This window comes from Pseudochaenichthys georgianus, chromosome 24 (genome assembly GCF_902827115.2).
Source record: "Pseudochaenichthys georgianus chromosome 24, fPseGeo1.2, whole genome shotgun sequence".
NCBI lineage: Eukaryota > Metazoa > Chordata > Actinopteri > Perciformes > Channichthyidae > Pseudochaenichthys > Pseudochaenichthys georgianus.
Genome location: NC_047526.1, coordinates 26,594,633 through 26,663,479, shown reverse-complemented (window position 1 = coordinate 26,663,479; position 68,847 = coordinate 26,594,633). Strand labels below are relative to the sequence as shown.

The 68,847-nt window shown below is 42.0% G+C and overlaps 6 protein-coding genes across 12 annotated transcripts in view; 3 read left to right on the top strand and 3 right to left on the bottom strand.

Annotated features, from left to right (window-relative positions):
• Positions 1-6,444, bottom strand: part of nrbp1 (nuclear receptor binding protein 1) — a 20,977-nt gene extending 14,533 nt beyond the window's left edge. The window contains exons 1-11 of the mRNA XM_034075586.2: positions 5,921-6,444; positions 5,424-5,673; positions 4,638-4,760; positions 3,470-3,571; positions 3,279-3,368; positions 3,087-3,127; positions 2,822-2,916; positions 2,575-2,658; positions 2,094-2,152; positions 653-751; positions 440-572 (exon numbers count right to left, since the gene is read on the bottom strand). Coding sequence (XP_033931477.1) covers positions 440-572; positions 653-751; positions 2,094-2,152; positions 2,575-2,658; positions 2,822-2,916; positions 3,087-3,127; positions 3,279-3,368; positions 3,470-3,571; positions 4,638-4,760; positions 5,424-5,642 — 1,045 coding nt within the window. The 5' untranslated portion in view covers positions 5,643-5,673; positions 5,921-6,444. The remainder of the gene's footprint in view (positions 1-439; positions 573-652; positions 752-2,093; positions 2,153-2,574; positions 2,659-2,821; positions 2,917-3,086; positions 3,128-3,278; positions 3,369-3,469; positions 3,572-4,637; positions 4,761-5,423; positions 5,674-5,920) is intronic.
• Positions 6,445-8,323: 1,879 nt separating this feature from the next.
• capn3b (calpain 3b) lies at positions 8,324-25,234 on the top strand. Of its 2 annotated transcripts, XM_034076086.2 has the most exons (23): positions 8,324-8,848; positions 11,012-11,081; positions 11,509-11,627; positions 12,131-12,264; positions 12,657-12,825; positions 13,399-13,482; positions 13,583-13,674; positions 13,795-13,872; positions 14,189-14,349; positions 14,965-15,134; positions 15,217-15,228; positions 15,758-15,966; positions 16,087-16,120; positions 16,799-16,822; positions 17,064-17,156; positions 17,964-18,041; positions 18,138-18,195; positions 18,276-18,340; positions 22,483-22,551; positions 22,633-22,711; positions 23,235-23,351; positions 23,522-23,580; positions 24,009-25,234. In XM_034076086.2, exons 1-23 carry the CDS (start codon positions 8,537-8,539, stop codon positions 24,033-24,035), a joined length of 2,313 nt encoding a protein of 770 aa, XP_033931977.1. In that variant the 5' UTR covers positions 8,324-8,536; the 3' UTR covers positions 24,036-25,234. The 2 variants fall into 2 exon arrangements, with proteins under 2 accessions (XP_033931977.1, XP_033931979.1); XM_034076088.2 differs by lacking the exon at positions 16,799-16,822.
• A 261-nt stretch (positions 25,235-25,495) lies between these two features.
• znf106b (zinc finger protein 106b) lies at positions 25,496-34,925 on the bottom strand. Its single transcript, XM_034076440.2, has 21 exons — positions 34,850-34,925; positions 34,352-34,482; positions 34,197-34,258; positions 33,661-33,864; positions 32,556-33,572; positions 32,130-32,478; positions 31,979-32,039; positions 31,175-31,329; positions 31,018-31,078; positions 29,916-30,663; positions 29,781-29,827; positions 29,554-29,696; positions 29,251-29,385; positions 28,913-29,029; positions 28,375-28,566; positions 27,900-27,962; positions 27,484-27,603; positions 27,021-27,092; positions 26,853-26,924; positions 26,524-26,670; positions 25,496-26,380 (listed from the first exon to the last, which is right to left on the bottom strand). The coding sequence occupies exons 2-21, from the start codon at positions 34,478-34,480 to the stop codon at positions 26,330-26,332; spliced, it is 3,945 nt and encodes a 1,314-aa protein (XP_033932331.1). The 5' UTR covers positions 34,481-34,482; positions 34,850-34,925; the 3' UTR covers positions 25,496-26,329.
• A 253-nt stretch (positions 34,926-35,178) lies between these two features.
• On the top strand, positions 35,179-37,296 carry churc1 (churchill domain containing 1). The gene is made up of 4 exons (XM_034076070.2): positions 35,179-35,389; positions 36,123-36,258; positions 36,740-36,810; positions 36,971-37,296. The coding sequence occupies exons 1-4, from the start codon at positions 35,351-35,353 to the stop codon at positions 37,061-37,063; spliced, it is 339 nt and encodes a 112-aa protein (XP_033931961.1). The 5' UTR covers positions 35,179-35,350; the 3' UTR covers positions 37,064-37,296.
• Positions 37,297-39,381: 2,085 nt separating this feature from the next.
• ttbk2b (tau tubulin kinase 2b) lies at positions 39,382-52,119 on the bottom strand. 3 transcript variants are annotated; one of them, XM_034076307.2, is made up of 15 exons: positions 51,844-52,119; positions 51,255-51,377; positions 51,030-51,177; positions 50,402-50,475; positions 50,178-50,318; positions 49,975-50,079; positions 48,688-48,753; positions 48,510-48,602; positions 48,298-48,423; positions 48,049-48,206; positions 46,889-47,078; positions 42,819-43,033; positions 42,259-42,724; positions 41,081-41,781; positions 39,382-40,579 (listed from the first exon to the last, which is right to left on the bottom strand). In XM_034076307.2, the coding sequence occupies exons 2-15, from the start codon at positions 51,321-51,323 to the stop codon at positions 40,231-40,233; spliced, it is 2,901 nt and encodes a 966-aa protein (XP_033932198.1). In that variant the 5' UTR covers positions 51,324-51,377; positions 51,844-52,119; the 3' UTR covers positions 39,382-40,230. The 3 variants fall into 3 exon arrangements, with proteins under 3 accessions (XP_033932198.1, XP_033932199.1, XP_033932200.1); XM_034076308.2 differs by having other exon boundaries at positions 39,382-40,576; XM_034076309.2 differs by having other exon boundaries at positions 40,485-40,641.
• Positions 52,120-53,612: 1,493 nt separating this feature from the next.
• Positions 53,613-66,650, top strand: mideasa (mitotic deacetylase associated SANT domain protein a). Of its 4 annotated transcripts, none has more exons than XM_034075788.2 (13): positions 53,613-54,135; positions 54,574-56,282; positions 57,533-57,748; positions 58,400-58,742; positions 59,201-59,273; positions 59,359-59,501; positions 59,602-59,705; positions 59,867-59,942; positions 60,656-60,744; positions 61,456-61,599; positions 61,935-62,051; positions 62,173-62,339; positions 65,671-66,650. In XM_034075788.2, exons 2-13 carry the CDS (start codon positions 54,807-54,809, stop codon positions 65,951-65,953), a joined length of 3,231 nt encoding a protein of 1,076 aa, XP_033931679.1. In that variant the 5' UTR covers positions 53,613-54,135; positions 54,574-54,806; the 3' UTR covers positions 65,954-66,650. The 4 variants fall into 4 exon arrangements, with proteins under 4 accessions (XP_033931679.1, XP_033931680.1, XP_033931678.1 ...); XM_034075789.2 differs by having other exon boundaries at positions 53,614-54,135; positions 57,530-57,748; positions 59,359-59,486; XM_034075787.2 differs by having other exon boundaries at positions 53,614-54,135; positions 57,530-57,748.
• Positions 66,651-68,847: the final 2,197 nt, after the last annotated feature.

The following is a 68,847-nucleotide window of genomic DNA, read 5'->3' as shown; positions in this document are numbered from 1 at the left end:
AATATCAGTATGACAATACGACACCCTCTGTCCTTAGACCCTCACATCGTACAAGGAAAAACTTCCAAAGAAAACCCAGTTTAAAGGGAAAAATGGGAGAAACCTCAGGGAGAGCAACAGAGGAGGGATCCCTCTCCCAGGACGGACAGACGTGCAATAGATGCCGTGTGTAAATTGAAAAGATAATACATTTGCAACATAGGTGTGTGTGTGTGTTTTGGTGTGTGTTTGGTATGTGTGTGGTAGTGTGTGTGTTTGGTGTGTGTGTGTGGTGTGTGTGGTATGTGTGTGCTTGGTGTGTGTGTGTAGTATGTGTGTGTGTGTGTGTGTGTGTGTGTGTGTGTGTGTGTGTGTGTGTGTGTGTGTGTGTGTGTGTGTGTGTGTGTGTGTGTGTGTGTGTGTGTGTGTGTGTGTGTGTGTGTGTGTGAGAGAGACTCACGTTGGTGGCTGACGATGCAGTGAGCAGCCAGCAGCTTCAGTAGTGGCACCTCGAACAGGGCCTGGTGAAACAGCAGCTCCTTGGCGGTGGGCCGCTTACTGGGGTCCACCTCCAGACACTTCTGGATGAATTCCTGGGAAAATATCTGAAAGTTATAGATTTACAATCCAGACAGCCATCCAGGCTCTTGATACTCGTGTGTCGCTCACTCACCCGCTGCAAAGGGTCCTCTAGCATCTGAATGGCATTGTTTATGGCTTCTTGGGACACATAAGACGAATCTCCGTTGCTCTGGATTTCCAACACAGCCATCTGAGGGAGTGACCGGACAGAGAGGCGGTGATTGGAAGTGATTCATAAATAAAAACAAGTCAACAGCAGCCAATGGTCTGAGAGTGTCTTTTAAAAGTCCGAAGGGTTAAAAACAGCATTTCCGACTAATTCAGTCGTCGATTCGTTGGTGACGTCATGACGTGTGTTTTACGCGCCGTTAAGTTCCAACGTTATCGGTATTTATATCGGTACTGGAGACATTTAAAAAAGATATGTCATATTGCTACATAAACATTATATCGCAGTCTTCGTGTCGCCAACTCGTTTCTAACATGCAAAAAGACAACAACAAAGCGTCTATGATGTATTTTCGATCTTTCCAATCCAGACGAGATCTCTCAGATTACACACACGCGGCAGCTACATGCAGCAACACACACGCGGCGGGGATGGCGGAGAGAACCAAGCGCTCCAAGGTGTGGTTAAATGTCTCGATGTGGTTAAATGTCTCGATGTGGTTAAATGTCTCGATGTGGTTAAATGTCTCGATGTGGTTAAATGTCTCGATGTGGTTAAATGTCTCGATGTGGACAATGCTCGTTGCCAAAAGTGCAATAAGAGTTTAGCATGTCAGGGGCGGTAACACGGGCAATTTGTGTAAACATTTAGCAAAAGTGCTCCACATCCAGACGGAGGAATGCACCGACTGTCTTTCTAGCAGCTCTGTAGCCCCGTCCACGAGGAACGTTTCCACGTCAGGTGTTCTGTATGCTAGCAGCAACACACGGAGTTAACAAAATGATACAAACATGGGTTTATGATTAGAGGTAACTGAGTTACTCTTTAGTTTGTTAAAGTTTCAGCTATTCTGTTTACAGTTCTGTCATCAGGTTATTTAATACGATTTGTTAAAACATTGTTGTTTCTTTTGATGTGAAATATTATGTATTTAATTTAAATAAAAAGCAATGTTAATTTTGTTCGCAATTTGTTTAGTTAATTTCATAATATATGTATTTTTGAATCAAGTATTCATCTTCATTGTCTTCATTGTTAGTTTCCACATGCCTAAAACAACCTCAAGCTACATCTAAAAGTTGATGGCTAAATAAGAGCGCTTGAGGAATTGTGCAAGGCGTACAGTAATAGTCCGAATAGTCGAATAATTGTTTCATTAATCGATAGATTCATCGATTATCAAATGAGTCGTTTGTTGCAGCCCTAATCCTGACTTCTATTTCCGTAACTAAAGCAAAAGGCAAACAGTCGAAAGCTGGGGTGACATTTTTGTTAAGAATAAATTGTTACACACGACAGCAGAGCAATCAAATACATTTTCCATAAACAAAGAATGAGCCACCAACAGCTGGTTTCTTCTCACCTCTAAGGCGCACATCCCAAAGGAATAGATATCCACGGCTGTGGTGACATTGGCAACAGCTGGAAGCAGAAAACCAAACTGATCAAAATCACTCTCTGATATCTTTAAAAAGACCATTTTGAAGAAGATTTCTTAAAATAATAAATATCATTTTAATAATATGTTTTTTTAGTTCAACCATCACAGATCCTCAGAAACGGCCATATCTATGTGAGGAGAAAAGTCAATGTGCCACATGAGCACACTAGAGTCGTACACTAAGAAGAAACAGTTCTGTAACGAATGATCAAATATGTGAAAAAGGGACAAGTAGTAGGTTTTTGCACGGCATTGTATATTCATTACTAATCACCTGGTGATGTTATGAATCGTCTGTACTGCTTAAGCACAGAGATGGGAGAGAGGTGCAACACATTCCCCACGCACGGTGTAACCAGACACTCTGACCAGAACTCTTTCATGAGAAACGTCTGGATCTTACCTCCATACTCCGGGGCAAAGAAGTGAAGGCTCTTCTGCTCTTCCCGACAGGTTTTCACGTGGTTGTTGATGGTGTCTGGAGCAACTGAAACGGCGGGGAAAAGCCTTAATAACAAGACAGCTAAAACAAGGTACTGGTAGTAATAGTAATAGTGAGGCATCTGTAGTAAAACACACTAGGAATCAGCAAGAGGGACGTAACCCTGGCTTTACACTGTGCTGATCTTAGAGATTTAAACGACCTCTACCTGAGCCGATCTTGATGAGGCCGTTGTGCTGGATGAAGATGGTGTCACAGGTCAGGTTGCCGTGGATGATTGGAGGTTCACAGGAGTGCAGGTAGCTGGAGACGAGCCAACGAGTGTTAAGTCAACAAAACAACTGCTACCACAAGAAAGAACATCGCCATTGCAAAAAACGATATATGCGCATTTGGACAACAGCCAATGCGCCATATTACAATTGATTCTTTACAACGTAGCTCAGAGAAAATAACGTTTCTGTTCTTCTTACCTGAGGGCAGACAGTATCTGTGTGCACCAGCGCTTCCAGGCCTGACAGACAGGAAACAGATCAAAGAACATTTAAGATAATGAAAAATGTGAAAACCTGCTTTGATTTGACAACTCGTTGTGACTTGTCCGCATCGTTTCCCAGGAACATCATTTACAAATGTATGGGGGAGTCACAGCAACGCTTTCAAACCTTTTCATTCATGGTCTTGTGGTTTTTCTTCGTCTTTTTCAAAAACTGCTTGAGACTTCCAGAGGACATGTACTCAGTGATGAAAATGACCTGCAGGCAAGTCAAAGGAATGAGAGCAGATCAACGTTAAACCCATAACACTCATGTCATATGATTTAATAAAACTCATTTCAGGTGCACTGCCAACCCACCCTCGCTCTGTTCTCTTTGACGTCCGCCCAGTACTTGTGAAACTTCACAATGTTCAGATGCTCCAGCTGGATCAAATTGTCAAAAACGGCTTTGACTTTTTCCTAAAAACAAAAACAGAAAATATGTCATTGGAATTTGAGTTTATACATGTCACATTTCCACAGTAACATTCAACATCCATCTTGTCAAATGTAATGTTTCAAAAAATGCCACATGAGCTCATCATGTCTTAAAATAGAGTCATTATAATGTGCTTGCCTTCTCTCGAGCAGCCGGTTGGACTCGTGGTCAAACAGACTGACTTGTAAGGGTCAAGGTCAAAATAAATGTTGACATCTGTGAACGAGCGTCCATTAAAAGCAGCTCTGGGTCTTGCTCTGTACTTCAGAGAAGTCCATCAGCTGTTTCATTTCTATAAAAGGGTTTATTAAAAGCTCAACAACACGGAGGGCACCATTCTCTTCCAGTCATATGCATCACGAAACACTGCATGTTGAAAACAGCCTTGCAACAACTTCTGTGTTTTTAATCAAAAAGGAACAACAGACTAGATCGGATGCCATTAATGGGGGCTAGTTCAGGCAACTCGAGCACCAGTGATACATTAACACGTGCCGCTCTATTTAAGCTGCCAGGTCTTCCTGCCTCTGCCTCGCTATGCTGCCACTGCTGTGTTCACTTGCTATTGCTACGTTCATGTTGCTGCTACTCACCTGCCAAACTCAAAATGTGCTGCTTAGAATAAACATATTAAGAAACACGTGAGTTGTCCGACTGAACTCAAGCAAGATAAGGGTGGGTTAACAGAAACCACTTCAGACTATTGCAAAACCACCAATACGAATGAATAGATGTCAAAGAGTTTACGCAAAGAAGAACAATGTTTCTGCCTCGACTCAGCTTACAGTGTGTGTGTGTTGCTATGGTGCTGGCAGCAACAAGTCGGACCACTTGCCAAAGAATCTTAAAGCCATACGGGGGAAATGAACATCAGTAAGCCGCTATATTGTTTTGAGATCACAGTGGGAAATGTAACCTCACACAAAGAAAGCACAATCATCCTAACCGTATGAAAACACTGGACTCCCCTGTCCTCTAGTTGACATAACATTGTGGACATAACTGCTTCAGACACGACTGAATGCGTCCTCACAGCGCTGCACCCACCTCCTGTAGCTTGAAAATCTTCCTTTCTGAGAACATGACCTCATTCCACACCACCTCCACTCCTTCCTCAGTGTCCATGGCCAAGTAAGCATTGTCGATCCCAGGGACGTTACGCTGATTCACCTAAAAGAGGAAAACAAAATAATGCATCAGGCTCACAGGTTTTATTTTGATAGCCAACATGTTTAGGTTCAAGCTATGCTTACAGTCAGCAAAGACAGCAGTCTCAAGTGCGAAGCCGTGTTCATTGCTTTCACACAAAATGCACTCAATGACCAACAAAACCATGTACTCCGTTCCCATCTATACTTCTCCATCTGTTGGTAATGCATATCGTATGAAGACTTTTGAAGGGGGGGGGGCTTCAGTAGTGACCAGTGCTTGTTAGCAATTGAGTGGAAATGTACTTTATACCTTAGTAAAGGTAAACATGAGCCCTACGCATACATGTTTGCATGTATATAGACTCCTGCATTTACTTCCTCACTTACAACATTCTCTGCAACATTGTATTTATAATGTGTATATAGTTTACTCCATCTGCATTACTTGCACATTGGTCTTGCAACATAATCTTGCACCATTTTAATGTACTCTGTTTCTTCTCGCACTGTGTTATTGTTTTTTAAATGTGTTTTATGTCTTATATTCATGTTGCATTGTTGGAGGTGGATGGGACTTAAGATTTCCATTGCTATATCTACACTGTAGCTACTGTGCATGCAAATTAAGCCTTTGAATATTTAGTAAAGGTAAACATGAGCCCTCTTCAGATTCATCCCATACCTCTTCTCTGCGTTTCTGCCAGCGTCCACAGGGGCTTTCCTCTAAAATCTCCGACTCATCCTCGCTCTCCTCTTCCTCATCCTCGGTGGCAGCAGCGGCTGGAGGGTGGGAGACCATGGACACCGGGGGAGACACGGTCTGACCTGCGGGAGCAGCTGACTCGGTCTTCACTTCCTGGGCTGCAGAGTCGGAGGCCTGCTTGTTATCTCCCTCTGACATCTTCTTGGTTGTTGTCAGGCCCAACAGCCAGCTGTAACACAACAAGATACACCCAAACACAACATCATATTTAATACACACACTGACAGCTGATGAAGTAAAAAAACACACTAAGAGGCAATTACATCGCAGTGCAAAGCTAGCTTGAGGGCAATGGTGTTCACTTGGTGGGTGTAGCTGTAGCAGAGCAACAACCTTTGCAACATAAGCTTAATTAGCACTCTACAGTAAATGGCATTATGAATTCCATCACAATTATAAGTAGAAGAAGCACATACGTTTTAAAGACGGCAAATATACCGGTGCCAGCTCCAGTTTAGCAGACTTCCTCCGGCGCAGACCAATCCCAGCTTGTTGTTTTGTTAGCTTTGTTAGCAGAGCTAGCTTTGCGATGATGCTAGCTCCTTGTGTAACTAACTGTACACTGACAACATGTAACAACGTTCACTACCGGCGCTTTATTCACTTATATTAATATCTCTCAATGTGTCAATTGGTCGCCAGCTAGCTAGCTTTAGCAGCCCCTGACTGCTCCTCAAGACTCCGGCTAATGTGCGCTCTCAAAATTAGCCACCGCTAATGTCATTAAAACTACACAATTTTACCACAGCACCTAACCTAGACACGTCCACTGATTAATAACATGACTACAGTTAACATACACCCGAGAGGGGAAACAAAGGGAGGTTCAATCTATCATTAACTCTATATCCTCGGACAATCACGACTGACTGACTTAAGGTTAGCTTAGCAGTAAGCCAAATATGATGGCGACAACTTCCAGATGCAAACTGCACTTCGAGCTCGGTCACAGTGAGGTTGCCAGATAGGGATAGTCCCATCCTCCTTCTGATGTGTTAATTAATTTATAATAATATTAATAATCATAGCAACAGCATGCAATACTTTGTTGCTGGGCTTGATGTATGGCAAGCCGATTTAGCTTTTATTCATTTCTGGAGGATATCAACAAATCTATTCTTACCAGTAATAATGTTTATTTCTGATATCAAAAATAGAATTTGAACTAGTTAGAATGCAAATTCTTGATATCAGAAATTCAATTGTAACTTATTGTAATGTGTATTCTTGATATCAAAAATGCGATTTTTAACTAGTGAGATTTGCATCGTTTTTCTCATTCATTTCAATGGGAGTTGGAATTTGAACTAGTTTAAATGCCAATTTCTGATATCAGTAATTCAATTGTTGATATCATAACAATTATAACTAGTTACAATTGAATTCCTGATATCAAAAAAGGATTTGGAACTAGTTGAAATTGTATTTCTGATATCAAAATTGGCATTTCGACTAGTTGAAATTGAATTATTGATATCATAAATTGGTATTGTTACTAGTTCAAATGTAATTGTAACTAGTAACAATTGAATTAATGATATCAGAAACTAGTTCAAATTCCAACTCCCATTGAAATGAATGAGAAAACGGTGCAAATCTCACTAGTTAAAATCGCATTTATGATATCAAGAATACACATTAACTAGTTACAAATGAATTTCTGATATCAAGAATTTGCATTCTAGTAATAATTGAATTTTTGATATCAAGAATTTGCATTCTTACTAGTCTTACTATCTTACTATTTTTTGATATCCTCCAGAAGTGAATACAAGCTAAATGGGCTTGCCATATTGATGTGTAATGTATGCGTGTCAATGGGTGTAGGTTATGGTTTCTTGGCATATAATATACATTAAAACAATTAAAAATTCAATTCGAAGAAAAATTCCTTCATCAAGAAAATGATTAACTTTTTGTGGAACGCATTGCATACAGCTCGAGGAAATGTCATTCAATATAACTTTGCAATAAGGTTGTATGGAAATCCATTCATGACAGCGAACATTTTTTTGTGGAAATGTAATGCAACCCCTGTGAAATATGTCTAATATTAATTGCTGTGAATGTCATTGTATTTCTACACACAATAATACTGGACTGAATAGCCAGAGTGAAAATAAGCATCTTGAACCATAAAGCTGGTTTCTCTCAAACCTGGCAACCCTCCTCTCTACGGCCCCCCTCTTCTTATTTGATGAGTGTGGGTTGACAGACAGTCAGGCCAACTGAATCCTGAAATATGACGACTGGTGGGACAGGTCTGTTATAAAACACCTTTGAAAAGGAAGAGTCAAGGCGTTTGTTTTGCCACTAGGTGTCAGTATTACTCGAAATGCATCATGTTTGGAGTGATCATGATACAGTGCTTGTCTTTTGCGTTATAATAAAATCAAGTAAACTGTTCAAATATCAGATTTGTTGCTAATTAAAAGCACAATAATTATATCATTATAGCAAATTGGTATTTCAGTACACAAATCTAGATACATACCGAGACACAAGGCAACATCATTTTTTGATGCACAGCAATTTTGAGTTAAGTTTTGCAAGTTAAGAGTAGGCCTACTTTGCTTCCATAACATGTCTTCTTTCCAACTAGTGTAAACAATCTTCCCTTCATACACATAGTTAATTCTACTACATGTCTCAGGTAACAAACTGTCATATGTTCAGTTTAATGTATAGATGTTTGGACAGCCGCCTTTATCAGCACATTGAAAATGTATTAGGGTCTCTTTAAGGAGCCCCCTCCCCTCCTCTGAAGAGGCCTATATATAGGTGCAGCCATCAGCAGACGCACAACAGAGACTGTGGGTGCTGGTGGAGTGAAAGTGGTGAGTGTACATGAGCAGTGACAACCTTTTTCAGCAAAATAAGGAACTAGAAGTGATCATCAGAGTTAGGCGAGTCAGGGAGGACACAGGAAGTCTCCTTGGGCTGTTTTGCAAGTCCATGCTCTGTTACTGCCAGTGTTTTTTTGCACTTTATAAACTGATTTTGAAAAACAGGAACTGGCCTTTACTGACAAGATGGGGGACGAGCAACATAGAGAGCCTGTTGTTGAAGATATACAGGTGAAAGTGCTTTATGAAGCTGAAGCATCATCTGGGCCCGATGAGAAAGCTGCCTACCCTCCTGCTGGAACTAACTCCATCTACTCTGCCATTCTGAGCCGAAACGAGGCTGTCAAGGATGCCACGCGATTAAAGACCTTTTTGGAACTTCGAGACAAATACGTGAAGAAGAAGGTGGTGTTTGAAGACCCCCTGTTTCCTGCAAATGACTCCTCACTCTTTTACAGTCACAAACCCACCATGAAGATTGAGTGGAAACGTCCCTCGGTGAGTGCCAGACTTTAGTCAGGCTCTTAATATAAAACTTTGTTGGGAGAGATGTTTTCTGAATCCCTGTGTATCTCACCACTTCCACCACAACACATGGCTGGGGTGTCATGTGGCTGCATGCGGATGCATAGCTCTGGGTTGTCACCTTCTACTTTCTCAGACAGCTGAGTGTCACACAGTGCTGGGAAACATGTGGGAACTCAATGCTGGCTTTAGAGTTTCATATTTTTCTGATTGAGATAGCAGCAGCTTTATTCATTCTGCCAAAAGTCCTGCAGTGACTGTCAGGGCTACTTTTATATGCACACTTGAACAGTCACATCAACCAGTCAAAGCTATCTACAGTATATAGCAGATTTAATACATTTTCAACAAAAGTAAACTAAACAACGGACAATAAAATGAGGTAATGATAGATGAATGAGACAACACAAACCATACCTTAATTAAAAGCCAGGCTAAAAAGACATGTCTTAAGTCTTCTATAAAAAATGTCCATGGTACCTAACACACTGACACAGATCCAAACAGTAACGTGAATGCAGACACAACAAATGACCCAAACCTTAACATAATACTTAACACTTATGTTGCTTGATTGCTTAGTGATTAGTGATGAATGGTTAGTGATGTAAGTTGTTTTTTGCCTTACCGTTTAAATTGGTGATACATGATTCCCTTCAGGGGGTCAACAGTAGAGCACGCTCTAAATTCGGAAACATGAGGTGGCATTTTCACAGCCTTAGTTATGGTGAATCGTTGATGAGGGAAAGAGTCCCTGCTGGAAACCCCCCTGATTAGAATTTGATTTCTTATCTCTATCCTTTTTGTTATTATCTTGTTTTATAACCCATGAAAACTGAGCAATTTTGATATTTCGGGAGTTTAAAAGTGCTAAACGTTTTTTTTTGCTCAAGTTTTGTGTGTTTTTTGGTTAATCAAAAGTAGTTTCAAAAGCTCTTTAAGTAAAACGATTCCCATTTTCTTGGCTTGGGATGCCTCTTCATAAATTGTGTGCATGAGAGGGTGATTTATTCTCTAAATGCTTCATTTGAAAATGTCCTAATTGAGGCCTAATTCCTATCCAACATTACACAAGAAATAACGGCATTGAATATAAGAATAATTTGTGTGGCATAAATATGTTTTCCTTCTTATTCTTTTCATCATTTGGTGACAATCTACAGGATACCATGTAATCTTCCAACATAAAATCAAACAATGTGCTCTAAAAAAATTCTAACTGTATTTATACTGAAGGCAAATGTTGAGTCAACCATAACATCCCTAATTGGTGTCTAAAAATAAGGTGCATGATGAATCATTTCCAGTAGGACCACAAGCAGTCAGACACTTGGTTTTGACAGGTTTGTATTTATGATCTGGGGGCACCTATGCACGCAGCACAACGTTATCACTAAAGAGGTCGCGACCAGCAGACCTCCAGCAGCTGCTTCCTCCTGAATATGCAGCGAATGTAGCCAGAGCAATTTCTCCAACTCACTCTCAGTTTCAGGGTCCTCATGTTGTCGATCATTGCAAATACAGTTTTTAAATTGTTGCAGAGTTTAATATTCCACCTGATAGGCCCAGAGTTAATTGCCTACAGAAGGGGTGCAAAATCAGGCAGCAAAAACACTAGCTCTGCCTGATTTAGAAGTACTCCTTTAATTACATTACATTATTACATTACATTGCATTTAGCTGACGCTTTTATCCAAAGCGACTTACAATAAGTTTGAATGTTTTACCTGATTCAACACCTCAAAATCAATAAAGAATTTGCAACATTTTGGTTTGAATCAGGATCTCAAGCTATCCAAGTATAATAAAAAAAGCAATCTGACCTGTCATCCGACAAATTTCAATGAATATAACATTATGTAAAGTATTATACCCAGCTTTGTTAAAGGCATAATTAACTAGTTTAAACTATATGTTCTATTATTACCATAAAGAGTGCATGTTATATTGCAAGACATCTTAATTTGGATATCAGACTAAAAACACACCAAAACAATTATATTTTCCCATGTTATAAATATTTGATATATATATATATATATATATATATATATATTTAGGCTTTTGAAATGCATGACAAAAAAAGTCTGGCGCTCAGAAATACTTTTTAACACTTGCTTTTCTTTTCCATGACAGGAAATATGTGACGACCCCCAGTTCATTGTAGATGGAGCCAACAGGACAGACATCTGTCAAGGAACATTAGGTAACTCTTAAACAATTTCTGCTTTCAAACAAGTGGAAGAAAAGCACTTGATGCATAAAATAGCCCATCACACTGATCTCAGCCTCTCTATGGGGCACACACATTTGTTTTCCTTAGTTAAGCCTACATGTTCAGAAACAAGAATTGAAGAGCAAGAGCGAAGGGAGAAAGAAAGAACACATTCACCTCATTTTGGATGGATGTTTAAGAAAAAGTTGTGCAAAAAGTCAATTGTGTCTCAGCCATTTAGGAAAATACAATATCTATACAATATACATTACAGTTTAAACATGGGTAGAAACTGGAGCCTGGAACACTGCAGCTGAAATGACCGTGAGATTGAGCCCTAATTTAGTCACCTCACTGATGTTGCTTTATGAAGTTGTACCTCAAGTGTTTCTGCAGCTCTTAAATCTTCTGTTGACAGGTGACTGCTGGCTGCTCGCTGCCATCGCCTGCCTCACTGTGAACGAGAAGCTGCTGTACAGAGTGATCCCTCCCGACCAGAGCTTCACCGAAAACTACGCCGGCATCTTCCATTTCCAGGTTTTAAATGGGTTTTTGACCCAATGTGTAAAAAGCACCTGAGCTTTCATCTTCTGACAGAAGATAAAGTTTAAATAAAAAAAAAAAAATCAACACATTTAATCCAGGGACAAGACATGATGTGCAAAACATAAACTTATTACACTGAATTATTTTGCATAGGTTTATTTTGTGTTTTGAGGTTAAACATCAAAACACAATATAGCTTGAATGCTAATTTCCTTCATGGTCCTTCATTTTAAGATAATAAAAACACAGCATATTCAAAGTAAGAAAATTCGAAAAATTACCAACACATATTTACGTATTCAAATAAAAAACAAATAAAAGTTGATCAAATTAGATTACAATTGACAGCAGTAACATGACCCAAACGTTGTTTTAATGAAGTGTTTTACATGTTACATCTCACACATTTTAGTTTACCTTTGCTAAGAGATGGCGGGAGATGGATCGGTCTCTTCATTGACTTTGTCTTGAATCTGTTCTTTTCTTTTACTCAGTTGTGGCGTTATGGAGAATGGGTCGATGTGGTGGTGGACGACCGTATCCCCACCTGCAACAACCAACTGGTCTTCACCAAATCTTTCAGGAAGAATGAGTTCTGGAGCGCTCTTCTGGAAAAAGCTTATGCCAAGTGAGTGCGGTCTATCAGCTTTCCCTGCAAAGTGAAAGAGTCGTGCAGCTTCAACGTTATATCTTAATAATGTTAATTCTTTCAGTAGAGTTCAGGTTTTCTTTTCAGAAAATCTGTCAAACAAGATGATCAACACGTGAAACCACTGACCTCTCACCCTGCTGTCATAATATTTCTTCAACCAATTTCAAACGAAACAAGTTTTAAGATAACAATTTCACCTAAATGTCCCATTAAGGTCTATACCTTTCTGCAGAGTAGCGACAGTTACTTGGCACATCACTGCTCTGTCCTCATGTTTCCCAAATTTGCTGCAGACTCTGTAAAAAAATCCAAAGCTCGTAAAGAACAGATGTACAGTGAGCAGAATGATTAATCTCTCTCTCTCTCAGGTTGCACGGATCGTATGAAGCCCTTAAAGGGGGCAACACTTTGGAGGCCATGGAGGATTTCACCGGAGGGGTTACAGAGTTCTTTGAGTTGTCTGAAGCCCCCAAAGATCTCTACAGCATCATGAGGAAGGCGCTGGACAGGGGCTCGCTGATGGGCTGCTCCATAGATGTGAGTGGTGAGGAAAGTATGGGAAATAAGTGCACAGGAAACAGAGAAACGTCACTCAAACATTACAGGGACACCAAAGCAAGATGCAACAACACAACTGACTGAATTATGAAAATCAATTTCGTGGTTTTCCTTTTCCTGTAGTGTGTCATATAGGTTTTTCCCCCCGTCACCGCAATTGGACACATTTGTTTATTTCCATAACACAGTGACATCACCATGTAACACTCGCACTTCCATTGGCTAGCGCTCCAACACATTATACGTGATAGGCTAAGAGGTGGGACATCGCCAAGCAGTTTGACCAATCACAACAGAGCCGGCCAGGTAACAAATCAGAGTTGGAGGAACCCTATAAAAAAAATGCAGATACATTTATTTTCACAAATTAGCATTTATATAGAGTGCTTTCCCAAATTATGAGAGGCTAAAAGTAAGTTCAAAGTAATTGTATCAATATTTTTAAACTTTGAAATCAAATCCAGAATAAATTACTGTATTAAAATGATGTTTTAACAGCATGTACTTATCCATGTCCAATGAGTTTTGTTCTCTGACTTGTGTATCTTTCAGATTACTTCAGCCGCTGAGATGGAGTCTCGGACTGAACAGGGTCTGGTTAAAGGTCACGCTTACTCCATCATAGGCCTGGCAGAGGTGAAGTATAATGTCCACCCACTATGCTGTGAATGCAGATTAGATATTCTTGGTATGAAGGCCTTTAAAATGGTGCTGACCGATAAAATGTTGTTTCTAGTGTGACGAGGTGGCAAAGGATACCAAGATTCACCTGATTCGCTTACGCAATCCCTGGGGCTGGGTGCTGTGGAAAGGACCATGGAGTGCAAAGTGAGATTATATCTGGGACATGGGAACCTTTATTTAACTGTAACATTTGCAAATTATTATCTGCTAATTATTCTGATGTATTATGGCTTATTCTTGTTGTGTATTACATTTGTTTTCCAGTTCAAAGGAATGGTCGACCATTTCCACGGCTGACAAGGAAAACCTAAAAAAACAAACTGTAGAGGAGAGTGAGTTCTGGTGAGTAAAACCACAGTTTTTCACATTCAAGCCTTTTGCCATTTATTGACTGTAATCTTAATAAACAGACGCACACACATTTCTTGCAAGTTATAAAAATGTATATTAAAATCATAACTTTACACTGTACAAATGAATGGATGATATTAGTTCTTTCCATTAGCATGTTAGCATCTAGCTCAAATCAAATCTGAACCCTCAGCACTTTACTTTTTTCAAGCCACACTGGCTGTAAAGACAAGAAAAAGGGCAAAGTTGTTTCCATTTTCATCATATCGAACTCTAAAGAACTTCCTTTTGTCTGTTCGACCTCTAGGATGGCTTTTGATGAATTCAAGAAGAACTTCACAAAGCTGGAGATGTGTAACCTGACTCCCGACACCTTGCAGTGTGAGGAGAGGACCAGTTGGACAGTGTCGGTCAACGAGGGTCGCTGGGTGCGCGGCAGCTCTGCCGGCGGCTGCAGGAACAACAAAAGTAGGCCTCGATATTTCCAAAATATTCCTCTTAAAGCCAATAAATTGGGCGTTGGGGTTGGTTTTAAAAAAAAGAATGGCCGCCTCACTACACATGTTCCCGCTTATTACATGGCCACATGCTAAATAATCGAACAACTTGACTGCTAATAATATTTTTAATTATTTTATTGACTTAAAAATGATCGTACTGCTAAAAACTAACGGCTGGAATTAACGACAGCACTGATTGAAGTTTTCTGTAACTTTCCAAGTCAGTACACAGTTTCTCTTCCAATAAAACGCCCTAAACACTGCACAGCCCATACCGTGTTCCAGGGGTGCACCAGGCAACTGCTTGGGGCCCCGGACCAGAAGGGGGCCCCCAAAGAAGGTAGATTAAGAAGGTCCACAGCAACGACAACATGAAACACCCTTTAATTAACTGCAACGACATGTATGGTAACCCCCCTCAAGGGGTCCCCATGCATAGCGCGCCGTCTGACTTGACCAATCAGAATCGAGTATTCAACTAAGCAGTGTAAGAAAGATCAATATCTTTCCCACCTGGATCTTGTGTTGTCACTGCTGTCATGTGACCACTTGTAAATGGGAATATACTTGTTGTGTTTCACAGACACTTTCTGGACGAACCCTCAGTATCGGTTGCAGCTGTCCGAGGAGGACGACGACCCCGAGGACCACCAGGCGGCCTGCACCGTGGTCGTGGCTCTGATGCAGAAAGGTCGCAGGATGCAGCGCCACCAAGGGGCCAAGTTCTTCACCATCGGATTTTCCATCTACGAGGTACTGATCACAAAAAAACAAAACCACTGGATAAGCTGATGTGCATTCAGTGGGTTCAATATCTTCTTCTTTGTCTCTGCAGGTGCCCAAGGAGGTACGGCCATCCTGAAAGAGGACGTTAGTTTGATGATGTCCACAGTATCGGCCTGCATTTCCAGAGATTTGAGTCTGTGTGTGCTTGGGTTAGCAGTTCATGTCGTAGATAAGCAGTATATAGCTCTTGTGAAACCTTAATGTACACGTGACATCACAAGCCAAACTACTTTATAATAATTTACAACACTGACTTAAAGTAACTTATTTATTTGATTATTTAACCGTTTAGTCAACAAAAAGTTATAAAATAGTGAAAAGGCCCTTCCTATTTCCCAGAGGCCAGTCAAACTGCTTGTTTCATCCATTGTAGTTCTTAATTTTAATTGAATGTATCCTTTATTGAGCTAGTAATTATTAATTTAATGTATTTCATACTTTCAATCCTAAATGCAGGATCTTTGATAATTTTTGTCTCAATTCCCTCTTTTTGAATGATCCATTTCCGTTAATACCTTTTCTGTTTTGACTGCTTTTCTTATTTGAAGAGTTTAGTCCCATCCCACCATCTGATATATCTCCTTCCATAGATGCTTGGACAGAATCAACACCTGCAGAAGGACTTCTTCCTGTACAACGCTTCCAAAGCTAAATGTAAGACCTACATTAACCTGCGGGAGGTGACGGAGCGCATCCATCTTCCTCCAGGAGAGTACGTCATCGTCCCCACCACCTTTGAAGCCCATCAGGAGGGGGAGTTCATCCTCAGGGTCTTCTCTGAGAAGCAGAGCATTACAGAGTAAGTATCACTCAGGGTGGCATATTTTGGGGATTGTTGACAATTGCAAATATAAGGTATTCAAGTGAAAGGTCATTCAAGAACTAAAAGGAATCCTAATGTGTTTGTTTTTCCTCACAGGGAGGAGGATAACGTCGGGATGGACAAAACACAGGTTCGCAAATTGTTTGAATAAGTAGTGGGGTTGTAGATATGTCTTGATAATTCTGACAGTGGTGATTTCAGTGGTGAAAAGGTTAAAAACCAAAGAGTAGGTTCCTTTTTATGTCTAATTATTCTGACATGGTTTTAATCACTTCTAGGGGCAAGTTTATATGTTGGGATCGATATTTTATTAGAGGACACGGTATATAAAATATGTTTGAAGCGGATACTTTCTTTTGCAACACACTTGAATTTGTTTTAACTTTATAAGAAATTTAAATTGAAAGAGAATCAGACGTAAAACAAATTGAGGATAGGATAGAGATGATATTTTATTATTAAGTTATTAAGAAAAATACACAAGCTCCCATCTTCTCAAAGCAACATTTATTCCCAAATAAACCATCCTTTCCTACTTCCTTTTTAAAAGGTTAAATATATGAAACAAAATAGTGCAGTGCAGAGGCCTACTGCTCGAAACACACTGAAATATCAGTTTGCATTTCATATTTTCTAAACCCCAACTGTGTAACACCTATTTAATCAACATTGTTTTCTCAAACTAATTGTCATCTCCCAATTCACACTCTACTCATTGTTTCCCCCCAAAACAACTGTCATGATAAGTGTTTTCCTCCTTTTCATCTCATGTCATCCTTCTGTCCTTCCTTGTGTCATTGGTCATCAGCAAGACACGAAAAAGAAGGAGAAGGTAATGCATGCATGTGTCAAAAAGCATTGCTCGATGGCTCTTTACACTCTGCTTCATCCACTGCTTCACTCCTGCTACTCTCCATTATGCCTGCTTTTTAAATGTTGGTAGTTTGTGCCATTATCGCATATATAGAATAAAACCAGTGGAATAACTATAAATAACTCTCTCTTTTCTGTTTCTGTTTGTCTTTTTTTAACCCGTCTCTCCTCTTACTAACTAATGCCGTTGCCCATGCCAGCCTATTGTATTTGTGTCAGACAGAGCAAAAGCCAACAAAGAAATCGAGCATGACGGCATTCGGGGAGAGAAGAAGAAGAAGAAGAAGCCAAAGGTAATCTCCTGATTTTAGGACACAAACGTTGACACTGCAGACACACAGCTCAGAGCTGGTAGTTACTCATTTCTGGAGACTGACGGCTCTGACATGCGCTCTCGACCAGGTCAAATAACCCCTTTGAGAATTAAGCAATTGAGAGTGGGGCCAATGATCTCAAGTGTCTCCGCTGCACCTGTTTCCCTGTGAGGCCTCAGGTTAGACGGGCCGAGTTGTTTATGTTTATCCAATGGGTGGCTTTCCTGTGCTACGGGAAAGCATCCAGAGCTCAAACGTCATAAATGTAGTGTTATATATAGAGCAACAGGCACACATTAAACACATCATTTAATGTTTCAAGATGACTGAGAACTTAAAAGTTATCGACAGGAAAAGTAGTCCTATTTGTGCAATATTTATTTAAGAATCTGGTCAAATCATCTCTGAAAAACTACATTGCTCTACTGTTCTGTTATATTCAGTAATGTCCTTATCCAGCACATGGAGGTAGTCAAACCTTTTCCAATTTACACCAAAACCACCTCACAGTAACTACATATTTGGGCCAAAAATCATGTTCATTCTTATTTTGCAAAAGACATTCCTATTTGACTGTCAATATCCACGAATGAATGTTACATTTACGGTGTAGGTTTTATTACTTATTGGTAGTATGTGTCTTTAGTTGTTTTTGTGTGTCTTTACTGTTGTGTTATGATTGTTTGCTGTTCTGTCATGAGCAAACTAAAGCAGATTGAATATGGCGATGAGATATTGGACCCTTATCATCTTACGAAATGTACTTCTTTCTCACGTGGCCCTCAGATAAATCTACTCGAAGAAGAGGAGGAGACTGAGGAGGAAAAACAGTTCAGAGCCATTTACCAAAAGATTGCTGGAGATGTGAGTAGGCTACAAGAAGGATAAAACAGGCAAGACTTGGATTTACAATTTATATTTATATTAATACATGAAACAAATTGTCCCTCCCTCTATCAGGACATGCAGATCTGCGCCAACGAACTCAAGACGGTCATGAAGAACGTGCTCTCTAAACGTGAATACACTGGTTGATTTGAGTCATTATTGTGCATTGTGTGTCATGTGATCAATCATACCGAGCCTTCCTTTCTACAGATAATGACATAAAGACAGAGGGTTTCAGCCTTGAGACATGTCGGAGTATGATCGCCTTGATGGATGTATCCTTTCAGCTGAAACCACCAGAGTTTATACAGAGCTCACAACAGATAAGGTGGTTATTTATTGGTTTGAACTCCTCTAGTTATTGAACATCCTCAGTTACTCCATTGAGCCACCCAGTGGTAGAACATGGAAACTATGTTACCTGTATACTCTAGTATAGCAAAGTCAAAAAAGTCATTTATCAGTAGTAAAAATGTAAAAATGTAATCCTTATTTATAATTTTGACATTCACATCTGTAAATCAGCATTCATTGTCATCTATTTTTTGTAGGCCTATTCATTCTGTTTAAACACAACATTTCTGCACGGTTACATTTCAAGATGATAGGCTTCACTAATACACTGAACAAAAATATAAACGCAACACTTTTGTTTTTGCTCCCATTTTTCATGAGATGAACTCAAAGATCTAAAACATTTTCTATATACACAAAATAACCATTTCTCTCAAATATTGTTCACAAATCTGAAAACATCTGTGATAGTGAGCACTTCTCCTTTGCCGAGATAATCCATCCCACCTCACAGGTGTGTGGCATATCAAGATGCTGATTCAACAGTGTGACGACCCCTCCCCCCTTCTGCCTGGCTGTGCTCCCTGCCTTGCTGTCCTCTGGCAGGTACTGGGAGTGTCGTCCTGTTTGTGCCCGCCCATCTATAGACGGAGCCTCAAGAAGGTATAAAAGTTGCCCAGCTGCAAGGATCACTCTCTGATTCCGGCATGCTGCAGCAACCTCAGCCTACAGCCTGTGTTAGGTTTGATGCACCCTCCAACATGCTACAACACCCTTCCACACACCCACACACTGCTCACACTACTGACAGTCTGATTCTTATGTACACTATTCATCAGAGGTGTTTTTCTATAACCTGTTAAATAAACAGATATTTGGCATTCAACTCTGTGGCCTCCCTATTTGTTCCAGCCTTAGGTCAGGTTGTAACAAGTGGGGGCTCGTCCGGGATAATTTCCGGTGCTGCTTAAAGGACATGGTGACCTATTTCAGTCGGGGAGTGTTCACACAGCTTGTTGGTTGACTCTGAGTTTTGTAGGGGAAAATAGGTCAGGTTGATCTTACTCTGTCTAAGTAACTGGTCTTACTCACAGTTGTGTTTCTGTCCAAGCAAGCTATGTTTTCCGGTATTGCTGTTTTGTGTTAAAGGCTGTCAAATGTTTGGAACCCTTATTCCTGTTAGGTATAAGCAATGAGAGACACAAGCTGTCTCCATTGAACCTTTTTTTGTTTGTTGTTTTTGTGTAGTAAGTGGCTAGAGCATTTGCTCGGGTGCACTCCATGACTGCCTAGGTGATTTTCAATTGCTGAGAATTAACCGGGTCACTGGGCTTTTGTGCTTAAAATCCTCCCACAATTCTACACGAAGACTAGAGGTGAGTGAGTCAGTAAGCATTTGGTAAGGTAGTTAGCCAGAGGAGTGGGGTCTCCATATGTAAAACTGTCTTTCACTATCAGTTACTGCTGGAAAAACCTTGCCTTGGTCGGTAAACGGTTAAATGGCTTCGATTGAAGATTTTGTTGAGTCCCCAAATGAGGATTTGTTGGGTACTTATAAAAAAGATCAGCTTTTGAGAGTGGCTGACCATTACGGTCTTGAACTTCCCACAAAGTTGAATAGAGTTGTTGGTAGAAATAAAGGCACAGTTAGTGGAAAAAAGTGTTGTCTGTATTTCTGGGGCCTGCCTCCCAACAGTCAATTGAGTCAGGTAATGTTTCAGGTGTGGTTCCAGTCCTGTCTGGACTTGGGGTTGGACTGTCATTTAAAGAACAGTTGAGACAAAATGCCCGTCTTCAGGAAGCGGAGATGGTTCAGGTTAGACAAAAACTAGACTTGGAGCGCTATAGATTGGAGCTGATGAGTGAAGGTAAGCTTCCATCTGAGACCAGGAGAGCTGCAGAGACTGTAGGTCAGGTTCCTGCAAATCAAGCGATATTGCTGTTAGTTTGCGGATAGTTCCGAGGTTCAACGAAAAGGACCCAGACATTTTCTTTGTTATTTGAGCGTCTAGCAGAGGCACGAGACTGGTCTGATGTTGAGCGCACCCTTCTGCTTCAGTGTGTCTTCACTGGAAAGGCCCAGGAGGCTTTCACTGCCATGACTGCTGAAGACAGTAGCAATTACCAGTTGGTGAAAGCTGCTGTACTTCAGGCATTTGAGTTAGTACCTGAAGCATATCGACAGCGCTTTAGGCTACTCAGAAAAGAGAAGCAGTCACACATGGAGTTTGCTCGTGATATAACCACTAGTTTGAACCGTTGGTGCGTTTCCTCACAAGTAAAAGCTCTGGAAGATCTGCAGGAGCTTATCTTGCTTGAGCAATTCAAAAGTAGGGCTGGCCACAATAAAAGGCCACTCTAAAATGTTCAGTTTTATCACACAGCACAATGCCACAGATGTCACAAGTTTTGAGGGAGCGTGCAATTGGCATGCTGACAGCAGGAATGTCCACCAGAGCTGTTGCCCGTGAATTGAATGTTCATTTCTCTACCATAAGCCGTCTCCAAAGGCGTTTCAGAGAATTTGGCTGTACATCCAACCGGCCTCACAACCGCAGACCACGTGTAACCACACCAGCCCAGGACCTCCACATCCAGCATGTTCACCTCCAAGATCGTCTGAGACCAGCCACTCGGACAGCTGCTGCAACAATCGGTTTGCATAACCAAAGAATTTCTGCACAAACTGTCAGAAACCGTCTCAGGGAAGCTCATCTGCATGCTCGTCGTCCTCATCGGGGTCTCGACCTGACTCCGGTTCGTCGTCGTCACCGACTTGAGTGGGCAAATGCTCACATTCGATGGCGTCTGGCACGTTGGAGAGGTGATCTCTTCACGGATGAATCCCGGTTTTCACTGTTCAGGGCAGATGGCAGACAGCGTGTGTGGCGTCGTGGGGGTGAGCGGTTTTCTGATGTCAATGTTGTGAATCGAGTGGCCCATGGTGGTGGTGGGGTTATGGTATGGGCAGGAGTATGTTATGGCCGACGAACACAGGTGCATTTTATTGATGGCATTGTGAATGCACAGAGATACCGTGACGAGATCCTGAGGCCCATTGTTGTGCCATTCATCCACGACCATCACCTCATGTTGCAGCATGATAATGCACGGCCCCATGTTGCAAGGATCTGTACACAATTCCTGGAGGCTGAAAACATCCCAGTTCTTGCATGGCCAGCATACTCACCGGACATGTCACCCATTGAGCATGTTTGGGATGCTCTGGATCGGCGTATACGACGGCGTGTTCCAGTTCCTGCCAATATCCAGCAACTTGGCACAGCCATTGAAGAGGAGTGGACCAACATTCCACAGGCCACAATCAACAACCTGATCAACTCTATGCGAAGGAGATGTGTTTCACTGTGTGAGGCAAATGGTGGTCACACCAGATACTGACTGGTTTTCGGACCCCCCCAGACCCCCCCCAATAAAGCAAAACTGCACGTTTCAGAGTGGCCTTTTATTGTGGCCAGCCTAAGGCACACCTGTGCAATAATCATGCTGTCTAATCAGCATCTTGATATGCCACACCTGTGAGGTGGGATGGATTATCTCGGCAAAGGAGAAGTGCTCACTATCACAGATTTTTTCAGATTTGTGAACAATATTTGAGAGAAATGGTTATTTTGTGTATATAGAAAATGTTTTAGATCTTTGAGTTCATCTCATGAAAAATGGGAGCAAAAACAAAAGTGTTGCATTTATATTTTTGTTCAGTGTATTATTATGCTGATACTAGAATTAGATTCCAATGGTATCCGTGCAGGATTGTTTCTGACTTAAATTAACAACTTTTCCAGAGTTTTCAAAGCAATTCAGATGTTTTATCCAACTAAATATTCTGCTTAAATCCATATCTTTTGGCAGTCAAAAAACGGTTTGCTTTTCTGCTTGCAACACACAGGGAGGCAGGCATGTGCCCGTTTTTAAAAGGGAGGTATATTCAAATTGAGGATATGGTTTATAGATATAATATATCAAATTAATATAATATTAATTTGATATGTTAAATAGAATGTTGAGTGTAAAAAAAGTACACATGTTTCAGCCCTATTTTATCTCTACGATCTAAAATCCTTACTGGCTCCGTTGGTTTTCCATAACCGACCTCTCTCAGACTGATGGTACGGGGAAGCTGAACCTGCAGGAGTTCAAACACTTGTGGAAAAAGATCAAGGAGTGGCAGGTGGGACCGTTTTCATCTTTCTATATCTTCTGCTTATTTTAAAACAAACAACTGACTGTCCGTCTCCTCGTGTGTCTCCAGCTGATCTTCAGAAAATACGATAAAGACAAATCTTGCTCCATCAGCAGTTTTGAGATGAGGAACGCTGTTAATGATGCAGGTGAGCACAGCTTCAAAAAAGAAATGTTTAACAATAAACAAATATATTTATTTAAGTATTAACAACGGCAACTCACAAGATATCCCAGTTCACTTAATTTCATGTCAGTTCATGGATTTCATCTTTAGAAAAAAAATGTTTCCCATTTTATTTAGGATTGTGATTCAGCTTTTCTATTATAAGCCTCAACAATGATTTAATATTCACTGGATTGGGTTGAAATGTGTACTAAACATCCAATAAACCATAAGGATAATTGCAAAAAAATGTCATTGAAAATTACAGATTTTATACTACCTTATATTTAGGCTTTGAAAATAAAAATATATAACTACATCAATTGTGGTCTCTAAATTAAAATGTAAATGTTGTAGACTACACTTCACATCTTTCAATTCATAACCAAATAAAATTGCAAGGATTCTATTTTTCTCAGCTTTTGTCAGAAATAACATCCCATAATTGCCGTTCTGTTGAAACTGGAAATAAACTATTGACTAATCTGAGTGTCCCTCCCATGCAGGGTTCCACCTGAACAAACAGCTGTATGACATCATAGCCATGCGCTACGCAGACGAACACCTCAACATCGACTTCGACAGTTACATCTGCTGCTTCGTGAGACTAGAGGGCATGTTCAGTAAGTAACACCACACTCTCACCTTTCATTTATTTCCTCTGAATATTTTACACTTTTACACAATCTTTGCAGGGCCACATTTCAATTATGTAAGCCGGTACCTGCAGCCTTGCATCACTGTACGTTGTATTAAGAGTTAAATAAAGACTGACTTGTTGCGTCTTGTGCAGGAGCTTTTGACGCCTTTGACAAAGACGGAGATGGAGTAATAAAGCTCAATGTCCTGGAGGTAAGCCTGTTTGTGTTCTTTACAACATGATATTCTGTGTCTTTTGCCATTTATACTGTATGTCGTTGCGTACAGTTCTACAAACATGTTCTTTGAGAGTCATGCATGTGAGGAAGGGCATTCATGTTTTAAGAGTAATAGTTTGAAGAGCTTTTAAACATATTGCAGTCTGAGGTACTTCTATGTTGGATTAGATAACACTTACAAGGGTTTCTAAAATTCTGTCCATTTATTAAGAACAAACATTTGAGACTACTCCTCACTATAAGGCGCAAATGAAATACGACAACATACTACATCCACAAAATCGACCATGCATTACAAAACAGTTGAATGTGTCTTGGGTCTTTAGTCACAATGTGTACTGTGAGTAACTACCAAAATGAAACCCCATTTAAGCTAATTTGTTTCTCTGTCTCTCTTTCCAGTGGCTTCAGCTGACCATGTATTCTTAAGTGACCTTCCTGAGCGCTGACACGTGGAGCTGATGTTCAATCATGACTTCATCTCTTCTTGCACATACATCTTTTTCACAAATCAGATGTTTGATTGCGAATCATATCCGGATTTGATGTGGAATTTAGATTTCTCAGATCATTCAAACTATGATGTGTAAATGTAAGGTCAATGTTATGTAACTTATGTTAAGGTGTCAGCATCAATCATGTTTTGGGCAGTGACGTTGTTACAGGGTATATGCAGGAATCCTGAAGTCAAATTTAATACTTTTAAAGACCTTTTTTAAGACCCTTTCCATACATTTTAAGACCATCGCAACTTCGAGTTCTAACCGGTTACCTTGGCGACACACTTTACCTCACATTTACTATATTGATTGTAAGATGGCACAACTAAACAGAGTGCAGACAGACTACTGAAGCCTCCTCTCCACATGAACTTCAACCTCTCTGTGAAGGTCAGGTTTAATGCAGTCTGCTGCTTTGTTGCTTCTGGACTCTGTGCTCTTTCATTCCAGTAAAACCATCAGAAACCATTCAAACCACTATTTGACCGATGAACAAAACAATTGACAAAACTTTGAACTATGAAACTTTGGTGAGCTTCAGCGGGGTAATGCCATATAGGAGCTCCCTCACAAATACCCAGGGGTTAAATTGGGCTGGGGCTGTCCGGGGCTAAGCCCGGCACATAGGACGATGCTCTGACGTCATCACCCTCACACATTTGTCATATGTTTAAAAAAACCAATATATATGTTAAGACTTTTCTCGTTCTTAATATAGACTATATTTAGGGTCGATATGTGTTACTTTAAAATAGCAGATCTCTGTGACCGGATATAGTTTGGCTTAGACCCCGGCCCCACGAGGACGCATACAGTAAAACGCATACGCAAACGCAAAAAAGTCTTCAGTTCACACGCATTATATTCATTAACGTGTCCGTTTACACCAGACCGTTGGAAATGCTGGAAACGCTGTAGTACATATGCCAGGCCTGTAAGTGGCGCTGCTGCCGCCACAAAATACACCAAAGGCAGCGAAGAAGACCCCGGAGCATGGTTGTCATGGTTGCCCTTCTGTTTATTCTCCGCGGTGGACGGCGTGTTCTCCTGCTGTATATCTCTCAGGTAGTCCACCAGCAGGGGGTTTCCCGACATGTTGTTTCAGTAAATTAAAGGGTGTTTCATGTTGTCGTTGCTGTGGACCTTCTTAATACCTTGGAAAATGCCGTTGAATACTTTTTAATAGCCTTAATTTTCGCTAAATTGATTTATCAACTTTTAATACTTTTTAAGACCCCGCGGACACCCTGTGTTAAGAATATTTGGTTTGTAATGCTAAACTTTGGGTTTGTTTGTTAAGTAATGTTTGAATATGAGAACCAACATGTAACCTTTTGTATGACAGCATTTTTAGAGAATATATAATGTTTTCAAAAAAGCAGAGGAACATTTTCTAGATATTTTTTATTGCTGTACAAATACAGTAGGTATGAAACTCAAATACACACTGTACAGTATAACATGAAGGCATGACTTTAAAAACGGCTTTCTTAGAAGGTACTCTCTGGTCTTACAACTTTCACCACCACTTCTTCCATTGCCAACAACAGTTCTCAAACATATGAAGGGATACAGGGGACAAGCACGATGCCTACCGTTCATCTCTGAAATGCAACAATGTAAAAGTGATCAAATGATAGATGGTGTATATATGTAATGAAGCATAAGACAACAGTCTGAGTCAGGAAGTCATTATGGAGAAATTGTTACCGGAAAATACCTTCATATCAAATGGTATTATCGCTATTACAGTAGGATCGGGTTGCTAAATATTAGCCCTAGGTTTCGGAGGTGTTTCAGCCATTGCAGCATAGTTGTAGAAATGCTTGTAAAATGTAGCTTTGTATTTACTAATGACATTTCTGTTTCTGAGAAAGGTAGCTGTATAAAATAGTCACGAATGCACAGTATATAAAAAAAAAACATAAATAAATAAAACAGTAATCAGGCCTTTTACACTCAAATAACTGATAATAAATGTAATCATTCAGGGATCAACGACAAGCGGACTGTCACAGAGACCCCAGAGTACACACAAAACCAAAGAGATGTGAATAGTACTTTTTCAGCTAGAGAAATAACAGAAAATTACCTCCCATTTGAATTCAACAGAAAGATTGAACCCAAAACCCTGAAAAGAACTTTGAAACCAAGGGTTCAGCTAAGTACTGTAACGCATGGGACTCCAACCGTATATGCCGAGTCTCTTCAGCTCCACCGCTGCTACACCTCACTGTCTTTCTCCACGTGGCTCTGCATGTGTTCAGGAAGCTTCTGCAGAGAAAATACAAGCAAGACAAAAAACGCCTCTTATACTGATTTCTGTTCATATTATCACGATTCAGACTCTCACACATTACTCAGCTAATACTTCACTCACACAGAATGACACAGTGCCTGCCACAAGATTAAGATACCTCTCTAACAGCCTGCTGTGTGCCAAAAAACGAGCTGCAGCCTTTCCAGCGACACTTGATCGCCTGCAGGTTTGGGTTGCTGTGATCTCTGAGGAGGTGCTCAGACAGATGCTCCGCCATGCCGAAGATCAGAGTGCAGTTATACCACTGTACAGAGGGCAAAGGTCACAGAGACACATGTTAAGATGCATTTAGAAATGGTATATTCATTCAATATCTTGTGGAATATGTCTCTTGGAATTGGATCAGAGTAAAGGCACTGATTACGTTATGTTTCATCCGACTTAAAATCTCTGAATGCTTTATGTATAATGAGTTTGAGTCGTTACCCAGCAGCGGCAGTTCTTCATCAAGTTGAGCTTCACAGCTTGGATGGAGCCATCATAACAGCCCGTGTAGATCTGAGTGGGACAGATATTTCAACGGTATCATGAATCAACCTCTGTCATGCAAGTAAGGATTCAAAATGATGGCTGGGCGAGTTCAATTCCACGTACCACACTCTTATGTACGACCATGCACATCACCATGTCACTGTGACCCCCGTACACCTGCAGGCGGTCATGGGACTGTGAAGACACAAATACAGAAGTTAATCTAATAATATATAGTTATTCACCTGAAACATAAGGAAACAGATGACTAATTAAGATTAAAAAAAACTAGATTTTTTTTAAAGGTTTTTCAAATAGGGACTGGTTTTCCTTCGTTTGTAATGGTACAAATGAAAACTATAAGCAGTCTAATTGTGATTTGTAAAGGAGACAAAGCTTGTTTTGAGTATTATGCAAGGATGGAGAAGCAAAAGAAAGACTTATACAAATGGTCTTCTTTTGAACTGAGGTCTGAAGTTAAAAAAATCTAATACCTTTGTTTTCCATTAACTTTTAAAAACACGTGCCACTCATTACAAAAATATTGTCTAAACATTATTGTAAACTGGAGTTGTAAATACTCTACCTGCAGCTCATAAATGCGGACCATCTTATCCAGAGAGGCTGTCACCATCACTTTCCCCAGGATGACTATCGATGTGACGGCATGATTGTGACCTTTGTAGATTCGGACCAACTCACCCGTCTGCAAATAAAGAAGGAGAATACAAATAACGTTGACAGTGAATGAATGACGTTAAACAGAAACGACCTTTAACTCAAACCCAGGGAGTCACTGTGCTTAAATTAAAAGGTTAATGTTTCAAGATTAAGAAAGCAACGAAAGCATGTTTTATATTTTTGTCTCCGTAACTTCCAAGACTCATGACCTTTTCTGTTTATTACATTTCTGTTGTTAAAACACATCAACACGTAGTGCAAGTGCCCGTCCTTTTCGTATTCATAGATAGTTAAACTCATGGAAATATATTTGACACTCACGTGGATGTTGTGAGCATGAACCGATGTGTCAGTGGAGCCGCTGAAGACCAGGTCGTTCACCACCTGAAAACAACAAGTAAATCAGTACAATTGATGTACAAGTGATATTTTCTTTACTAAAATGTCCTCTGAAAACACATAGTACTACTGACCCTTTTTATACAAATGTCAGTCGCAATTTCGAATCATTTAGTGTCCTTATCCAAACAAAGATCATCATCATGTTAATATATACTTTTCACTTTTAATACTAAAAAACCTGGCTGCTATAACACTATTTAATACATGCTACACTTATTGTTTTTAAATACTGGTACTGGATGTGTAATTGTGCGTGCTTCTTAGTTAATATTAAGCTATTTTTGCCTCTTTACTTTGGGCTGTAACAATGTAAATGTCCCCTTTGTGGGACGAATAAAGGTGTTCTGATTTTAAACGGTGTCCTCCAGATGTAGGCGTGTCTCCCAGCCCTCACCTTCATGCAGAGGACAGTTTTGGTGTGGCCGTCCAGCGTGCGCAGCAGCAGGCCGTTCTTGGCGTCCCGCACGCTGATGGTGCTGTCGTAGGAGCCGACCAACAGCACCCGGCGGGCGCCTTCCTGAGCCGTGCCCAGACAGCTGACCCCGCGCGGGCCGTGGCAGTCAAACATATCCAAGTTCTTCAGCGTCTACGAGAGAGATCAGGAGGAGGTTTAAGAAAGATATAGAGATCATGTTGATTGGTTTTTAAATCCACTGGAAGAACATTGCTCTGGCAGAGAAAGGAGAAAGCGAGACTTGTGCAATACAGTCTACAATACTGTCAAATGAGTGGCTGCATATACAGATAAGAAAAGCTTTTTGTTAGCGTGGTCAATAGAAAACTCTGGTTACAGGTCTACACAAGTGAAAAACATAATCTGACTGAACCAAAGCCAAAATCAAATCAAAGTTTATTTATATAGCCCAATATCACTAATTACGTTCTTCCCAGTGGGCTTTACAGTTGAACAAACAGAGGACAGTGTCACTCACCTTTAAGTCAAAGCTAGCCACTGATCCACTAGCGAGTCCAGCATACAGGATGTTGGAGGTAGAGTGCAAACACAACACTCTGTCTGACAGCGTGATCTGCTCCAGACACCGTGTGGTCTAGAGACAAGAGGAATTAAATGCATCAACAAAAAATAAAACGTTCAAAATGCAAACCCGACAACAGGAGGCAGAACTTTAGATTAGCAATTCAACGATTCAATTATAACTAGCTCTGCCCGGAAAGACTATATTTTTTAGACAAAACGATGGATTTTACCCAGTCCAATAAGGGTGGAAAAGTCAAATACGAAATACAGGGTTGACCAGGTATTTCGTACCTTTATGCTGAAGCAGCGGATGGTCTGGTCACTGGATCCGGTGTAGAGACGAGCCAGAGTGTTAGGGGACGACGACACCAGCAGACAGTTGACCTTGTTGGTGTGACCTTCAAACACTGCTTGGCACTCCTTAGTCTGGATACACAGGGGCAACATGATGTCTTATATTTTAAAACAAACACTCACGATAGAGAGGGGTTTTAGTTTGAACACATTTGCTTCTTCTCAGGGGAGGGATACACTAGTCAGCAGAGACACACTTGGGCAAAAGTGAGAAGACATTTTGGATCCTGATGAACGTACCATGAGACTGTAGGCCCGCGCTGTGTTGTCCCCTGAACACGTGTACAAGCGGCCGTCGTGAACTTGGAGGCCGTGGACGGGGCCGGTGTGGTTAGAAAAAACTCCAACTGACGGCTCCTGATCCTCGGACACTCCAATGCACCCTGGGGAAAAAAGTAATGAGGTCTTTGCTTTTCATCCAAAACATCTTCTGTGAAACCGTATGTAAGCAGGAGAAAAACACTCACCTGAAGGAATCTTTACTTCTTCAACTTTAAGTGCAGGCTGACATTTTCTGAGTGGCAACAAGAGAAAGAAAGGTCACATTTACCAGAAGAGTACTGCTTGTAATGTTTAGGATCTTGCATTAAACACCATCTCACCTCTCAACTTCATTTTGCGGGATCGTCTGTGTGCCTGAACAGCTGACCTCCACACTGACAGGGCTCTGAGGAGGCTCCGGCTGGACGGGAACATTCTGTACTTCCTCACAGTCCGATTCATCGATATTAATGACCACCGAGACGGGGGACTCAATCAGTTTGAGAGAGGTGTCGCTCTCGTTCCCTCCATCGTTGTCTCCCACAACGGATGTATTTAGATCTTTTTTTGGTACAGGAGTGGAGACGGGCTTTTCTGCTGCTGGCTGATTTTCTTTAATAGCTTCTATGCAAACAACATCTCCAATCTCTTCCACAGAGTCACTGTCATCTACCTTTTCTTCTTCTTCTTGTCTCTCACTGGTAGAGCACTCTGTTGCAGGTTGTTTGAAAGAGGGGACAGCCATTGGAGGAGAAGCTGAGTGTGGAGGGAGGAAATCAGAAGGTAACAAGGAGACAGGAGACTTCACAGGAACCGGATGTGTGTCAGAGATACAGGAGACAATTTGAATGGCTTGCCCAGAGGTGGATGGCTGGGAGATGTCTTGCATTACTGGTATGGTTGGGAGGGCGAGCGGGCTAACGGAAGGGGGTGTGTTTGTTGGCGATGGTTGCCGGCTCGGGGGGGCGGAGGGGGAGTAGGGGAAGGCACTGGAGGAAGGCAGAGGGGAGAGTCTTGGTTGCACAGTGGGAGAAGGGGCTGCAGGTAAAAGGGGGGCTTTCTCTACGTTAGATGCTGCTTTGTGTATTTCTAGAAGAGATTTAGAGAAAAAAAACAAAGTAATGTATTAAAAACAAATTCCATTTTGATTCAGACAATTAATGAAACAGAAAATCAAACTACATTAGTAGAAACAGTGGGGCAGAGAACATAGCTTCTAAAGAAAATAACCCTCCCTTTAGTCATCCAGTTTCAGCATTTTGGTCAGGGACCCAAATATTACGGCCATGTTGATAAATACACATGAATACATGAAATTATATATATACACAAATACAAATATATACGTACTGTATATATTCACACATACACATATATTTATATAATATATTTTTTAAGGTAAACCAAAAAGCAATGACAAGCAAAAACAAAGATGTAATGTACCTTTCATCCCTTGCAGGATTTCAATGCGCTGGGCTCTGAGATGGTCGACCTCAAAAGTGAACTGTAATAGAAGGAAGGAAGACAAATTTAACGTTAACCATGAAAATACACCATTGGAAAAGATTTTTGAAAATCTGTGTCTTCATTAGTGTGGTACCTGCTGCCTCAGTAGCAGGAGTCTCTGGACTTCAGCGTAGGCGGCCTGCAGGGTGTTGCGCGCTTGGATCAGAGACACGTCGAAATTCTGCAACGAGTGGCTCAGCTCGTCCTCCCTCAGAGACACAGCCAGCAGCTGGTCCATCTGGCCCTGCTCTGATAGGCAGGAAACATACAGAAAAATATACTCTGAGATTTATGGGATGACTATCCGATGACATGACTGGGATTAAAACAATGTCAATCCGAATAAATAAGAGGCTTCGGAGTTTAGAACTAGTTAATTTCTCTTCCGTTTCTGTTTTAAACTGCATTATGTACATTCCCTTGAGCCGTCTCTTCATAAAAAACATGTTATTTAAATAAACTTGCCTCCTTATATATGCTGTTTCCAAATAGCCTTGTTATGTGACCTGTGTATATTTACACTACTACAATGAAACGATAATGCGTCAAAATGCCAGAAATCCTTCATAGTATGTCAGAATTACAAATTATAGAACTTTTAACTTAAAGGTGGGGTAGGTACGTTTCAGAAACCGGCTCGAGATACACTAAACGGCTAAACGGATTGGATTGCCGCCCTGTCTGTCAGCCTTCCATCTCGTGCACGCACAAATGTATCTCGTGCCCTCATTGGGCGTGCATTGCCCGTTCATGTGTGTTGGAGGAGGTGCTCTGTAAGGAAGTCTGAAGGAAGGGGCGGATTCTTTTCGGCTGTGTACTTTCAAATGTTAGTGCACTCGAGCCGGTTTCTGAAACTTACCTACCTCACCTTTAAGTCAAATAAAAAAGTTATATTTACCATTGTTTGACTTTGTTTTCTTTTTTTTTCCACTTGACTCCTTATCAGCCAAGCCATCACACTGTAGCAAAACATGATAATCAGGTTTTAACAAAAAACAAAAGTATGTTTCAGCGGTGGCCCTCACCGAGAAAAACTGTATAATACACACCATTTTGCGTTTCCTCTTGCTGGTATCACTGTCGGCACTCAAATCTACAAACGCTACGTTCGACTCCACCTTCACACGGACAGCTTGGACTGTGTAAGTGCTGCAGCCTTCCTGTGCTGCGTCAGGCTGCTCCGATGGCTCCTGCCTCTGAGGTTCTGACTGCGGCTCGGTGTAAGACTCGCAATATGTTGCGTTCTGGGGTGGAGGAGGTAGTTCGTTCCAGTGTGCGCCTGATAGAGTGTCTGAGACAGCCTCCCAGTGAAAGCCCTCGGACAGACTCATGTCGATTCCCTCTGCTCGTGTTAAACTCTCTTTTTCAGAATGACGCTTCGTAAGCTCAATTCCAAACCTGTTACCACACAACACAATAGATATAAAAACGTATGTTTGACAAAGGGCAACACTGACAGTTAAAACAATGTTTACCTGGGCCTGACTTTGCCTCTCTCCTGCTTCTTCCTCTTCCTGTCCTCGTACATCTCCCTCCAGTTTGACTTGCCTTTAGGGACTGATAAGCTAAACGCCTTACTTATAATTGGTTTAGGCACAGGCATTTTTCCTCCCTGAACTGTGGCTAAATCACGGGCAATTCGAACATTGCGGGCTAAAGTTGGTCCATTTGACACATTTTCCCACATAGGAGCAATGTTAGATGGACCAGCACCAGCCGTGGAGGAAGAAGCAGGGCTGTTGTCGTATGAAGACGGCATAGATGTAGCTGCAGCAGAGGCAACATGAATGGGAGTTTCCTTGGCTTTGTTCCTGAAGGAGCACCGTGCCTGCTGCTGTCTCCCAGCTTTAGTCTGCCCCCCCGTCTCACTGCTCTGTTTCCGAGCTTCACGATCGGCCCGACACGGCTCCCTCACGCCCAGCGCGCGTCTGATCTGCCGCAGCATCGCGCTGACGTCCACGTCCCGTATCGGAGCTGCGTTTGTGGATTTGTTTGTCTGAGAATGTTGAGCTGAAGCTTCCTTTCCTGAATGAGAACATTCTGAACTCTCACTCTGGCAAACACCAAATATGATAGCTCCGTTATGAGGAAGGTGATCACTGGTGAAGTCTCCATCGTATGGCTTGTTGTAATAGTCATTATGTTGGTCTCTTTGGGGGCACTGCTGAGCTGATTCCTTGTGAACAGGAACGTAATGTTGAGTGTGACCCGGCTCTCCTGACAAACAAGACAATCTTCCGCTTTGATTAGGCAGAGATGATTCTCCTTGGTGAAGAAGCCTTTTCACACTGGACAATTTATTCTCTTTGTTTTGAACAACAGCAAGGGTTCTTCCTGGCAGGAAGGTTCCCTGTTGCAGTTTCCAATTGTTCACTTGTTTGTTCTTCCTTAACACTGCTTTGGACACCGCTATGTTTTTTCCTTGCACTTCTGCACGCTTCTGATCATATTCCTGCTTCTTTTTCCTTTTCCTCCTTTTTCCTGCTTTCTTCCTGTAATGCACCACAAGTCACAGTTATTAAAGCGCATTGAATCATGGAGAGAATCAATTGCAAACAGATGACAAGATGAACTTATTACTCCTCTTTTTTCAGGGTCTTGTTTCTCTCCAGGATCAAGTTCATGGCCTCATCGCTCAGAGTCTTAAACAGAGGTAGGGGCTTTATTTTTGAATACTTTAAGCTGTGCAACTTGGCTTTGTGTTGAGGGGTAGAGATGTGCTGAGCATACTCATTTAGACCCATGGAGGATGCGCTACATGCCTGACATTCATGAAATGAATTCCTGTCAATGGAAGAACACAAAAACAAACAACATTTTTGTTAGATATTCGTTTTTTAAGCTGGTTAGTGCGTGTTATGATTACTTATCTCAGAAAGACAGGGAAATACTTTGGAGCTGTGTATCGTTTTACCTTTTTTATACAAGTGCAGACACAACACAAGTTTCAGCACACAACCAATCAATCCATTATTCATATGTTGTTGAAGTGTTGTATTACAAATTAATGGAACTAGGAATAGTCAATCAATGCAAGGTCTAAACAAGTGTATTAAGTATGTGTACTATTTTTGCAAGAGAACAGGGTCATATTAATATTGCCAAATATCACTCACGTGCCCAGCGCTGTCTCCAGCTCTCTGTGGTGCAGCATACCATGCACATGATCTTGTGCTTCCTGTAGATCAGAGACATCTCGTCAACATTATTAAACATTTAATGGCTATATATAAAAACACTGAAATATATTTGTAAATGTAGATCCACTTACATCTTTCAAATGGATGATACGACACAGTGTACAGTAGTTGCTTTTGGCCTTCTTGGAGTGTTGTCCATTGTTTTTCTTCTTAAAAGCGGATTTCCTCGAATTACTAGTTGGTGTTTGAACCTTTGCCATTTCTGAACAGGTGAAACAAGAATGATAACCTCACAAGCTTTCCAGAAACGAGCCCAACTGCAACCACTCAGAAGCATAATATTATCACAGCATAAAGGCTAAACTAAATAAACACCTTTGGGAGTTTTATATAATATCATGCTTCACACGTTTATAACCAATATAGCATTGCAATTATGTAATTTAGACTTAGAATAGCAGCAAAACGTGTTTGGTAAATCACCACCAGCGTTTACGTTTGAGTTGGACTAACGTTAAACGGTTGGCAGCAATTCACCGCTCGTGCAAAGTTATCGGCATTTAAATTCATTCATGACGTTTTGTACTCAACCAAATATTATGTGGAAGTTGTTAATAAATCATAATTACCAGCTGTATTTCACATGGCAAAAAAAGTCAACTGCAGTCAACGGCCATGTTTGCTTACGTAGATTACGTAAAGTTTGCGGCGGCCAATCGTGTGCGAAAGACGACACCGGAAGTTTCACAAATATAATTGTACCAATTTCTACACACGTTAAATCCTGTTTGACCACTTGTATTTTGGTTTTATTTCGCTCTCTTTTTTTCTGTATATAATGCATCCCAATTGTATTCATTTAATGAACAATGATGTTCCTTTTTCTGATATCTTTGAAAAAATTGTGAAGGAAAAAAAGACGACACCGGAAGTGTCACGACACTCAGTTTGCTTAGATCTACAAAACATCTGCAAAGAGGAATTAAGCGCTTTAGCGGCAATCGTTTATCTACAGATCTGTGAGCTTTAGAGACCACCTTTCGATGCGGAAGAGGATATGTTGACCCAAAAAGAGGAATAAGAAAAGCTGTTTGTTAGAAGATTACAGTGTTTTAAGATTTTCCTTCAAAATGTGCAACGGCTGCGTGCAAAAGGAATACCCGGACAGGGTGAGTTACTAAGGCAACATACTGGTTAATGTTTAGTTATCTGAATGGCGTTACTGTAGTTAGCTTGCTATGCGTATCATGTAAAGATAGATAAACAACCCGCTGCGAAAGAGCAGAGGTGGGAAGTTACTGAGTACACCAAGTACAAATTTGAGATAGGCCTACTTGTACTTTACCTGAGTATTCCCATGTTATGCTGCTTTGTACTTCTACTCCACTAAAATGCAGAGATAAATCGTGTACCTTTAGTCCACTACATTTGTTTCGTACCTTTTAGTTACTTTACAGATTTGGAATAATGACGTAAAATATGAACAACACTTAAATAATACTTAAGTTACACCTGGAGTAACATTCAAAAGCTAGCAAGCAGTAATTTATGTAATTAAAATGAGTTCTACCTTTACCAACTTTGATAAACAGTTCAATAATTATAATCAAAACATACAATATACTGTATATTATTCTGAAAAGGGCCAATGTGTATAATGAGTACTTTTAATTTTGGTACTTTAAGTATATTTTTATGGTAATGCTTGTGTAATTTTACTTTACTTTTGAATGCATAACTTTTACTTGTAAGAGACGATTCCTTCACTCTAGTACTTCTTCTTTTACTCAAGTAGAAGATCTGAGAACATCTCCCACTTCCGCAAAAGATGATGACATGTCAAAATCAGGTTGTCATTGAGAAAGCTAAAATGTGATGGTTTCCCCTTGACTTTCTGCTCAGGGTAACACCTGTCTGGAGAATGGCTCCTACCTGATGAACTACCGGTGCTGCGCCAGCTGCCATCAGAGGGACTTTGTGCTGATCAGCAATAAAGCCACAGAGGATGAGGATGGAGAAGAGATCATCACATATGACCGTCAGTCACTCTTTTTTTATGCTCCTGAAAATGTGACTGTGTTTTTATTGTTGTAAGGAAATAATAATTGAGTTTGTGTCCACACACTTCGGGGGTTGTTGTTTTTAATTTTGGGCGAGGCCCCTATCAGTCAAATCTGAGGAAAGTATTCATGTCGCAGCATGCAGAGGTATTTTCTGTACTATAGTGTTAACAGTTTTGGGAAGATGTTTGTCTACGCCTCTAACTGAGAGCTGTAGTACATTACTAAATATGTGCTGATTCCTAAATTACAGAATATTTTAGATTTCAGATTTTTATTATAACATCAAGTTTTAAGCTTTGATACATTTTTGGTCAAATTTGGAATAAGATAGAATGACCAGAACCCACTATAACTCACAAAAAGCTAGGGGCTTGTAGTAATAATTCCAACTTCCCTTAAAAACGTCTTCCACAGCAGGTTTGTAATCAATCCAATAATGTAAATGTCTCTTCACAGATGTTTGCAAAAACTGTGATCATGTCGTCGCCAGGCACGAATATACTTTCTCCGTTGTTGATGAATACCAGGTCAGATTCTACTCTGTTTTATTGAACATAACTATGTATATTATATTTGTATTTAACGCAAATGCTTCTTTAACTACCACACACATTTAACAGTATTCATGGTAGTTGTTCTTGCCACTGTTTAGCCTTTAGTAGATTAAGTCTGTTTTGTGTTGTCCAGGAGTACACGATGCTCTGCATGCTGTGTGGAAAGGCAGAGGACTCCATCAGTGTGTTGCCAGACGACCCCAGGCAGTCTGCTCCTCTCTTCTGAGTGTCACCACCGAAACTGGTCCTGGCTGCAGGCTTCGGGATCCAAGTCCAACCCTTTTTTATTAAATGCAACATTTTCTTCAATGAGTTCACCATATTTTAAGTCTTTGGCTGTTTATAAACTGCTGTATGCTGATAACAGTTGAGCAGGACACAAGGCTTTTTCATATTCCATGCAACAAATATTCTGTAAGTGAATTGACAGTGTTCTGTAAATAAACAGTTTTTACTGCGTTTCCTGTTCAACACAGAATATTTGATGTTCATAAGTAAGAACGACATCTTTCAATGCAGCTGTATACAAGTACAACTATTTTGAATATCCAAAATGTGTAAAAAATAAATAAAATTCAGTGGCTACATGGTTTGTTAAAAAAGAAAAAGCATACGGATTAATCTGTTAATATCTTTCAGTTACTTATTTAGCCAGACGGCTTTCCCCCGAAATAAGTATTGCTTACAGGCATTCAGCAGCTTGAAGCCTTTTCATTATGTTAAGCTCTGGGCCCAGCTGTGCAGTTCCAATTTGGGAAGGACATATTTCATTTGTGAAGCTGCTTGGGAGTGGACTGATTCATTTGTAAAGTAACAGAGAAGCAATGAACCATTTATATTTCCATGACAAACTAAGAAGCTCATAGGCATCATTCGCTCTGGGGACGCTTACTTTACTGACTCTAAAATGACCCAAAAACATGCTTGCGGAAATGTTGTTTGGCCTTTTTGCCTACATTTAAATGTTGTCTTTTTGTTTTATTTTCTTGTGTGATTTTGGTGACAGTGTGACCATGATGGACAAAGTTATAGAGGGGGTGCCAAATCTGGCAGCACTAACACCTGCTCTGCCAGATTTGGAAACCCCTCTTTAGTTTTTCATCTGATGAGTAAAATGCTGTTTTGTGCAAAAATCTCAAACATGTTAGAAATCCCATCCCTTCCAGTCCTGTTTCTGAGTTTTAGGGAGTTGGAACATTTTATTTTATTTATTTTTTATTCCTGTATTTATTTTTCACTCATCTCATGTTCTGTCCTAACAGCAGTGTTCCTAACTAGCACTTGCCATATGTGGGGGAAACTTCTGAAGCAATTGCAGTCAGGACTCAAACAGTGTCACGATGGAGAGCTGGAGCTTTGATGGCAAACACTGACGGTTTATTTGGAGCTTCGGCCGGAGAATTCACAAGACATGTCACGGGCCACGAGTTGACCACACGGTTGAGATGCCACAATCAATTCTGAAGAACCCTCCACTAGCTCGAGGTTTTAACTAGTTCAGAGTGTAATAATCAACATTCTTCAATAGATAGACTGAACAGCTGAGGACACTGAATCACAGTCGTTGTCGCTTATGGCTCGGGGGGTCATCGACACCCCGAGAAGGATGTGTTCCAGGTGTCCCACAACAATAACTCTGACAGAGAGTTGCCCGGTCATAAACTGGTAACATCAACAATATGCTATGGCAGCCCCTCCTTAAGGGAGATAACGGCTGCTCAAGGTTGGTCAGCTGCGTCAGAGGGCGAAGGAGGACATGCAGAGCAAATTATTCCCCAACACCATACTGCACCTAATATCTAAAAGCATCCATTTCCTCTGTCCATAAACCTGTAGTCGATGTTTGGGTATAAAAAGGTGGAGGTTGTGTGACAACAAAGCCCAAACAATGATCCATTTTGCCGTTATTTAAATGATTTTTAGAGTTCAACACATTCTGTAACTTCTTGTCATTTACTGCTGTTACATTGTACACAGTGATGGACCACAACAGATGGGGGAGTGTTCATTTTACTGTTGTCACCTGGGACCCCCCCCACTCGGTCACCAGCTTGTCAGCAGGCTCTCTTATGTGCTTACAGGGACGTCTGTCAAAGAAAACAGCTGCTTCCACATCATTTGAAATGGGATTTTTCTCAAGTGACATAATGCAGTCTGAGTTTGCGTGACTTTAGTTTAACTTGAGTATAACAAAATAATTAAAGCATTTTTATTCAAAGTTTAACTGACTGTTTTTATCCCATTTATCTGATCAGTGACAGTTCTGCTGAGCGTGGGACAACTTCTCGTTTCCATTCCCATTAGAGCCAATATAGAGAACATATTTCATAAATAGAGAAATGCACACAAAAAAAGAAGACCTATTTGCATAACACCAGGAGTGAATGCAAAATGGTGAGAAAATGTAAATGCACTAACCGTTTAATCAACAATGAAAAACTACAACAAGTGTAGTCATGAATTCAACGTCTGTTTAGAATTGGCATTTATTTAATTGACTATATTTAAAATTGTGCTAAAAAATAAAATGCAACAACAAAGAGACATGATGAACAGGTTCCATTTTATCAGTTTTCTTCCTTTACCATCTATTTTGTGGAAGAAATAAAAGTGCACATCTTTGCTGGTTCATATTATGATGTTCTTTGAGATCATAAGCAGTTCAATAAAAATACACGCCTAAGCAGATTGTACAAATGAATAAAATTAAAAAAGATCCATTGCAATGATAGCCATGCTCTTTCACAATACTTAAGTATGAGTGCACTTACATGTACATTCTAATATGCGGAGGCCTTCTGCATGACAAATATTTTCTAGCAAAGTAAAAGCACACTACTACACTCTGATATGTCAAATGAGCAATTCATTGTCACATATAATAATGAATCCAGCTGTTTTACAGGAGTGAGGTCAAAGCTGCATGCCCTGGTTCTGTACATGTCTGCCGATGTTGGTATACTGCACGTGGTGCTATTTATTATTAGTGTTCTTAACGTGAGTTCATGGTTTCTATTAGTGTTTACTATCTTCCTCATGGTACATATCTACAATAAGCATCATTTTTTACATCCCTCAAGTATTTAACATTATCTTTTTGGTCTCATATTAGGCCTATATGGAGAGTTAAGAGGAGTGAAATGAGAGGTAAGAGTTGGCAATCTTAAGGTTTTCTCAACCTTTCTGTTTCAACTGCAGGTATCAAGCCACATCGTCAAGTATTTCGAGAGACACGTCCAACAAATGAATAAATAAATAAATACATTTTATATTACATACAGTACATTCCCTTGAGTAAATACTGTATTTACACATGCTATCAGCGACTGGATGTGAAACAGCCTCTCGCTACAGTTGCACCATCCCGATCAGTCACTTATGTTCCAAATACAGTCATCGACTCACTTTTCCAGAGCCTTTAGCCTCGTGGAGGAGACCCCTTCCCCTGGAGCTGTGGCCCCACGGAGCCTGGAGCCCGGGCCTGTCGTGTGGGTGAGAGTGGCGAGGAGGAGGGGAACCAGAGAAGCTGGAGGGAGAGTAGCTGCGTCCCTGCAGCACCCCGCCCTCCCGGAGCTCCCGGGAGGGGGAGGAGCTTAGGGAGCGCTGCAGGGAGGAGGAGGAGCTGCGAGGGCGAGGGGGGGGGCTGAAAAGCACCCCGCCGCGGTCCTGCATCAGCTGAGTCAGACTGGCCAGGAAGTCTGCGTCGCTGGTGCTGCTGGCACGCACTCTTAACCGGCGCCTTCTTGAGAAAAGACATCATGATTATGATTCTGCATTATGATTCGTCGTGCTCTTGAAATCATTCTGTGAAGTGAAATTCAAGTTATAAATCTTAAAATGTGATCAAGCCAACAGTTTTTGATATTTCACTATATATATATATATATATTTCCCTTTTTTTAGGTGCATGCTTTATACTTTCGTATTCTTGAGGTTTCTTCACTAGCACATGCTTTAATGTTCAGGTTTGTATTATTTTTCTGTCTGAGTATATCTGTATAAAACATCCTGTTGTTGTGCATTTCAATGGCAACAGCCTGGGCTCATGTTTCCTTTTTCTCATTTACATACACTTTAAAGCAGTGTCTCAATTTTTGTATGCCTGGATTTTTTTGCAAAACTGAGGAGTATGGAAAAATGCAGTGCACTAGTTGCAGTTACAAAGTTGAGTGTGGAACGCTGGATACCTATTACCTATACAAGTACATGGTGTGTAATGTGGATCATTTTGACAGCGTTATACCTGTTGTCCACGCCCGGGCGGATGGGTGGTTTCCCCGGCGGTGGTCGAGGCAGAAACCTGCTAGTGAGTTGCTCCGGTATGAAGGTGGCGCTCACAGGTCGGGGGATCTTACTCTTACTCCCCGATGAGGAGGACAGGGAGAGAGGGTCTTCTCCGACACAGTCAGACCTGGATCCTCGCTCTGAGAAGAGCCGGTCTCTCGGCAAAACGCACGGCAGGTTGTCACAGGACAGAGACGGAGAGGGGGAGTGGGTGGGGGAGCCGGGGACCGGGCTGCTCCAGCGGTGACGCCTCTCCATGTTCAGGTCCCTGCTCGGAGAGTCCAGGGGGTTGCTGGGGTCTCGAACTGGGATACGACTTAATCTAGGGGACGAGGGACAGTCTCTTATCCGGAGCAGGGCTGGGGGAGGAGAGGAGGACACAGTGACGGTGCTCTCCATAGCGCCCCCTGCTGTGTCGGCTTGAGGCTGCTGATTGGGCTCCGAGGAGCGGTCAGGCAGACCAGAGTCACTCTCAGGGTCTCTGTCGTTTGTCAGATGAGCAGCGTGACCTTTGGCTGAGCTTGGCACTGGAGCTAACTCCAACTTCTCTCCGTGGTTTAAGATTTCTTCTGGGAGTATTTCAGATTTTTCAGATGGCGCCTCTAGTGGTATTGCAGCGCTCCTCTCATCCACAGGGGACGGGAGTGCACAGCTGGAAGACTGAGAAGAGTTTAATGAGCGTTAGAGGGCTTGACCTTTTTCTGATATGTAACACAATGAAATTGAAAACCATCCTATTATTTATCTAAAGAGCACGTCTAAATGTTCAAATAACATTCATAAGTTGTGGTTTATCCAAGTCTTAGACATGCTAATAATCATAAAGCTTGGAGTTTGAACATATCTATAGTGCTATGGCAATCATTAGTCGAGTTCATTCATGAATAAATGCTTTGTTAGTAGAGCTGCAGCGTTTAATTGGCGTATCACCTAATCAAAAATGGAAACATTTCATGCTTTTTTTGTAATGTAACTGAATATATTTGGGTATTGGACTGACAAAACAAGACGTCAACTAGGAAACTGTGATGGGCATTTTTAGAATTGTCTGACATTTTAGGACACATATTAGATTCATTTGGCAGATTAATTGCCGATTAAAAAAAGGTTAGTTGCTACTCTATTGATCACCCCTACCTGGTCCATCTGGGTTCGTCCCATCATGACTGAGGGCAGTTGTCCCAGCATCCCCGGCAGTCTCCTGTGGCCCAGTAACCACGTGTGGGGCATGGACAACTGTGACAGGACAGGACTGCTGGGCACCGCTGCTGACTGACCCTCCTGCGGCTCGGAGGTCTGATTCTCAGCCTCAGCGGGCGCGTCCGTCCCAGGCTTGTCCTCACGCTTGGCCTCGCCTGTAGGCTTGGTGGCTCCAGAACCACCGCCTTGCTCTAGCTCCAGCATCACCCACTCCTGAGAGTCTCCCTCCTGGGGCACGGGGCTGAGGTTCACGGCCACAAATCCGCAGCTGGCGGCTCCTTCCTCTTGATCAGGGGTGGCTGCGCCCGAGTGCTCCTCGAGGCAGAAAGGCTGCTTCCCCTCCCCCCTTTCAGGAATGGTCATCTTCCCGACTTGAGAAAGGACAGGGCGTTGTTTGCCCAGGCTGAAACAAAATATTGTGCATGTTATGTACATTTCTCAAAAAATTAAATGATGAAAACTGTATATATTGTCATTCGATTATATTATATACTAACTAGGCCTCAAGAAAGCGTTCGATGGTGGGCTTGGGTTCGGGTGCGAGCCTCTTTTCAAACGCCAAGCTCTGACTGTGTCTCATCCTCCGGAGAAGAGGTGCAGCCCGCTCCAGGAACATGGTCTCTGATCGCACCCGTCTAGGAGAACTCTGCATGGAGCCGGTGTTGGGGCTTTGGTTCCCCTGGTTCTGACTGTGTTCATCCTCACTCAGCACCTGAGCAGAGTGAACGACAAGGCAGCTCAAAATGTTAATATTTATTGCATTCGAATCCGTCACGTTACTGTTTTACTTCCTTCATTAGTAAAGCCACAGCAGATCAAATCTCTTTGTAAAGAAAGGCTTAAAGGGAACCAATGGTGTCATTATTCAAAAAGGCACATTTATTATGCAATTGCTATATTCTTCATCAACTGAAGGAAATAAGTTTTCATTGCCATTTTAAATATGAAAGCAGGGTGTCAGTAGTGGGATTGCAGTAGATGTTGTAACAGAGGTTAACCATGATAATTTCTCTAGGCAAAGTCAATGTAGTCTTGGGGTTGTTTTTCTTACAGACATCCACTGCAGTGCAGATAAACTACACATTAAAATGCATGTGTAAAAAAAGCAGTTGCATCCATCCATCCATCCATCTTCTCCCGCTTATCCGTGGTCGGGTCGCGGGGGTAGCAGTTCCAGCAGAGAGCCCCAAACTTTCTTTTCCCTGGCGACATCAACCAGCTCTGACTGGGGGGTCCCAAGGCGCTCCCAGGCCAGCGAAGAGATATAATCCCTCCACCTGGTCCTAGGTCTACCCCTTGGTCTCTTCCCAGCTGGACGTGCCTGGAACACCTCCCTAGGGAGGCGCCCAGGTGGCATCCTAACTAGGTGCCCGAACCACCTCAACTGGCTTCTTTCGACGCGAAGGAGGAGCGGCTCAACTCCGAGTCCCTCCCTGATGACCGAACTTCTCACCTTATCTCTAAGGGAGACACCAGCCACCCGGCGGAGGAAACCCATCTCGGCCGCTTGTATCCGCGATCTCGTTCTTTCGGTCATGACCCATCCTTCATGACCATAGGTGAGGGTAGGAACGAAAATGGCCCGGTAGACAGAGAGCTTTGCCTTCTGGCTCAGCTCCCTTTTCGTCACAACGGTGCGGTAAAGCGACTGCAGTACCGCTCCCACTGCTCCGATTCTCCGGCCCATCTCACGCTCCATTGTTCCCTCACTCGAGAACAAGACCCCGAGATACTTGAACTCCTTCACTTGGGGTAAGGACTCATTCCCTACTTGGAGTGGACAGTCCATCGGTTTCCTGCTGAGAACCATGGCCTCAGATTTGGAGGTGCTGATCCTCATCCGAGCCGCTTCACACTCGGTTGCGAACCGATCCAGTGAGTGCTGAAGGTCGCAGACCGATGAAGCCATCAGAACCACATCATCTGCAAAAAGCAGTGGTGCAATCCTTAGTCCACCGAACTGCAGACCCCCCCCCCCCACGACTACGCCTCGAAATCCGATCCATGTATATTACAAACAGGATTGGTGACAAAGCGCAGCCCTGGCGGAGGCCAACCCTCACCGGAAATGGGTCCGACTTACTGCCGAGGACCCGGACACAGCTCTTGCTTTGGGAGTACAGAGATTGGATGGCCCTGAGTAGAGACCCCCTCACCCCATACTCCCGCAGCACCTCCCACAGTAACTCCCTGGGAACCCGGTCATACGCCTTCTCCAAGTCTACAAAACACATGTAGACCGGATAAGCGTACTCCCAGGCCCCCTCCAGGATCCTTGCGAGAGTAAAAAGCTGATCCGTCGTTCCACGACCAGGACGGAATCCGCATTGTTCCTCCTCAATCTGAGGTTCGACAATCGGCCTGACCCTCCTTTCGAGTACCTTGGAGTAAACTTTCCCGGGGAGGCTGAGTAGTGTGATGCCTCTGTAATTGGCACACACCCTCTGATCCCCCTTTTTGAAAAGGGGGACCACCACCCCGGTCTGCCACTCCTTCGGTACTGTTTCCGACTTCCACGCAACGTTGATGAGACGTGTCAACCATGACAGTCCCTCAACACCCAGAGCCTTCAGCATTTCCAGGCGGATCTCATCCACCCCCGGGGCTTTGCCACTGTGGAGTTGTTTGACGACCTCAGTGACCTCCCCCCGGGAGATTGGTGTTGATCCCCCGTCATACTCCAGCTCTGCCTCTAACATAGAGGGTGGAGTTGTCGGGTTCAGGAGTTCCTCAAAGTGTTCCTTCCAACGCCCCAACACTCCATCAGTTGAGGTCAACAACGTCCCATCCTTACTGTACACAGCTTGGATGGTTCCCTGCTTCCCCCTCCTGAGGTGTCGGACAGTTTTCCAGAACAACTTTGGTGCCGCCCGAAAGTCCTTCTCCATGGCTTCTCCGAACTTCTCCCACACCCGCTGCTTTGCCTCGGCCACGGATGAGGCTGCTGCCCTTCGGGCCTGTCGGTACCTTGCAACTGCCTCGGGAGTCCCCCGGGATAACAAATCCCTGAAGGCCTCCTTCTTCAGTCGGACGGCTTCCCTGACCACCGGTGTCCACCAGGAGGTTCGAGGGTTACCGCCCCTTGAGGCACCTAGGACCTTGAGACCACAGCTCCCCGCCGCGGCTTCGGCAATAGAGGCTTTGAACACCGACCACTCTGGTTCAATGTCCCCAACCTCCACAGGAATGCCCGAAAAGCTCCGCCGGAGGTGCGAGTTGAAGGCCTCCTGAACTTGGGCCTCCTCCAGACGTTCCCAGTTCACCCGAACTACACGTTTGGGCTTACCAGGTCTATCCAGAGGCTTCCCCCGCCACTCGACCCAACTCACCACCAGATGGTGATCAGTTGACAACTCCGCCCCTCTCTTTACCCGAGTGTCCAAAACATACGGCCTCAGGTCCGATGATACGATAACGAAATCGATCATGGACCTTCTGCCTAGGGTGCTCTGGTACCACGTACACTTATGAGCATCCTTATGTTCGAACATGGTGTTTGTTATGGCCAATCCATGACTAGCACAGAAGTCCAGTAACAAACCACCACTCCGGTTCAGATCAGGGGGGCCGTTCCTCCCAATCACGCCCCTCCAAGTGTCTCCATCATTGCCCACATGTGCGTTGAAGTCTCCCAGCAAGACTAAGGAGTCCCCTTCAGGAGCCCCATACAGGACTCTTTCCAGGGTCTCCAAGAAGGCCGAATACTCTGAACTGCTGTTGGGTGCATAAGCACACACAACAGTCAGAGTTTTCCCCCCCATAACCCGCAGGCGTAGGGAGGCGACCCTCTCGTCCACTGGGGTAAACTCCAACAACGAAGCACCTAACCGGGGACTTGTGAGTATCCCCACACCCGCCCGGCGCCTCACACCTTGAGCAACTCCGGAGAAGAATAGAGTCCAACCCCTATCCAGAAGTAAGGTTCCAGAGCCGACGCTGTGCGTAGAGGTGAGCCCAACCAGATCCAACTGGTACCGCTCCACCTCCCGCACAAGCTCCGGCTCCTTCCCCCCCAGAGAGGTGACGTTCCACGTCCCCAAAGCCAGCTTCTGCCGCCCGGGTCTGGTCCGTCGAGACCCTCCGCTTTCACTGCCACCCTTCTGGCAGCGCACCCGACCCCATCGATGTTTCCCGTAGGTGGTGGGCCCGCGGGACGGAGAAGCGGAGGTGTTGCCCACGTTGCCTTTTCGGGCTGGGCCCGGCCGGGCTCCGTGGCAAGCCCGGCCACCAGACGCTCGCCGACGAGTCCTCCTTCTGGGCCTGGCTCCAGAAGGGGACCCCGGGCTTCCTCCGGGCCGGGTATCCTCACTTCTTGTTCTTGTTTCTTTCATGAGGTCTTTTGAACCAATCTTAGTCTGGCCCCTTGCCTGAGACCAATTTGCCATGGGAGACCCTACCAGGAACACAAGGTTCCAGACAACACAGCCCCCAGGTTCATCAGGGCACACAAACCTCTCTACCACGGTAAGGTGCTGGTTCTTCAGAAAGAAAAGCAGTTACATTAAAATCATATTTCAGTAGATAAGAACATTCTGCTTAGCGATTACAGTAACTACATTGCCCTGACCTTCCTGATGGTCGGCTGGACATGTTTAAGGTTGCGGTTGCGGTCCATCTCTTCCCATACATCTGCACCAGGGGTGGTGGGCGTGGGGATGGGGGGGCAGTTGTCTGCGTCGCTGAGGCGCTCCCCTTGCAGGACATCCTCAGTGTTCTCCCTCTGCAGCTCGGCTGGCAGCATGGAAGCGTTGGCCATGCTGTGGAGGAGAGGGAAGGTCACCCTGCAGCTCATTTTCACAGCACAATTCAGAGCAGCTATTTTCTCAGGGATCACTGACTGTGCAGAATTTGAGTCCAACAAAAACTGCAGCTATACAGGGGTAGACATTAAGGGAGTCTTAAATATCTGGTTCTTTGACATTAAGGAATATATCAGGGCTAGTAGATGTTCATTAACACTCGCCCCACCATTGTAACCACTGGCCCAAGAGCATTCGTCAACTCTAATAATGAAGAAAATTAACACATTGGTTGCAATAGTAATTTATGCACAAACGACATTACTACTTGTACTACAACATTTGAATCATCAGTTCTTCCTGATGATGAAAGGAGGGTATATTGAAGCCAGCTCCATCGATCAAGCCAGTGTGAAACTTTCTCTCAGTCTTCTTCTCATACTCCCTGTCACTCTCCTTTAACTCCTCCGGTGACTTTCTTTTATTTGAAGATTGTTTTTTGCCCAGCGCTTGGCCGGTTACCGCTGGTATTCAAAACATTTTGGCGAATGATTAGGTGGCGCGAAAGTCTGTAGTGAAGACTCCCGCGCACGGGAGCCTGCTTTGCTTTTCATCCAACAACGACAACCGCTTCACGAAATGCTATGTTGTAGCGTTAATAAAGTAAACAATTTAACAAAATTGTTTGTCAAAATACCAATAATACAGGACACTGTGATTTTATGTCTTACTGTTTTTTTTTTTAAAGCAATATTTTTTTAATGGTCCGAGCGGGCAAAGTACGTTATGCTGGCCCGGGGTGTCTAAATAGTGCTTCCGGGCCAGCGGGCCATTATAATGTCTAGCCCTGCTATATATTTGAACACATTTTCCACAGAGAAGGGAGATATTTTGAATAACATACGTGAAAGTACAAACACAAGACAGCAACTTATACAATAAATGGATGTATGTCAGTAGTAATAGAGCTTTCTTTGGCTGTAAATACCCCAAGTACGCCGGTGTGAGGCGAGTGAGCTGCTGAGCTGTGGTTGTTGCGGCAGTGATGCTCAGCATACCCTCCGAGTCACATTTCTCCCAGTCATAAGGGTCATTCTCCAGCACACTGTGACTCTTCATAGCGTTCTCAAACACTGACATCAGGTGCTGTCGCAGAGAAAACCACAGGTGTCAGCATTTGACAGCTGTAGAGGAATAGACAGAGTGTGCAAAATAAACCAAACAAGACATGGCCAACCTGATAGTCTGGCTTAGTGAAGTAGTCCAAGGTCAAGATGTGATCCAGGAAAGCACAAAACTCTGAGGGAAGGTGCTTCAGCATGAGTCGATGGTCATACGTATCTTTTAGGTTTCCTACTTGTTCCTGAGAGCAGAGAGGCGGTAATTAGAATATGAATTTAAACACATAATTAATAAGCCATACAGACAAAAATGCATTGAGGCGCCTACTTTGTCTTTGATTTTCCTCCAGGGAAGCTGACCAACAGTGAACTCAACCAGCATGTAGAAGAGGGACCACAGGTCGTCATGTCGACCCATTTCCTACAAATTACGATACACAAATGTAAGTAAGGTCAAGAGTAAAACTAAATATGAATAGTAGAATATAATTTGTATCTGTGCTTACCTTATTCTTATGAGCATTGATTGAAGCATATCGCACAGTTCCTCTGAAGCCTGCCACCGGACGGGGCTATAGGAGAGAATAAAGATATCATTTAATAAAGATATGGTCGAATAGATTAGTTAGCATTATGATGTATTTATAAAAAATGTGTTAAAGGGAACTGGCTTTATTGTTTAAATCTGAAATACATTGCCAATCCAAGACCCTTTTGGGATGGTCACACACTGATGTCTCATGGGGTCATTAAAGGTGGGGTAGGTACGTTTCAGAAACCGGCTCGAGTGCACTAAAATTTGAAAGTACACAGCCGAAAAGAATCCGCCCCTTCCTTCAGACTTCCTTACAGAGCACCTCCTCCAACACACATGAACGCGCAATGCACGCCCAATGACGGCACGCCCAATGACGGCACGAGATACATTTGTGCGTGCACGAGATGGAAGGCTGACAGACAGGGGGGCAATCCAATCCGTTTAGCCGGTCCGGCTAAATGGATTGGTTGTACTTTTTACAGTATTACGGCTTCCACAGATGAATTTTTTTTATGGATTTTTTGTCAAAGCACGATATATATAAGCACATTGCTATCGGGATGTTAAGAGCATTCCATGGAATATAACAAATAGTGTATCTCGAGCCGGTTTCTGAAACTTACCTACCCCACCTTTAAGGTGAAGCAGTGGAAGTTGATGTGACATTAGGGCTGCTCGATTATGGCAAAAATCATAATCTCGATTATTTGGGTCAATAATTAATATCACGATTATTAAAAACGATTATCCATTTACTTTGAAAACATCAATTTATTGGAGAATTTTTTTTTAACAGTATGTTTTTAACAGTTGATTACCCTGAACTTTAAGTATAATTCAACTGAAAAACCAATAAAAAATGTTTTATAAAAAATAAAGTAATAAGACAAAAATAATCGTTTTATTCGATTACGTTGTTTTCGTAATCGTTGCAAGCCATAATCGTAATTGCGAATAAAATACGATTAATTGAGCAGCCCTATGTGACGTTACATGAAATTAATTCTAATTTGTTGTGAAATGTGTATATTTATGTGCCTTTAAATAAGTGTTGAGGTCTCCCTAGTGCTGTAAATAAAGTAATATAATATCGTATCAGAGTTTCATTTCTTGTAATAACACTTTTCTGTGTTAACATGCTACACCAAACCTCTAGGACTACACTTTAAACAGCTTCTCCAACATGAAATAACTTGTGGGATCTTTGATTAAAAAAAACAAAATACATTGCAGGAAATTGATGCAGTACACTTACTGGACGGACTTCTTGGCTGGAGTTGGTAAATTGGCGGGCCAAGCCGAAATCAAGCATATAGCAGCATCTGCAGGTACTGGCTAGCCTTCCCATTGCAAAGTTGGACTACAATTTTAACAACACAAAAAAATAACAAGCAAGTTAAACAATAAACTGACTGTCATTTAAATGTACAAACCGTACAGTGTCTTAGGTGAACTTACGGGTTTGATGTCTCGGTGCAGGAAGCCTACAGAGTGGATGCTTTCAATGGCCTCTAAAATCTGTTTGCCAAGTCGCAAAGTTGTGGAGACGGAAAAGGTACCGCGGCTCATGGTTCTTCGCAAATCTGCAAGATTCCTCCCCTTGAGAAAATGAATCAGTGTTCAGTCACAGATTGATGGTCAGCAAAAAAAACTTGACTAACAATGACTTGTTAAAATCCTACCTGGAGTTCCATCACTACGTAGTTGAACCGATCATTTCGGCCACAGCCCACAAAGCGGCACACGTGGTCTTTGCCTGTCAAATAAATATATGCTGTATAAATACAAATGTTGATTTCCTGATTCAGTGAAATCAGTGCTGCTAAATGTCAGAATGAGTAAGTTATTCAATCATTGATACAAAAACAAAGACCACCACTGCTTATATCGTCAATATGTTTTATTAAAGGTGCACTTAGAGATCACAGACCTCTGCCAAGGCCGTGCCCCATATCACAATGTCAACGAAAGTGAAATATAATGTGTATCCGGTCTGTGTTTCGGATCAACTCCAAAATGTAATGGATCATTCTTGGCTCATGCTACAGCCTTCCAATACGTTTCATGAAAGAGTGCTAGTAGCTTTTCCCTTATCCTGCTGACGGACAAATAATCAGACCGAATCAAAACTTTGCCAAGGGTAATAAAACATTAAATTTCATGGAAAACACAGAGAGGTCATACAAGCTAAATGCAATGTGTGAGTTTGGTTATTGCTAGGCCCTTATAGTATACTTATTAAATTGACAAAAAGCACGATCATGTGGGGATATACCACTCCATCACTGACAAATGGACAGCATCACTCACCCTGAAGTTTCTTCAGCACAGCCACCTCCATCTTCAGCACCTGTTTGGGTTGTTGAGCAGACTCCACCTTTAAGGCAACAGTGGCCTGGCTCAACTGATCCAGAACCTCGTAGATCTCCCCAAAGCCGCCTCCACCTATCTTCCTTGTCTGCAACAAAGATCATATTCATTGTCAACCCAGTGTCATCTGTATTTTTTTCAACCTGATTTTGTGATTTCTCTTACCACTTTCCATCTGTCTCTGACCACGTCTGCCACTGACAGGATGTCAGTGTGCTCTCCAGTCCCACTCATCCTGAGAGCTCTCAGCTACAGCCTGCACCTGGCATCAGTGACGCAAGCCCCTCACTGAAAACACATTTTAAAATGCATGTCCATTTTATCTTCGAAAATCTCTGCACACTGAATGCCTCTGTGCATGCAAACATCTAAGGAGGAAGCATTACTTGTTAAATGTTTGAGTGGCCGACAGAAACATGTGGGGCAATAGCATTTAAATTGCTGCAAAGGTTAGCTAACGTTACACCTCACGTCTCAGAGGCTCATTCTGGAAAAAGCTCAACAAAGCTGAATTGTCATACAAAGATAGCAACTGGGATAATTTGACTCTGTGCCAAACACACAACCACGACTAGAGCAGCAGCAATCTCCTCTCATAAATGGCTATAAAGCAGTCGTTTGAGAGGATTAGTCGTTATGAAGCTAATCTAGCTAACTGAAGGCTTTCAATGCGGCGCGTCCGGTAGTCCAGTAAACAAGCTAACTAGCTTAGCGTGTTTACTAAAGATACCCTCTTCTCCTGACCCCTTCTTACCTCGCTTCGTTGCACCATTGGATTCCCAGTTAAAATCCAAACAGTCCCCATGTTCCGTGCCTGTTGCTAGTCAGCCATGTCATTCCAAGTGGTTGTTTATTTTGGAAATTAGATAATAATAGTGATGGACCATAGCTGACGTTAGCCACAGTTAGCCAGCTAGCCTGCTAATGGATGTGCAGTGATGCCCCGTGCTCTGCCTCACAGCGCTCTGACGTCACAGCGCTAGTCTCTCCTGATTGAGCCGCAAACTCCTGCTGCTGCATCCTCTGAGGAGCAAACTCTGCAACACTTTGCACATTACAACACTGTACAGACAAACTACATGTGGTCCAAATACAGCAATGCATATGTGAATGAACACTGCATTGCAAGCATTGTTGGTCCACTATTTGTGGTGTGTTGTCGAAACATACAGCATTAGAGTAGCAGGGGCGTTGCAGTACATTCTGGTAGTCCTTATAAAATATTAATACACATTCACCCCACCACTCCTCACCACCACCTCTTAGTGGCGCTCCCAGAATGTGTGGCAGATGAGGCCACTGACAATCTTTGGGTGGCACACCAAAACCAAAAGCTGAGACTGAGCTTTAGGAATTATAGTTTTGCTTTATTAAATATTATAGTTTTATCCCCAGGCTATAAGACTGCTAAACCCCTGAGCTCTGGCCTTCACAACTCCATACAATTTGCATCTCACATATGTATCTATTATTACAATAAGCAGTCTTTTAATTCACTGTACAGCATATCATTTTATATTCTATGTTTAGCTTATTCTATGTCACTTAGATATAGTCAGTCTTGCACCATTCTCCTGGACTGTTTTATTTCTACTCTGTTTCTTCTTGCAGTATTTTGATTGTTTTTTCATTTAGTGTTATGTATTATATATATTTATGTTGCATTGTTGGAGGAGCCTGTGACACTGTGCATATGATATGACATAAAGCCCTTTGAACCTGTTGTAGGAGACCAGTTGAAAAAAGGTCAATGTGAGTTAAGGAATTGTATCCTGATATACTAAGTATTTCAGATTGTTTCAGGGTGGTCGGTCGAAGTACGCAAATGTTTTACTGAAATAATAGCAGTGTTTCCCACAGAATTTGATTCTATTTGTGGGGGTCCGCCACAAATAAATCAATGTATTGGAAACACTGAATAGTATATTAACCTGTACCTGCCTCAGGACCGCAGATGGAAATGAGCTATTAGCTCAAATCTGGCATTGAACATCTCTTCTCTTTTCTGAGATTAATGTATTTGTATTGTAGGCTATGCATGGTCCTTGTTTAGATAAATACATAAATATTAAGAAGCCATACTCTGTTACAGCACATTATGATTGAAGATTGTATTTAACTTTAAGTACAAAGGTATTAGCAATTAACATTCCATAATAGGAAGTAACCTAAGTAGATCATTACACAACAAGTGTTTTATTACTGACTTTGTTTTCATTCCATAGCTCAAATTCTTTCTTGAAAATATGATAAGGATCTTTGAAAAAAATAAAAATAGTATTAATAAAAACATGAATGTTCATATATTTGTCAACCATTAAAAAAAAATCCATTAGAAGTTCAATGTTATAGCAGGTCTCAATATATCTCGTCACAGTTCTCGGGTATCATTACTTAAACAGACTGTTTCCGTGTTATGAGCTCTCAGTCTATGGTTATGACTGAGACTCCGCTTTACGGGCAGCCGGGACAGTAAAACAAACGGACACGGATACAGCATGGGAGTGGCCAGACGATCGGATTGGATAACAGGATGTGAGTTTTGCTGTTTTGGGGTGAGGCGGTGCACAATTTTCTGCGTGTTTGCGCAGTTTCGCAGCGCTTCATATACTCTGGATAAACCTAAACACAACATCTGAGTCCGCGGGGCTCGTGTGCAACGTGTTGAAATCTCCGGAAATACCCGAGCAGGCCGCTGCACGGCACAGTTTCCACACACTCATGTGTGCTCTACTCGTTTATGCGGGGAGAAAGTTGTGGAATTTTTTTTTCCTGGAGTGCAGGGTATCACTGATCCAGTGTGCAACTGTGTAACTACAGCGTTAATGAGCCTCTCCAGCCGGTCCGGATTTTGGATTATGTGCTATTGGGATTCTAAACTCGCTTGTTCGCCATATTGTGCGCTGTGAAACTCGAGGGAAAGTTGTCAGAGTTATGACATTTGCTGCGCACAATCCCTTCATGGAGCTGCATGCAGTCGACTTTGATCGAAACCAAAGTGACTCCATGGAGCTGGACATCGAGAGCTCCGTGCACCATTAATAAGGTATATGCACTAGTTTTAACACATGCTCACTATTCTGTTGTATTGCCTAATAGCTCTCAAGACGCTTCCTTATTGCAGTTTTTTTTCTTTACATAACATCACTGGCTATCGCTCGGGTGATTGCATGAGCCCCTCCGTTTCCTGTATTTCTTGTTATGCCAAATGGCAGCTGCATAGTCAGCGCCTCCTTGTTACTGTCGTCTCAAAACTTGTTCAGTGTATGCGTCCTGTCTGCACGCACTGTACGTAAATATCGATTACATAGGTTTTGATCACAAGACATGCTCTCTGACTGAGTTTCACTTTACTCACTGCTGGGCTAGTCACTCGTGTAGGCCCCAGTTTCATTTTTGCTCCATACCAGTGGAAACGACTGAAAACTTGTGTGCTTGTCTTAAGATACAAATAAAGTGTCTAACCCCTCCTTTCTCTCACAAGGTCCGGCACCATAAAGAGGATGAGAAGAAAGAACAGCAAACCTCAGATTTGATTCTGGAAGGAGGGTTGCATGCTCCCCACCCTGCACTTTCCTTTGGGATTTATATTTCCTCCCAATCACCTCTGTATACACACTTAAACAAAGAGTTCCTCGACCTCAGGCAGGCAAAGCACACTACAGAGGCAGTACCAGTTTGAGAGCTCTGACTCCAACATTACCGTACAATATTACTATGAGTCTTCCCTCTCAAGTTAATACTGACAAGAGCGGCAAGCTTCAGGCTGCAGCCATGAAAGAGCCTGTGCAGCATTCAGGGGATGTTTATTATGGGATGGGACCTCCGGCTCTAGAGCCAAGCCACAGTGACTCTGCTAGCAGCTCGGCTGTTTACAACCCCGAGAAAGGGCCTCAAAGTTTACCGCACTATCAACAGGCTGCTTCAGTAAAGTGGATGCACCAGGAGTCCGTGCAGGCCCCCGGCTGGTCTCAGGAAGCCCCTGCTCCGGGCTGGGGGCAGAACTTTGGCCCCTATATGGGTGGAGTGAATGCCAGGGGGCAGATGGCATTCCACAAGGGGGTCCATGAGGGTGTAGCTCTGCCAATGGGGGGAGAAAGTCAACTGCCAGGAGGACCTGTTGAGGTTTACAGGGATGCCCCCCAGGCACAAGCTCAGGGTAGGGGGCTGGAGTGGGAGCAGCACACAGCGGTTGTAATGCACCAGGCTCAGCTGCAAGTCTATCAACAGGCCCACAAAGGCGTGGAGCTCCAGAGTCAGCCCCACGCGCCTCCTCCTCACACTTTGCAGGGACCCATGCTGCAGCCCTTCCAGACAACATTTAGGCCCAGCAAGCAACAGTTTTCATCAGGTTATTACTCTGTTTTTCCAGGGAACAAGGGAATACCAAACCTGGCGTACGCCGAGCAGCCTAAATCTCAACAACAGCAGCTGCTACACCAGATGCAACAGCAGCAACAAATGCACCAACATCAACGCCACCAACACCAACAACAACAGCAACAGCAGCAGCAGCAGCAGCAGCAGCAGTTGCAGCAGCAGCATCATCTTCAGTTGCAACAGCAGCAACATTTGCAACAACAGCGGCACCAAATCCAGCAGCAGCAAATTCAACAGCAACAACTGCAGCAAATGCAGCAGCAATATCACCAGCAACAGATTCAGGAGCGACAGCAACAACTTCAGCAAATGCAACAACGGCAACAACAAAACGTGACGCAGAAAGAAACAACACAACCACAGGTGCAACCAAAACAGCAGCAAACCCAAAACGTTGTCCCGTGTCAGCCCCCTGAGCCCAGTCCCCCAGACACCGTGCCTAAAAAGGGGGTCCAGTCACTGGGACCAGGAGCTCAGACCTGTGACTCATCACCCGTACCTGATCCATTCCCCGAAAAGGTCGCCACAAATCCTGCTGAGCCTTCAGATACAAAGTCGGCGGCACCTAGGCGTTCCCGTCGCCTTTCCAGAGAAGGACAGTCTCCACTGGGACCCCCCTCAACAAACATTTGGTCTCAAGTATCCAAAGATCCTGCACTACCCCACAACGGGGTAGCAGGCACTCAGGTGGTGAAAGGAGGGGAAGTGACATCAGAAGGGGTCATCCGTAGGAGAAGGAGGGCGTCTAAGGAGATCAACTTGGAGACTCTGGCCCAGAAGGCGTCAGAAATGGAGTCCATGCCTCCCAGAAAGGTCTTTTATTACACTACAGCTGTGTTTAACTTCCATTTATGGCAGTGCTACATTAAAATAGCCATTTCAATACTTGTTGTAAGCTCAGTTTAGTTGAAGAAGAAAGACATGTGCAGCTTATTTGTGCATTTTCTCAGCTGACGAAATTAGCAAGCAGGCGCACAAAGAGGAAGAACCCTGTTTCAATGCAGGACTTCCCCATGGTTTACAAAATCAATTTCTAGAGTCTGTTAAGTTGATTCGAACAGCTGTCGCGCCTCAGCTATAACAGGCTGTTGAACAAGTGTAAAGTCATACTAAACATGACATCTAGATAATGGTGCAACCTGAAAAACAGCCATTATCAAAGGCTGCTCTGATTTTATCGCTGCAAGAAAGACGAATTACTTTACGCTGCTATTCAGGATTGAAAATGTTGACATTGTGAGTGGCACACCCTGAAACCGGCTTCTTTCTTTTCTCAAGAGCAGCTTTGTTAGAAATGTACTAAGCACAAAAACGAGTAACTCTGTTTTGAGGGATTTCTTAGCTCAGGGATTTTTTTTAGTACCCTGCCCCCGGGGGTGATCAGGCTTGTCGTAGGTAGGTTTTTGTGCAAAGTGTGCATGCTGGATTTACAGTTGGAGCAGCTGCATGTCTGCACACCTCCACATTCCTCAGGCGCCTTCCCAGTCATTCAGCAGAGCCAGGGAGGGGCTGCGCTGTCACCCTGCACAGCTACACTCCTCTGCCTGTCAACACACCCAAAACAGGTTTAATATTGTAGGAACAACCCAGAACTACTGCTATGTGGTTAGCTAGCAGCACTTTTGAGGGTGAGGAGATGATATTCAAATGTCTTAACTTAACTTTGCATGCAGTATACATCACAGAAGTGATTTATATGTCTTATCAGTTTGACTAAACATACCAGGGAGGCGTCTACAAGGCTCTGAATACAATACCAAGGAAATATCAAGTAATATAACAGCTGGATCTTAAAGTTAGGATTTTCTCAGTGTTATATTATTTAAAAGAAATATTGTCTAATTCATTACAATGTTTACTAATATTAATCTATAATGAAAATATTCTGAAATTGTAGTCTTATAAACAACAACATGGATACTTTCATTCAGGATGAAAATGATTTTAACATTTGATTCTCACACCATCTCCATACTTTCTATCTCAATCCATATTCACTTTTCTCTGCTCTCCTCCCATTCTACCTGCTATCCTCCTGTCTCTTTGTGTTGGTGCCTCAGCAGGAAGAGGGTTCTTCAGGCAGACAGGCCAGCATGATGCCTCTGGTCATGCCTGTGTCAGTGCCAGTGCACAGGAGTCCAACAGATCCTCAGGGTGCCTTGAATCAGGGACGTGTCGGGGGGTCTGAGCGACCGGCAGGACAGACCGTCAGCAAACCCTCGGTCATTGTGGCTCGTCGAAGATCACTCAGGAAATCCATCAGCGAGAGTTTTGGTCAGGTTAGTATTGATAGGAAACAATATTGGCATCACTTTGTTTTTTTGCTATGATTTATGTCAGTGTTAGCAACTTGTAAGTACTTTATAAGTCTTCTAAGGTGCCAGTATTGGTACATATTCACACTTCTGGTTAGGCGGTTATCAAGTGAGTAATTTGGAGATAAATGTTGGAGGAATGTGACAATGTTTTGTGAAGAACATAAGTTCAATTGTCCAATCAAATGTTGGAAGAGTCCATGTAGAAATAAGAGTGAAATGTAATCTTCTATCTTTTGAAATTCCTGGTTGATTTGGTAGAAGCAAACACATATTGAGCGGCTATTCTGTCATAAATTCAGCAGATGAAAAACCAGGTGATATTAGATTACTGCGCAAACAACCTCAAGTTGTTTGTATAAAAAGTGTAATCGTTGCAACTTCCAAGCAAGTAGTTTTCCACACCTTGTAGCCTGCAGCCCTTTATCTAACGTAATCTATCCAGGTGTTTTTATTACGTGCAGTACATAAAACTGATCTGCTGTCAGAAATAGCAGATTTTATTTTACATACAGCACATACAAGTGCTTGATGCTCAGTTGTAGCAGAACATCTTTTACTTTTCATTTGACTGATATCAAAGAAAACAACTTAAATCCTAAATATTCTGTCTAGGAAGGGGGAAACGATCCAGGGACGGATGAGGAAGGAAAATCCAAATTAAAGCGCCGGCCTCGCCCCGAGCCTCTCATCATCCCTCCACCCAAACCAGCCACTTTCATCCCTCCCTCCCTCTACTCCAGCATCTCTTCTTACCAGAGCAACCTGCGCTCCCCGGTCCGCATGCCGGACAACCCCCTCACCATGCCGCCCTACACGCCCCCCCCCATCCTGTCTCCTGTGCGCGGGGGCTCGGGACTTTACTTCTCCACCTTCCTGACCAACATTGCCAGCAACCAAATCCTGCCGCTGCCGCCACATACGCCCAAATCTGTGACGCGCAGTCTGTTGCGCTCCAGTAAGTCTTACATTTGAGGATGATCTGAAAAAAAATTCTACTGATGAGATTAGATTTCATTCAACTTTATTGTCATTGCACTGAGTATACATAAGTATTAAGTCAACAAAATGAAGTTTGCAACCAACCAGAAGTGCAAAACAGTAGAAAAGCGTAGAGTGATGTCTAGTATAATATAAATATGAACTTTTTGACAGTATTTACCCCGTGAACAGTATAAGGCTGTATAAACATTACAAACAGGAGTGTAGAAAATAAATACACTATAGATCAGGTATAAATAAGATTGTATTTTGTCTGTAATATACTGAGTAAATAGGAATATATTATAGATTGTTATTGTCATTTTCAAATGCTAAAAATAAATATGAGTATGCCATAGAAAAATATAGTTGTTTGACAGTTTTGAGGCATTGACAATGCTTAAAAATGAGATTCCTTTGTTTGTATTTTTGCAGCAAGTTCAGATATCACGCCTCCTGTTCTTTCCTGTTCCTTGATCACGGATGCTACAACGGCTAGCCTTGAACCGTAAGTACAGACACCGGACTCTCAAGGTTTTAAATATCTGGCCCAAAAATTAACCAGAACCCTTCTTTCTTTTTCACTTGTTCAGACGGATAAACATCGGGCAGCGGTACCAGGCAGAGATTCCTGACTTACGTGACCCAGCTTCCTCCCAGTTTGACCAGCACAAGGCGAACGTGGTCTGGCTCACTATAGATGATTCCAAACTCAAACACGGTGACCAAGAGTGCAGTCAGTGTCTCACATCAATCAGTCTGCCACTAGTTGTTGTTTCCATTTTATTCTTGTTAGTCCTTTTTAAATTCTTGTAATTTTTTCTGTTTTGTTCTAGTGGAGGATTTTATGAACATGGCGTGTTGCAGTGTGCTCAGGGGCGGAGGAACCAACCAGGAACTGGTTTTACACTGTTTTCATGAATCCGGCGGAGATTTCATTGTAAGTTTAGTGACTCATATCCCCTCGCTGAAGTTTGGCAGCAGAGTCTTAAAAACGTCTTGCATTTTTACTTTACTTATATGTTCACTGCAACTTCGTACGTGTAAGGTTGGACTTGTAAGAAATTATTGTTAACTGTGATTTAAAATGTTTATTACAAGAAAACACTGGAACGTTTGATGCTTCAGGACCCAGTGTTCCCCAAAGATCATCTACTGGCAGGTTATCACTACTCAGGTGAGCTTTGACATTATAGACCAATAAAAGCTATATCATGTTAATCATTGCAGTACAATCCCATGGTTTCTTCATCTTACTCCGTCTGTCTCTGATTGGCTAACGCAGGGGTGTCAAACTCAAATACACAGTGGGCCAACATAAAAAAAAATCTGTACCAGTCGAGGGCCAGACTGGTTCAATGTTTATTGCAAAACTTATTGAAATTAACTTATTGCACATATTAAACCTGGAACTAATTAAGCTTAAATGATTGCCTATAAAAACAACATTAAACATGAAATAATCTGCTGCATTCATTCCTTATGGCTCTATCTGCAGCTTTTCTGGAGTCATTTCTTATGATTACATTTTTCCACAGGCCAACAACGGCTTCAAAAAAAGTATTCCCCTCAAAGACAAAACAAACATGCCCTGTTGTCGCAAGAGAAAAAGTGCAGAAGGAAACATTGAAACTCAGAGTGCTGCTCTGTGATGCTAGTTCAAGCCAGATACTTGGCATCTCATCTTGGGTGGAAGTTCATCAATGTTTGGGCTCATGCTCTGTGCGCAATATACCAGCGGGCCAGATCTAATAGTAATTAGAAATTATCCTGCGGGCCGAAATTAAATCCACCAAGGGCCTGATTTGGCCCCCGGGCCTTGAGTTTGACACGTGGGCTAACATCTCTTTGAATATTTCCTCATTAGTTCTTTGTCTGATTCACTCCCAGGCTCTGACTGCTGGACTGCAGAGGAGAAGCGCTACTTCAATAAAGGGATCTCTGCCTACAGGAAGGACTTCTTTATGGTGCAGAAACTGGTATGCTCGTTCATCTTACCCTACAGCACGAACCATTATGAATCAATGTCAATACATATGAAGTACATTTAAATGTGTTTGTGTTTCAACACTAATAAATCATTAGCACAATATGCAAGTTTTGAGGCATTGGTATAACTGCTTTAAACAAAAAAGACCAAAATACAGATTTTCTGTGTCTGCATTTTACAAAAAGAGGCGTTATTATGATGTAATGGTAAATGTTTATCACAAACGGTTGTAAGACGTAATGACTTCCAAACATGCAAAATTAGACTAATTCGAAAAATGTGTTAATGCGGTTTTCATTTCACAGACTGCCACTCTCCTTAAGCTTGTTTGTATTGATGATTTTGTATGTAATTGTAAGATGGTTAATTGATTACATAGATCATTGCTTCTCAAAGTGTGGTCCGTGATATTGGTACAATTTCACATTTGAAATAAATAAATAAATTAAAGTTTTCCGCACTCTCGCAGGAATATCTCCGCAATGGAGCGAGCTTAAGTTTCACTTTCGATTGCATGATATAGTCGAGCGCAACACCTTCATCACACATGTTGCCACTTGTTTATACCATTTTCAGGCGATTTGTAATCTGTTCTAGAAAAACAATGTGTTTTTCAATATTGTGGTCCTTGGTATGAAAAAGTTTGAGAAACACTGACATAGATCATACATGTGTATTTTTTTTGCATCTGAATTTAAAGGTGCAGTCCAAGACGGTGGCTCAGTGTGTTGAGTTTTACTACACGTACAAGAAACAGGTGAAGATCGGTCGCAACGGGATTTTAACCTTCGGCCCTCTGGATTCACCGGACGAGAAGCACACCGATGCTGTGGTGGACGTAAAGGTAGGGGGAAGTTTATTTCTTCTTAAGTGATGTGTGGTAAAGCCTTAAATCAGTTTATGCTACAGAATGTGATTGTTTAGTATTTTCATAAACTGAGTAAAGGAAAAAGCAAGATCATTTGGTGGATTTCATCATTTTTAAGCTTTGGAAATTAAAAGGGATTGTTTTCCCCCAAAATCTAGAATACATATTTCTCTTCATACGTTTTTATAAAATGATTGTTTTGGTGTGAAAAAAGAGAGAAATGTATATATTGTTGATTCTGGGCTTGCTCTTTAAGTTTGTATGTTGAAGGTTGTTCTATTCATTTGTGCAACGATCTTGTATTTTTGTAGTGTGACACGATTCAGACTTCACAGCAGTCAAATGTAACTCAAGGAGAAACAGATGGAGACGACAAGAAGGATGTTTCCTACGGGAGCAGCCAGCAGGCACTACAGACTCATGACTATGTAAGTTAGTCACTACATATTCTAGTAACTTCTCGGATTTGCATTGACTAATAGCACACGGCCTTTCTTTAATTGATGTAATAACTGTCAAACTAACACCTTCTTCTTCCTGGTGCTCCAGGCAGAGACAGTGCTGGTGATCCAGGAGCCGCACCCGGTGAAACAAGAGGCTCCACACGCAGCCACACCTCACAGGCCGAGGGCCGAACCTGCCGCCAAGAAGCCCCGAGCGCCACCGAAGCCTCCAGTCGATCCTGACGCAACATTTCCATGCAAGAAATGTGGAAGGTAAGCCCGAATCAATAGAGGGAATCACTTTGTCCTTGTTTAGAATCTAGACTGTGATATGTTTTCTGGATTTTGATTTAAAGGGGACCTATCATGCAAAATGCACATTTGTATGTCTTTTATACATAAATATGTGTCCCCGGTGTGTCAGGGAACTCACGATTTGCGTCCGATCAGAAACAATGCCCGACTGTTTTGGACGTAATATGGTCGGTGTTTACATTAGCATCGCTAACACTCAGAGCTAACCTGTACTGGAGAGAGCATGTTTGTGAAGAAGCAGGAAATAAAAAGGAACTCACCTTGTGGTATAACCGGCAAGAGAGAAAGCCTTTGAGCTCCATACTGTTTCAGAAATAATCCTTGATCTAATAATCCTTTTGTTTCATCACCGCAGCATTTTAGACAGTATCTGCCAGGTCCCGCATGAGCCGGCATAAGCTCCGCCCCCCTCTTATTTTAATTGTTTTCAGTTTAAAAAAAAAAAGCTTCATATTTAGCCTTTTATTTATACAGGTGAAAATCTCATTGAGACACAGGGTCTCATTCTCAAGAAAGACCTGTTTATACCCAGAATCAGCACTTTTGTAACGGGAAGAGAAATAGAGGGATATGAGGTATGGCTAGAATGGGTGATCTGTTTGGTTTTTTGACCAAAGCACTTCATAGACATGTTTCTTATATGTGTAGGGATACAGCCCCACCTAGTGTCAGCAGAAAGTAATTCAAATAAGAATTCCAAAAAATGCAAATAAATGCAAAAAAAATGCATCTTAAAATATATTTTAAGATCAGGTTTAATCATCTGATTCGTCTGTACATTGCTGTTTTAGTCTGTGTTCTTCTAATTGGTGTCTACAGTGTGCGTATTGAGCCGTTTTGAGCGACTTGGGTCAAGCCAGGGCTCTCGACTAACTTTTTTCCCCATCCTCCCGGAACCGTCCCGAAATACAATCCAAGCCGTCCCGAAATTAATGTGGACCGTCCCGAATTAAAAAATGTTAGTTTTTCTACATTATCATTAGTTAATATCATTCAATGTGACCTTTAACATAAATAAAACATCATACAAATCATTAGATGATAATTCATCAACCTTTTTAGTTGAGTAAATCATTCAATCACATAAACAAAGGCAAAATATATTTAAACAAACACACAAACGAGAAAATTACTCTAATATTGAATCCAATCAAGTCCCATCCAATCATCAAAAAAATCCAACACTGTCCTGAAGACAGAACCCAGAGTAACCACTAACCAGGATGACAGTCTGTGTAACACAGTCAGGAGACCTTTACGAACGGCCCCGCCCCCTCGCACACAGACGGGAGAGAGAGATCTCGTCTGGATTGGAAAGCTCGAAAATACATCATAGACGCATGTTGTAGTCTTATTGCATATTAGAAACGGAGTTGGTGAAACTAAAACTGCGATATAATGTGTATGTAGCAATAATACATATGACATATATTTTTTTAAATGTCTCCTGTACCGATAAAAAGTCCGATAACGTCGGAGCTTAACGGTACCACTGTCTTTAATAATTCCGGCCCGGGGCCCGTTTAATACCGGGGCTCGGTACCCATCCCTACATGGGGAGAGGCGCAGCATATTGCTACGGACTAAATACGATGGAGGATTCTCATCTCAGGCTTATTACTCATAGGGGATGAAGAGGAGTAAGTAAATAAAGAGGCCGGCGCTCCAGGGTCAGGTTCTGCTGTGCGTTTTTGTGATGTAACGGTAAAACATTTCAGAATTCCTCCACGGGATGCCATTGTCATTGTACATCATTCAACCCACGAAATACACACACTCAGTACATAGCTAGACCATAGAGAGCTAGACCCGCGAATTTGCAGACCAGGAATTCACGGGCACAGCTGTAGCTACATGTGTGTATTTCGCGGGTTTCTAAATGTTTTGTGCGTGTGTGTTTATGTTGACAAGGAGGTTTAATAACTGTGTGCTACACAAAACGTGCAGTCGGTTTCATTTTCATCACCGTTTGTAGTAGAGTTAGCAGGATATTTTTATTTTAACTCTCGTCCCAAATTCGTCCCAAAATTATTTTGTATCCTCCCCAGACACTATTTTTTTCGACGACGGGACGTCCTTAAGCTCGAGCCCTGGTCAAGCCCCGATCTAGCACCTCTCTCTCACTGTCTAAGTGAATGGGTGCTGTAAAAACTACACTGCGCATGCTCAGAGTATTTTTCTATTCAATATGTGTGGCAAAAAAATAATCACCATAGGGACACTGTGCTGGCATACGTACCAAACGTCATCTCATAATTCAGAGAGCTGATTGGCTCTAAGTACATGTGCCGCGAAAAGTGTAGTTTTCACCCTGTAGTGAAGAGGAGACGAGAGAGAGGAGCGTATAGCGATTCAAATCAGTAAAACGGATAGAAAATGAATGAAGTTGACCATCTACTTCAGCTTTGGTAAGTTCATTTTATGTCATATCTTTTGTTGATCTTCTGTGTTTTGCCTATAGGCTATTGCTCTGCTGGATCGATTGATATTGTGACCTCGGTGATGAGTGTCTGTGTTTTCCTTATACCCGGACCCCCCTGCCCCCTCTCTCTATCGGAACCATGGATAGCCTACAGCCATTTGTTTACTTAAAAAAGCACCAGAAGCTTATATTTACACATCGAAGTTGTTCCTGCCCCACCACTTGTGTACATATAAAAACACCACTGATGATAGGTGACCTTTAAATCTCCATCTCTTATGGTTTTTTGATCACCCGGTATTTCACTGTCACTAATGTTTTAAAATGTGTATGTGTGTGTCGCTCATGTGGTTCACCTCATTGTGTTGATCAAAAAATATCGAAACCCAAATTTGTCAAAAATAGATACAATAGGACATGTGTAGATGTGTTCAAGTAGAAATGCAGATAAATATATATGTTATGGCCATTGAATTGGGAACTAATTGTTGTGTGATGGATATTAATAGACTTTGTGATGTGAAACAAAATGGAGAAATTGTGTTCTTAAATGTGTAAAAAGAAATAATTGAAAGAACATTTCCCAAATTGAATGTAGTTAAGTAATATAAATAATAAAAATACACTTTATTTGTATAGCACATTTCAAACCATTTAAAAAGTGCTTTTCAATAAAACATAACACATTTCAAACAGGCATTTAAATGAAATAAAAACCAGCAGAGCAAACAAACAATACAACATGAAATCTCACTAATGTTTTTAAAAGTAACTTTTAAAAGTGCACTTTATCAGATATTAGTGTTGCATCATTCAAAACTGCTGCTATGTGCGTGTAATGTTGCGTTATTATTCTCCATACCATAGGGTGTTTTATAAAGTGAAGAGCCGAAGTGCCCACATGAAGAGTCACGCAGAGCAGGAGAAGAAGGCTGCAGCGCTACGTCACAGAGAGGAAGAGGAGCAGGCGGCGGCTGAAGCTCGGGCGAGGAAGGCAGCGTCGATGGCAGCGGCCGCGGCGGTGATGGAGGCGGCAAATCAGGGAGGAAATGGAAACGGAGTGACAGAGCCGGGGGAGGTCAGCAGCCAGGAAGACTCATCTGAGGAAGAGAATGACAAAGAGGATGACAAAGATGAGGACTGGCGATGAGACAAAAAACAGGATAAAAGAGGAACCAATGAGAAGATGGATTTGTGGGTAAAACGAGGGATGCAAAAAGATGAGCGCACAACAAAGACAAGAGGAGTGATTTCAAGTCTTCCTGGTAATCTCCACACTCCTTATCCCTCCCACATCACACTCCACAGCTTACACATTTTGTATCTTTTAAATATTCAGAGGAAGTTTATTTTTTGTAAATGCACTTATCCCCTATGCTTCTGCTTTTTGCCAATATTGCCTTTTTTATATCCTTTATTTAATTGAATATATGTCAAAAAATATTATACATTTTCATTGTGTTTGCTTAATGGTTATATGATATTTCATAAGGTAATCAGGATGCCTGTTAAGCGATAAAACATCAAGATCAAAGCAATGTTTCACTTTACAGTAGCAGCCCTTTTAAATTAAGATAGAATAAGAGTATTTATCTTTTTCTTAGGAAAATACTGTGCTGAGTATTGCAAATTTCCATCAGATTCTTAGGTTGGTTGCACTCTTGTTTATTTTTTACAACTAAGGGACCTTTGAAATAAATATGTATTATTAAAAACAAAGTATATGAGATGGCCATATATTTATGATACTGCATTTTTGCAATGATTTTGGTAATGTAAAACTAATCATGTCAGCTGCAATAAGATTTGTGAATTGAAAAGTTTATTAAAATCTCTACTGTTCTGAAGTGTGTCTTTTTTTTCAGAAATGGTCAGTGTGTCATTGCAAGACTTTAAATATCCAGCAGGTGGAGGCAGTGCTTCATGTGATGTTGGATATCTCCTTCACACACATGGATGTAGATAAATAGTGAATGAATTGTCTGTATACAGTATATAAAGATAAACTGTCCTGTTAGTGGATCCATTTTATCACTTAACAAGTCTATGTCCTCAAAATCTTAAAATGTTGCTTAAAGTTCACCTTTTATGCAAAATCCACTTTTTCACGTCTTTTATACATAAACATGTGTCCCCTCTGTGTAAAGAGATTCTGAACGTTTCAGGAAAAAATATTTGCTCACTTTTCGTCCTCATCCATTTATATAAAAAAACTGTCTGAAAATGAGCAGATCAGATTTTGGCCACTTTATGATGTCATAACGTTTTTTTGGCTTGTGTAACCATTAGCCAATCACCAACCAAGGTAACACCCGCCACCTCATCACCTGACACAGCATCAGCACATTTGAAACGGAGGGGTGATCTGTTTGGTATTTCGAGGCAAACCATTCAGAGACATGTTCTGTATATATCTGAGCCCTATAATATATTGATGAAAAACAGTATAATACGGGACCCACATCTGTATCTGCTTAACAAAAAAGATTTACCACCAGAAAAAATAAAACTTCAAATACTGTATGTATGGGTCTTATTCAGTATGTTAGTACGGCTCCACCATCATTTCCAACTTAAGAGGAGTGTGGTGAACACTGTCATTGATCAGAGCCGACATAACTCATCCATTTAAAGAGCGTGCTCAGTAAAGGGAAGTGTCACCCTCAGGAGATGAGAGGCATTTTGCTGGGAGACCATGAAAGACAAAATGCTCCTATGTCTGTCTCCCACTCAGCACTGAGATATTGGACTTCAGTTCTTTTTTATTTTACCTGCAGAAATTAGCTGGAGAAGGCAGTTTTCGTATATCACTGCTTCTTGAGCCAAGAGCAAAACCATTCTCTTTTCTGCATTTATGTGGTCCTTAAATTAAATAACAACACAGAAACACTTTGTCTTTAACCTCTAGGCAGCAGTGCTCTGAGTTAATGCCAAAAGAAGTATGCTATATTAAAGAGGCCCTATTATGCTTTTTGTGGTTTTCCCTTTCCTGTAGTGTGCTTAGGTTTATGTGCATGTAAATGGTCTACAAAGCCTAATATCCCAACGTTCCCTCCAGAGGGAGTTTGTTTTGTGAGAGATTTCAGTCCTGACCAAAGTGGCTGCTCGATTTATTAATTATTCTGTCGGCAGAGATGTCACTGTGGGTTCAATTATAATATATTTAGAAGAAGAATACATTAATCCCTTACAGGGAAATGTCTTTCCCCACTCTGTTGTGTTTACACACATTACACACACAGGGGAGGATATACATGCACAAACACAGAGGATATACATGCACACACTGATTGTGATTTGGACCATACTCATAAAAAAAGAAAAGAAACATATTTAAGATCAATGAACTTAAATAAACTAATTTATGTGCCAATGTGTTTCTTCTCTATGTTCTGATGTAGAATAAAGGGAAAATAAGTGTTGGCTTGCTTGGAGCTTATTAACCCTTTTTCTTTTTTTAATAGTCAAATCACAAACTCCATGTATAAGGCTGCTCAGTGTTGATCTATTGTCCAAATGATATGTTTGCAGGGAAGTGCTACTGGTATTGTGGTGTCTTAATATCTTCAGAGGATCCCTTTTCTCTCAGGGTTTGTGATGAAGCATTAGAGGTTTACAGTGAGGATCAATTATCTTCACTGACCAGTGCACACGCTAATACAGCCCCATTAGGAACCACGATACATGGATACAGTAAAACAGGTTGGGGATAGAGGAGAACATGGAGATGGAGACAAGGGCAAAACTCTGGATCAATGTCACTAAATGTCTGGAAGACAAACGATGGAATCAATGTTTCTCCGAAATGTACATTAAGATTATTTATGTTCAGCCTCTCAGCAATACAACTTTGATCATTTTCTGGATGTGACCTCAAATGCTGCAGGTCAATGTCATACTTACGGTAAGTGAACAGAAGGAAACACGGGAAACAGTTTACAGCATGCTCATAAAGGGACTGCACATACATACAACACACCTCTATCCACCATCTAGCCTATTTTTTCATTCCTGGGGTTAAAAATAAGTAGATTCAGTGTTGTT

What these genes read in the sequence shown, in the direction of transcription:
- capn3b (XM_034076086.2), top strand. Translation starts at nt 8,537, where the DNA reads ATGGGGGACGAGCAACATAGAGAGCCTGTTGTTGAAGATATACAGGTG. An exon ending in GTAGAGGAGAGTGAGTTCTG is followed by an intron (nt 13,873 to 14,188) that starts GTGAGTAAAACC and finishes TTCGACCTCTAG; the next exon opens with GATGGCTTTTGATGAATTCA. An exon ending in AAAAGATCAAGGAGTGGCAG is followed by an intron (nt 22,552 to 22,632) that starts GTGGGACCGTTT and finishes GTGTGTCTCCAG; the next exon opens with CTGATCTTCAGAAAATACGA.
- znf106b (XM_034076440.2), bottom strand. Translation starts at nt 34,480, where the DNA reads ATGGCAAAGGTTCAAACACCAACTAGTAATTCGAGGAAATCCGCTTTT. An exon ending in AATCCTGCAAGGGATGAAAG is followed by an intron (nt 30,664 to 31,017) that starts GTACATTACATC and finishes AATCTCTTCTAG; the next exon opens with AAATACACAAAGCAGCATCT. An exon ending in TGGTCGTACATAAGAGTGTG is followed by an intron (nt 26,925 to 27,020) that starts GTACGTGGAATT and finishes TGTCCCACTCAG; the next exon opens with ATCTACACGGGCTGTTATGA.
- churc1 (XM_034076070.2), top strand. Translation starts at nt 35,351, where the DNA reads ATGTGCAACGGCTGCGTGCAAAAGGAATACCCGGACAGG. An exon ending in AAAAGGAATACCCGGACAGG is followed by an intron (nt 35,390 to 36,122) that starts GTGAGTTACTAA and finishes CTTTCTGCTCAG; the next exon opens with GGTAACACCTGTCTGGAGAA. An exon ending in AGAGATCATCACATATGACC is followed by an intron (nt 36,259 to 36,739) that starts GTCAGTCACTCT and finishes GTCTCTTCACAG; the next exon opens with ATGTTTGCAAAAACTGTGAT.
- ttbk2b (XM_034076307.2), bottom strand. Translation starts at nt 51,323, where the DNA reads ATGAGTGGGACTGGAGAGCACACTGACATCCTGTCAGTGGCAGACGTG. An exon ending in ACGTAGTGATGGAACTCCAG is followed by an intron (nt 50,319 to 50,401) that starts GTAGGATTTTAA and finishes CATTTTCTCAAG; the next exon opens with GGGAGGAATCTTGCAGATTT. An exon ending in TGCACCGAGACATCAAACCC is followed by an intron (nt 50,080 to 50,177) that starts GTAAGTTCACCT and finishes TTAAAATTGTAG; the next exon opens with TCCAACTTTGCAATGGGAAG.
- mideasa (XM_034075787.2), top strand. Translation starts at nt 54,807, where the DNA reads ATGAGTCTTCCCTCTCAAGTTAATACTGACAAGAGCGGCAAGCTTCAG. An exon ending in GCGCAGTCTGTTGCGCTCCA is followed by an intron (nt 58,743 to 59,200) that starts GTAAGTCTTACA and finishes GTATTTTTGCAG; the next exon opens with CAAGTTCAGATATCACGCCT. An exon ending in GGCAGGTTATCACTACTCAG is followed by an intron (nt 59,943 to 60,655) that starts GTGAGCTTTGAC and finishes ATTCACTCCCAG; the next exon opens with GCTCTGACTGCTGGACTGCA.